The 72,089-nt window shown below is 37.1% G+C and overlaps 3 protein-coding genes and 2 pseudogenes across 3 annotated transcripts; 4 read left to right on the top strand and 1 right to left on the bottom strand.

Annotated features, from left to right (window-relative positions):
* The first annotated feature begins 10,714 nt into the window (after positions 1-10,714).
* On the top strand, positions 10,715-12,973 carry LOC122520477. Its single transcript, XM_043640538.1, has 4 exons — positions 10,715-11,398; positions 11,552-11,847; positions 12,028-12,200; positions 12,288-12,973. Exons 1-4 carry the CDS (start codon positions 10,715-10,717, stop codon positions 12,971-12,973), a joined length of 1,839 nt encoding a protein of 612 aa, XP_043496473.1.
* Positions 12,974-15,964: 2,991 nt separating this feature from the next.
* Positions 15,965-18,611, bottom strand: LOC122520478 (annotated as a pseudogene).
* A 614-nt stretch (positions 18,612-19,225) lies between these two features.
* LOC122520479 lies at positions 19,226-22,608 on the top strand (annotated as a pseudogene).
* Positions 22,609-31,433: 8,825 nt separating this feature from the next.
* LOC122520480 lies at positions 31,434-33,575 on the top strand. The gene has a single exon (XM_043640540.1). It carries the CDS (start codon positions 31,434-31,436, stop codon positions 33,573-33,575), a length of 2,142 nt encoding a protein of 713 aa, XP_043496475.1.
* A 2,490-nt stretch (positions 33,576-36,065) lies between these two features.
* Positions 36,066-57,303, top strand: LOC122520481. Its single transcript, XM_043640541.1, has 2 exons — positions 36,066-36,473; positions 57,166-57,303. Exons 1-2 carry the CDS (start codon positions 36,066-36,068, stop codon positions 57,301-57,303), a joined length of 546 nt encoding a protein of 181 aa, XP_043496476.1.
* The last annotated feature ends 14,786 nt before the right edge of the window (positions 57,304-72,089 follow it).

Here is a 72,089-nt window from a genome sequence, read left to right on the forward strand (position 1 = left end):
AACTAATTGCCTTACTTTAGGAAAGATGTAATCAGTAAAATGCTAAATTAGCAAATGAAACCCCCCCCCACACACAGACAAACTTAGTTATACAGGCTATGAGATAAGGAAGAAGCTCCAAAGAAAACTTTGCTCACTTCTTCCAAGCAGAGTACATCTGCAGCAAAATATACAATAAAAAACAGTAGTAACTGACTTGAGAGATAATACGTGCTGTTCCAAGCACTTTGGAGAAATTATAAATTTTTCTGTCTCATGAAGTTACGCGCAAGCGACTGCCAATTAATCATAATTAAACGAAAGAAAACAAGTAGACGCTACAGAAATCAAAAAACTCTTTAAACAATTAATTAGAAATATAGAATACGAACAAAAATTATAATAGGAAAAAACGCAATACAAAAATAACAAATAATAACTAGGCTACAACTGCTCATAATTGTGCTAACAAAGAAATAATAATAGCTACCCTGAAAATAGCATTCTGGAACGCTAAAAGATTGCAACAAAGGGTAATAGAGACAGAAATATTCTTAGACAATAACAGCATTGATATACTCCTCGTTTCGGAAACACACTTCTTTAAAAGAAGCAATATAAAAATCTAGTATTACAATGTATACAACACAAGACATCCATCAGGGAAGGCAAACGAAGTTACAAGCATTTATATTGAAAAGTGACATCAAACACCATCTACATAGTCAAATTTGCCACGAATACATTCAAGCAACTACAGTTACAGTACAATCTAACACCAATACAAGGACAAAACCCTACCTCACAGAAATGGCAGGATTACTTTCAGTCGATAGGTGACAAATCCATCTAAGCAGAAGTTTGTAATTCCAAACATACTATTATGCGTGTAGGATTCACATATTATTAACACTAGGTAAACGTTGGAGAAGCATTCTAAAAATTTTGGCATGCGGTGCTCGTAGATACAACGAGAACTCTCTTATCAATGCAAATGTACATTCTATTTGCATCATATCTGAGGGACAAGACCTTTATTATAAAAATCAATGATGCATACATACAAATTAAAGAAATCTAAGCTTGCGTACTGTAAAGAAGTGTCCTTGGACCAATGCTGATACACTGACCAGTACACTTTACCTTTAAACAGTCTATACAGTAGATATTCCAACTACTGATGAAAGTAAAATACTAACTTTTGCTGATAACATTGCAAATACTAACTACCATTTTGACCCAGCAGTAGCGGTGATCTTTTTGCAAGACAACGTAACAAAAATAGAAAGATAGTTAAAAGACAAAAGGATCTAAGCAAACCAAGCAAATGCAACCACATACTGTATAAAATGTGCAATACTGTAGAAATACATATTGTAGAAAACAGACTTCCCGGATATTAAACTAAATAACATAGTTATTCCACAAACTAGTAAGAAATCCAAGCTCAGCCTAGAAAATAAATTTAAAGTTTATAAAATCGTTAAAAAACCTTTATGGACCTTTGGGATATCACTACATTGGACGGCAGCAATGAATCATATAATAATGCTAGGATAAATACAATCGAAATTACTAAGTATAATAGTCGACGCACCATGGTTCATACGAAATGAAATGTACGAAAGGACCTTTTACTAATGACAGTGATTGAAGAAATAGAAAATTTTACACCAGAATATAAAGAAAGAAGAACCCGCAGTACACTGCCATCAACTGACTAGCCGCAGAAACGTTAACTACTCTACTACTTTTAGAAAAAGACTAAAGAGGAAAAATTCGGTGAACTTAAATACATAAAAATTGTAAAAAGAAAAAAAGATAACTCTAAGTTAGTGGTAATACGTAACCACCCACATGTTATTTTAAATTAATCAAAATAAGAAATTTACCTTATGCTCACGGACAAATTGTAAAGCATAAACTTAAGAGGTTATACGCAGTTGCGATGCTCAAAAAAGACGTCTTTTTATGAATTTTTTATAGAAAAGTTTTTTTTATCAAAAAATCGTTTGATATTCTCATCAACTCACAAAATAGTATATGAGGCATAAAATTTTCTCTTTTTTTAGCAATACGACCAAGTTTGTGTTAAGTACATCAAAGCGAAGATTTCTGTTTACATCAGAAATAGGATCGTTATATAAATTTTAAACTGCATTAGGATGAGGCATAACATTAGCAACATCTTGCATTTCATTATTATCTTGAATACCGTTTTCTCGACATAAATTTCGACAAAAATCAATAGTTTTTTGGATATCCAAGTTAAATTCAAATTCTTTCGTCTAATTAAAATTACATCTTTATAATTGTTGTATATTTCAATGAATTTAATTTCAGCGAGTATTTCTTCATCTTCATTTCGAAATGGAAAATGTAAAGATACCATTTCACGTTTATAATTATTCAAATCTTGTCCCGTATCATAATTTCAATAACGAATAATACGTGGAATTTTTCTTTTCGTGTAAGTACTGTTGGGTTTAATGTTATAATTAACAACAAATTGAGCAAGTGTTAAATTTTCCAAATCCTGGTTCCGGTGTTCATATTTATCAGAACCATTTTCCTTCCAAATATCTGTAGAATCTTCCCCAATACCTATTGCATCTAATTGTTTGTGTGTTTTTCCTATTCTTTGACGATCAATTGGCCACATATATGGAATGGGGTAACAATAACAGAACTTTTTGACATTGGCTCCCGCAGTAAATACAACGCAGCCTCTTGACTAGTTTTCTCTACACTGTTTAGCATATTCACGCCTAATTTTCTGGTTATTTGCACAATGTCAAAATTAGGATTTTCATTCATAAGTTCAATAATCTGATGTTGTAGGTAGATAATACCACGGTTGGTTTTATTTAGATACTTTGCAATGTAATTGGAACATGAATATTCTTCAGTGATAAACTGGATATCTATATTAGATTTAATAATATTAAATATAAACGCGAAGTAAACTGGTTATGCAATTTTTCACAACGTTGACGTCTGATAAAAACTCTGAGCATTTTAATTCCAGCTCGAGGTATATTGTTTTAATTTTCATCAGAAGTTGTTGCGTATCCTACTCAAGCGAGTGAGTGAGAATCATCTGGACGTGTCGAGATATATCGACTCGTGCCGAGATATAGCGACGAAGAAACATCTTAGTAACGATGTAACAAAGGAGCTCAGCGAGCTCCTTGCAGGGCGCTTTCGTTCTTCTAGCACGCGTTCTCCCACCATTTCTATTAGGCCAATTATATGCATCGACAGCTACGTTATCTAACTTTTTTTACTTATCCTCATTCCTCATAAATAAACGATTCCTAACATCCACCTATAAGTGCATTTTCGACAACAAGAAAACCACGGGAGTACCGATACAAGGCGTCGGTCGTTCAACATTAAATTTTGTTCTTCAAACCGGATCTTTTGCGATGACTGACGGAGTGGATGATCGGGAAATAGATGTTTTCGGCGTAGAAATATCGTGTATACGCAGATGTTTTTTTATCAAGAATCAGGAATTCACACCTCACAGGAGGCACCAAAATCTTTTTTACGCAGATTTCTCCAGCATGAAGTCCTCTGGTGATTGTGATAAGCTCTTGCTTGTTTATCGAAGCGTGAAGAGTGGTTGTACACTTCGCTTATTTTATTTCTCGTTAGGTTTGTGGTAATATGAAGGGTGGTGGTACTACTTCGCTTTCTTTGTTGGTTCTTTGTCGCTTCTTCGTTTGTTTTTGGTCGTCTACGATGTGTCGTCGTAAGCGTCTAATAAAAAAATGGGATGAAAGTTTTTTGGTAACGGGCCCAGCAGGGCGTACGTAATAACTTCCTAAAGGATTAAGAACGCACACTTCGAATATGAGTTAAGGGATCGTTTTCGATCGTACATACTCTCTCCGTTGAAAGTTTAACGATTAATAACATTCGTAGTATGTTTAGGTGAGATGTCATTTTTTTATAACAAAGTTTACAGTATAGTTCAGTCGCAGGTTGCTTAACACATCGAACGACACGCGAATTTTTAAGGAAACCAGTTTAATGTCAGTCACTGATGACTGACACGGCCTAAACGGAAAGTGCAACGTGGGCCGTGTGCGCCCGACGCGGCACGGAACGTGTTGATGTAATATTTACATCTCTGGCGCGGCAATTTATTCGTCTTGCACGTACAAAAATGGTGGTCACAAGTTTTATCCGAAATGTCAACTGTTCTTTAAGCAATTTTTACTGTCACGAGCCAAACTACATTATCTTTTCCCGAGTGAACATCAACGATCCATCCCAGCAGCGCCGTCTCACACAAGGATGCCCTTTTTTGATAAGAATGACAATCGCGTTTCTTTAAATTTCATTTTTACACCTTCGTGATAAGTTTCCAGGATGATAATCGATTTCCTGGAACACTGTTATAGTATTTATCCTCAGGTAACATCTTAAGGTCTATTAAAGGTCTGGTCTATTAAACAAATAAGCAGGAGTTAATAATATGCCATGACTTTGGTTGCAATTCAATATTGTTTCGATTTCATTTAAGAGTGTAGTTAACTGTTTTCATAAGTGAAATTAAGTTCTCATATGGTATACTTCGTGCGCTGATATGAAATATTGGAACTAGTCATATCGGTTTGGATCCGTTTTGAGACGTTGACGTGACTGCCTCGTTCGTTGGAGATATAGTTCCGGAATTCGAACTATATGTCATTGTTTCGGTGTAATGACGTATGATGTAATTTATTGCATATTTTACTACGAGAGGACCTGCACAGGCCTTTGATGTTTTCGCAAACAATTTGAACACAATTTGTGATTTTCAATCACCTCTCATCTGTCGGATTTCGTCATGCGGTTGTATTTGGGACAACGATACAACACGTGATTTAATTGCTTACAAATGATACATTTGGGTGTCACATTAGTAAAGAACTTAAGCGCATTGTATGTGTTCTGTCGTTTTCGCGGTGACGGTGATCACCTATCGGGGTGTTTACGTTTCGCGCTGCGTTCGGTTCTCGTGGACGATGAAAAATCCGTAAACACGCTGCTACGGTACTCGAATTCGGTTAAGAAATCACAAAGTTTTTCGATGGTCGGATAATCGTATAAATCGATGCGTTTGATCCATTCTTGTAGAATGGCATGGGGTAAAGCGCGTTCGGAAAGACGGACTTGCAAGGCATATGGTTTGTTAAAAGAATTAACGGTTCTTACGCGAGGGCGCAGATTATTTACGAATTGTGTTATGTCTTCTATTGACGTGGTTTCTTGTTGTGGAATTACAAAACTCGCAATATCTTACCTTATTTATAGGTTTGATATTTGCGACTCGATTCTTAATTGTTGGGGACACTATCCTTTTCGCGTCCTCCTGAATTTGCTTGTCTATTCTTAGCAAACAAATCAATGCCGAGTTAAAGTCCACGAATTTCTCGAACCGCATTGCGGTACGATAGTCACTAGGAAGACCGCGTATGAAGGCATTTAACCCTTCTTCCTCGATCTTTCGTTCGGCTGTTATTTCCAGGCGCCCAGCCTGTTTAGATTCCTCATCTATGATAGACTAAGTTAAATCCCTAATGCGACTAAAATAATCTAAGGCATGTTCTCCCGTTTTTTTATACTCGATGGCCAACTGTCCCCGATAATAATTTGAACTGTTGAGTGGTAAGAACGCGTCCTTTATTCTTTCGATTAATTGCTCCACCCTTGTAATTTTTAAATTTTCAATAACCACGTATGCATGTCCGCTAAATTTAGAAATTAATAGTCTAGTTAGTGACGTCTCGGTCTCGTTAGTATAGTTGATTGGTAACGAGTCCAGCGCCCTTCTGCAAGATCAAGCGAACTGTGACACAGATATGTTGTGTCCGTCAAATTTAGGTATATTTTCTGTTATCTCGCGTAGTTTAATTGTACTATGCGTGGTACGTGGTAATGGAGATGGTGGTTGAGGGGCAAATGGAGCTATTCTCCTCATCACTTCCAGCTCCCGTCTTAATTGCTCGATTTCTGTTTTTAGATCTTCATTATTATTATTCATGTTGCAAGATTGTGTTTTTCGTCTGGGGTGTGGCTGTGAAGAACTAGGACAGGATATATCGGGCGTTCGGGATACAGTGACAAATGAGCCCACCGGAGTCCCTGTTCGTTCGAACCCTCGAAAACCCGAAAAGTCTGCGCCCAATGATCTCCTAAGTTCTACGTTTCTCACGCTCTAAATCCCTTCTTTAAATTTCTAATTCGCATTCTTTTTTATCCAATTCCTCTTGTCTCCTGTATGTTTCTAACTGGATTTTACCTAATTGTTCTTGGAAAGCCACTATCTCGTCCATTTTCTTTTGTATTAATAGATCTTTTTCCGTAGCCACGCCCGTGTAACCCATAATTTCCTCGTCTGTAATTGGTGTATCGGGTCTAACGCGTCGTTGCTCTTGAGACATTTTGGAGTTATATTTTAGGAATGAAAAAAAAAAATAAAAATTGATGGTAACTCACACTGAGAATTCAACAAGCAAATAAAGCAAAAGGTCCTCGTTTTGACAATCCCACCGCTGTTACCAGTTTTTTTGTCTCTCTTGTGATATGTCTTAACACTAAACCTACCGACATTTTATGTATACCTAATTCTACCATGAGCGGTTAAATGAACGCTTCAAAAAAACATAAGTATTTTAATATAGAAAGAGATTATAGCCAATTGGATAGTAAACAAAATATTTTTCTGGTGCTACAATAAAAACGCGCTCCTCGCTTTTCTATTTAGAAAGTTTTATTTATGCATTTTCAGTACATTTTTTACAAATTACAGCATTTTGTATTGCACACTTTCAACATACGTATTTTTTACATTTTATACAAATTTTGTTAGTCTTATTGACTTTACAGTATCTTATTTGACAAGATCCTTCTGATATTCAGTCCCGAGCTCTTCTGCCAATTGAAATAAAAATTCTTGTCTCGATATTTCTTCTCCCGCTGTTTTTTTATATAAAACCCAAGCATTTATTCCGGCTAAATCTAAGATATTTAAAAATACCTGTAAAGGCCATCTTTGACATTTAGATTTTACACTATGTATTCTGGCCATTTGATCGGCTACATCTACACCGAATTTTGTTTTATTGTAAAATCTAATTGTCTCTGGTATACAGGTGTCACTTTTTTCAATTTGAACGGATGAATGCATTGAACTAAGTATCAATACTTTTTTATTCTGTTTAGCTTTATAAATTGAAAGAATAATATCATTCGATTTGTATAATTTTGTTGAGAAGCGTGTCATACTATCCTTTGCCTGTCTCGCTAATTTTGGTAGCTCTCTTTTATTTCTGCTAATAGTTCCAACAAGGGTAGTTTTTTTTTGTAAAAAGTTCATTTGCTAATGACTCGCTTGTAAAAAAATTGTCAGTTATTATATTTCTCCCATGGCCTGTATATATTTCTACTAATTTCAAAGCTACTGTTTCTAGCATTTATATAGGTGACCAGAAAATGGTCGAATATCTCCCAATGAGTTCTACTAAACAGTTTAACGCTGGAATGAATGAGATACGACAGGATAGATAAATGAAAAAAACACTTTTACGCGGCACAAAGCTACTTGCCTCGGCATAAAAACTCTCACGGAATTGAGAGAAAGAAAATATCTCATTGGGAGATATTCGACCATTTTCTGGTCACCTATATAAATTCTAGAAACATTGGTGCCCCGGGTGAGGAATGAGTGATAGGTTGGATTGATAAATTCGTAAAATCGGAAAACGCTTGCGTCTTTGTTCCTCGGTTCTTTGTTGTGGACTTCTTTGTGGCTTTGTCTGAGTGTTGCGTCAACGTTCTTTTTCCGTGGGGATCGCGTGGTGCGTTTGGATTCGAGACGTGCCACGTGTTGGGTCTTCACTTCTAGCCGCACGGCTTACCCCCACTTAGCTAGCGCTTCACTTCCAGCCGCACGGGTTCCTTCTTCCGGTTTGAGACTTAGGCTGAGCGTTAGGCCCGTTAGTGGGGACGCGAACAGCGAGTAGTAGGGGCTCTGAGAGTGGGTCCACGGTGGGGCGTCATAGCGCCGCGTTTCCTTGGTTACGGGTTAAAGATCCGGGTCTTATAGCACGCGCGATCTTCTCTTTCCCCTCTCCTTCGTCTACCGTTTCGGAGAGCAAGAGTGGGGACAAGACAGCAGCCCTCCGTGTTCTAGTTGTCGTTACATTTAGTAATTCCATTTTACGTTTTTAGATTCGCTCATCATGCCTCCTGCTGCTTTGATCAAGTTGGTCGCCCTGCAGAGGACGCGTCTCGCCGAGCTTAAGAGTATCCATCGTCGGTTAGTGGCTAGACCGCTTGCGTCCCTGGAGGTCGATCTGATTCAGCCGGGAATAGATGCGTTGGCTACGGTATTTGCGGCGGTGCGGCAGACCCACGAAGAGATCGCAGTCAGGCCGGACGCCCTCAGCGACCCGTATATGATAGAGAATGAAATTAAGAAAATCCGTGAGGCATATAACGCGTTCGTAGCGTTGTGTCGACAGCTTGTCCAATCAGAGGCGCCTACCCCCACAAGGGAATCTTCCCACCCCCAGGGGTCCGGATTAGATCCGAGTTATTCGCAGCTCCCAAAGATGTCTCTGCCGAAGTTTTCGGGCGATGAGGAGGATTGGGAGAACTTTTTTTACAGTTTCAGGTCCATGATGCACGATTCCTTGCGACTGGACGATACCACCAAGTTGCGATATTTGAAATCGTGCCTAGTCGGTGAGGCTGCAGGATTGATTAAAGATGTGTCGACTAGCACTGGGAATTAGGCTAGCACTTGGAAGGCGTTAAAGGCACGATATTTTAATCCGATACTCCTTCTGTTTAAATAACTTCAGGCATTGTTGGATCTTCCGCGTCTTAAGAGGTAGTCCATCGCGGAGCTGCGTTCACTCCTTGATAGGATGCAGTGTATAGTTAGGTCTCTGAAGAATGCGGGTTCGCCGTTAGAAAATTGGGATAGCGTACTTTATTTCTTGATGGTTACGCGATTGGATGTGGACATGCGTAAGTCGTGGAATGCGGAACTCATCTCGATGGAGGGGTTGAGCACAGCTTTAGGATCGGAGTCAGGAAGGAGAGGCGCCCCTGGGCCCTGCTTTATGCCCACGTTCGCGGAATTGATCGGATTTCTCGAGAAGAGGGCGCGGGATTGTGAAATGCAGGGGGAAAACCGAGGGGAAAAAAGGGTAGCCCCCCCTAGATCAGGTTTCTTGCGCAAGGTTCACCATTCGAGGGTTTCGGGGATCACGACTAAGGGGTTTGGAAGTGGTGTCCAGTGTCCACTTTGTGTTGGTCCACACCAGGTGGCTGGGTGTTATCGGTGCAGGTCAATGGCGTTACCGGAGCGGATACGAGAGGTTGGGCGTTTGGCCTTGTGTGCCAATTGTCTCAGGATGCATTCGGGGAAGTCTTGTCCCTCTAGGGGGCGCTTTTCCGCGTGCAAGGGCAAGCACCATACGCTTATCCATACGCCCAGTAGAGTAGGAATGCAGAAACTCGTTTCCAGAACGGTGGCGGGAGGTTCGGGAATTAATGGGACTGGTGCGCCGCCAGTGAGTTTGCATGCGGCTACGTCTCGGGTAGCTTTAGGAGTATTCTGCTTGCTACTGCACGAGTTTGGGTAGCAGGTACTAAGGGGAAGGGAACATGGGCACGAGCGCTTCTGGATCAGGGATCGGAGGTTTCCTTTGTTTCCGAAACGATCACGCAGTTACTCGGATTGCCTAAGCGGCGTACTTATGTGCCTCTTTCAGGACATGGGGCAGGAGACGCGGGTACGGCCCGGTCGGGGGTACGAGTTACTATCCGGTCGGCGGTCGATATCACCTTCCAAGTCGAGGTGGACGCTCTGGTGTTACCAAAACTAACTTCTCTGCTTCCGTCTGTCAATTATGCTTCAAGGGTTGGCGGAGACCTGTTCAAGGACATTCCGTTAGCAGATCCAGAGTTTGTCGTCTCGAAGCGGATAGATGTAATTTTAGGTGCCGATATTTACGGCCAATTACTTCGGCCGGGGTTAAGAAGATCCTCGACGTCGCAGCTCGTCGCGCAGGATACGGCGCTTGGGTGGATCATCTCCGGACGTGTGGATGGAGGAGCTGCACGGCGGGCGGAGGCGACAGCGACTACCTTTTCTTCGCTGGATTTGCACTGTTCGTCTCAGGAGGAGTTGAATCACATTTTGCAGCAGTTTTGGGAGCTGGAGGAGGTGTCGAATGCACCTAAGAGATTAAAACCAGAGGAGGAGAAATGTGAGTTAATTTTTCAGGAAACGCATCGGAGGGATTAGAGAGGTCGGTACGTGGTGCGGCTACCGCTGAAGCAGGAGCTTCCCCCAGTGGTCGCAGAGACAAGACGGATGGCCCTTAGCTCTCTTGCTTGTTTGCACCGTAAGTTTGCACGGGATTCACGATTGGCTCAGGCGTACCGTTACTTCATGAGGGTGTACGAGGAGCTAGGCCACATGTCACGAGTCCCGAGGTCGGTGGTCCTGCGCTGAGAGACATGGTACTTACCTCACCATGCCGTGGTGCAGCAGGATGAATCCAGGTGGAAACTAAGGGTGGTATTCGATGCCTCTCGGCGTACGAGGGACGGACACTCGCTAAATTCCTTTTTACTTACAGGCCCTCCATTACAGAGCGATCTTTCTTTAATCTTGCTCAATTAGCGTAGGTACCGAGTGGCGTTCACGGCTGACATTGTAAAGATGTTTCGTCAGATTCGAGTGGAGCCGGAACATCAGGACTACCAGCGGATTATCTGGTCGCCCGACGCAGCATCGGAACCGGTGGAATTTCGTTTGAAAACTGTCACTTATGGCACAGCTTTCTCTCCCTACCTGGCGATTCGTACTCTGTCGCAGTTGGTACGGGAGGAAGGTTCGCGGTATCCATTGGGGTCTCGGTGTTTGGAGTCGGAGACGTATGTCGACGACACTTTTGCCGGTGCGGATAACATACCGACGGCGGTTAGAAAGAGGGATGAACTGGTCAAGTTATTAGATTCTGCTGGCATCCAGTTAGATAAGTGGGCGGCTAATTCTATAGAGGTTCTTCCAGATTCTGCACGACCGGGCGTGGAGAAACACATAGAAGTTGATCAGACTGTCAAAACGTTATGGGTTCGATGGGTCCCGGAACAGGACGAATTTAGGTTCGATGTGGCTAGCGTAGCAGACTTAGCTGCCGCCCACACCAAAAGATCCGTTTTGTCGAATATCGCTCGCTTATTCGATCCATTAGGATGGCTCTCCCCGGTTACGGTTGTTGTCAAAATATTAATGCAAGATATGTGGCTTTTGAAGTGTGATTGGGACTCACCCTTACCGTCGGAGCTTCGTGAGCGTTGGTATGAATATTGGCAAGGTTTGGTTACCTTGCCGAGTTTATCCGTAGGGCGCTGGTAAGGTGGTACATCGAACTCTTACTACCAGATTCATGGCTTCTCTGATGCGTCTTCGCGTGCGTACGCCGCGGTGGTATACCTGCGTATTGATAAGGGTGATGGGAAGTGTAAGGTGTAACTATTATCTTCAAAATCTAAGGTAGCTCCTGTAAAGACTGTGAGTATTCCTAATTTGGAACTTTGCGGAGCAGCTCTTCTCGTTAAGCTTATCCGTCACCTAATGAGTTTGGATTTCTTACAGAAACGCCCAATTTTTGCCTGGTCAGATAGCCAGATTGTGCTTACTTGGCTTCGTAAGCATCCGTGCCACTGGAAAACCTTTGTAGCCAACCGTGTCTCCCTTATTCAGACTCAACTACCATCGGCCTCATGGTCACATGTCCTGAGCAAGGAGAATCCTGCCGATTTGGCATCGCGAGGAGTAGCACCGGAAGAGTTAGCCAAGAGTGCCCTGTGGTGACACGGCCCTTCATGGCTGGCTAGGCCTCCCGTTGAGTAGCCACGTTCTATTGAAACGGTTCGAGTGAACCATGTCCGCTACAGCTCGAATGAGTCCGAGATCCTGACTCGGTTCTCCTCTTTAACCAAGCTTCTTCGATTTGTCGCATATTGCAGACGGCCCATCGTCTGGTTGCGGAGCGGCCGCTCACTAGGAGTAGGGTCTTCGTCTCATTTTCTGACCAGTGCTGAGATTTCCGACGCACGAATACTGGTCATTCGCCTAGCCCAGGCAACCGCCTTTTCGACAGAGATCGGACTCTTGACAGCAGGGAAGAGATTGCCGAAAGGTAATCGGCTTAGCACATTGAACACCTTCGTGGGTGAGGGGGATGGTCTCTTAGGGGTGTAAGGCCGGTTGACACGTTCTCATCTAGCTTTTGATCGGAAACATCCGCCAGTCTTGCCTCAACATTCGCATCTTAGTCGACTATTTGTGCGGCACGCACTCCACCAGTGCCTCCATGGGGGTCCGGCTTTAACATTTGGTTATCTGATGTCGCAAGTATGGGTCTTATGCAGGAATCGGTTGATCAAATCAGTTATTCGAGCCTGTATGCCTTGCCAAAGGGCTAAGCCTCAGATAGCTCACCAACTTATGGGTGAGTTACCCGTGGATCGAGTGGTAGGGAGTAGGGCTTTCGCCAATTCTGGCCTTGATTATGCGGGTCCTGTACAAGTGAGGATGTCAAAGGGTCGTGGAAACCGATCGGGTAAAGGATACATCGCTTTGTTTGTCTGCTTCGCTACTCGTGCTATCCACCTCGAGCTGGTTAGCGACCTATCCTCGGAATCTTTCCTCTGTGCATACCGTCGGTTCGTAGGAAGACGTGGTATTTGCCGAAACCTTTATAGTGACAACGCTACCAATTTTCAAGGGGCCGATAAGGAGCTTAAGGCTATGTTCCGCCGGGCTTCGGACTTTTATCATAGGGTTGAATCTCTCCTCGCTAACAACGGAACGAGCTGGACTTTCATTCCCCCCAATGCCCCTCAGTATGGTGGGCTGTGGGAGGCTGGTGTCAAGTCGGTCAAGCACCATTTGAAAAGAGTTGTGGGTTAACATACGCTTACCTTTGAGGAGGTTTCCATCGTTCTCGTGGAAATCGAGGCCTGCCTTAATTCTCGTCCATTGGGCCCGCTGAGTTCGGACCCAGACGACCTGCAAGTGCTCACTACCTCTCACTTCCTCAATGAGGGAGTGTCGACTTTGATTCAGGACGCCGAGTTATCTACTTTGCCGGAGAACCGGTTAAAAAGGTTTCAACTTCTTCAGCGCGTCCGCAATAATTTTTGGAAGCGGTGGTCAAACGAGTACTTGTCGCATTTACAGGGTCGAGAGAAATGGAGGAATCCAGCCGAGAACTTCCGAGTCGGGCAGCTGGTACTGATAAGGGATGATTGGTACCCTCCCTCAATATGGCCGTTGGGCAGGATCACCGACTTGTACCCCGGCCCTGACGGGTTGGTGTGAGTGGTCACCGTCAAGACCAGCACCTCTTTGCGCCAGCGACACATTGCGCGCCTGTGCCCCCTCAGGTTCGACGATAGGGACGGTTGAGACAACCAGTCAACCGTAGCTCGGTTTGGTTCGTCAGTACGACGAAGGCGGGCGGGATGTTCGGCGATATTTACGTTGTTGGAATAATTTATATTGCGCGCGGAATAGGATAGGCGGCGTATGCGTTAATTAGGTGGCGATGGCGCGCAAGGGATGTCGAAATGCGTGCGGGCGCGCCTTACCATGCCAGAGGCATGGGAGAGCGCCTTGAGGTGTGGGGGGGGGATAGTATGCGTGGGGCCTTGTGCACGCACTTCAGTCTCATTCTGGTGTTCACTCTGGTTTGAGCTAACAACAGTTTGTTTCCCATCTTGAGCTTCTCGCTATCTTGGCTTTTGTTCTAGGCAACGTGGCTAGAGCGTGTGAGAGTGAGTTAGGAGTGTGTGGAGTTGTCTGGTTTTTTGTTCCCAACAGGATTGTAGTCGGACAGTTGTAGCGTATTATCTGCAACCTGTCGCCAGGCTACCAACGTGGGATAAGGTTCTGGCCAGACAAGCCATCGTTAGGTGCGATAAGAAACAGCGTGCGTTCGGTTGTCGCCTTGCGTCGGAAGCGAACGGTAAAAGAGCTCTCTAGCGTGCGACCAAAAGGTACCTCGCGTCGTTATTCTAATAATATATTTTCTTTTCAGCCTTTTGGTTGTCATTGTACGTTACACCAGTTTTATTGAATAAATTGTTCTCTTTCCCCGGCTTTTCTCTCAATTCCGTGAGAGTTTTTATGTCGAGGCAAGAAGCTTTGTGCCGCGTAAAAGTGTTTTGTTCATTTATCTATCCTGTCCTATCTCACTCATTCCAGCGTTAAACTGTTTAGTAGAACTCATTGGGAGATATTCGACCATTTTCTAGTCACCTATATAAATGCTAGAAACAGCTACAATTTCCCCAAGTGGGACCGATAATACTCCCCTTCATTTTTTCCCAAATATGGAAAGCCGTTTACTATATACTTACTACTTACTTTGGAAGTTAACTAGAATTTTATGCCAAATTTGTCCGATTTGTTGGGCATGTATTAAGTAAATCTACAACGTGCTTTTGTAGATGTTTTAGGACTATTGGCGGGATGTTGTCGATGCCGGACGAGGTTACGTTGGTAAGTGCAACGAAGATTTTGCGGACTTGAATTTCATTGTTGAAATATTACAATGGTTGTTTGAAGGGTTGGACTAAACGCTGGATTGTTTTAACTGAAATGTGTTACTGGGATGTTTTGTTGTTCCTTATTTCGGAACGAGTTTGTGAGGGTCACAAGTTTTGTATCAACAATTCTTTTCAGGGAGGTTTTATTATTCAGATATTTGGGCGCATTGTTGATGGTTTCCAAGAATGCTCCTATACCGTTTATTATGTATTGTGGTTTTTGCAAGAGGTATTTGTTGTTGACTGAGGGGACATCCGGTATGGTACAATTGGCATGGTGTAATAGGTGTACGTCGTTGACTTCTATGGAGATGGTTTCTATGTCTAGCGGCTTTTTTGGTCTTAAGAATCTCTTTATTTTAAGGAAGAAGACATCATCTATCTTGTGGTTAATTATCTTGAATTGGGAGTCCCAGTAATTAACATAGGGTGTTCTGTATTAATTTTTGAATCTTTTGTTTATCTTATCGAGCGCATGTAGCGCTTAACTTTCTACAGCTTACGTAGCGCTTAGCGTAAACTTACAATTTGCTCTATTTTGTTGCCGTGTACAAAGATCGGGCAGGGGAGGGACAGTTTTTGTCGCGGGGGATAACATTGTAGGCGTCTTCACTGGTCATGTCTGTATTTGTTGCACGCGCTAGCTGCACGATTTAAAATACACAACTCAAAAATTCAGAATAAACTGACAAATATAATTAACAAATATTGGCATGCGAAGAAAGGAAATTATTTTCCGGTCCACCTAATAAATTAATTTATTTCTTTTTATCTTAAGCTATGATTGCGTCGTGCGGAGGCAAAGCTGTTTTACGTGCACCTACGAAATTGCAAATAAAAACAGTAATTATAAGCAACGAAAGTGGTTTGGATAAGATAGATAAATGGTTGGTAAGAGCACCAAAACGTGTAACTGTATAATCTACTGAGTTTCTTTTAACCAGTATTTTAAAACAAAAATTAGATTTTGTTAAATATAAATTGATGTAATTATTTGATTAATTTTCATCGTAAGTGTTTATGCAAAAATTCCATTAAAAATGATTATTATGATTTATTGATATATATAATTTTTACGTAATTTATGATTTTACGATAAAGATGACTTGCAAACAAATATAAATTTTGTTTTGTTATAAAAAGAAAAACGGATAAATGATTTATATTAGTGGGACCGGAAAGTAATGTCGTTTTCTTACATTAAAAAACAAATTTAAGTTTTAATTATTCACAACTAAATAAGACAATTGAACCTTAAAATGTCTTTATCACTACTTTGAAATACGCAATAAACTGACAAATGCTTAACAAGTATTGGCATGCTGAGAAACGACATTACTTACTGATCCACCTAATAAAATCCATCCGTATCTGCTAATACTGCCTCAGGACTTTTAAGCATTTCCTGAGATACGCTACGCTTTTAGACATAATCTATCACATGTTCGGGCATTTCATGCCTGGGTGGAGAAACATATCCAAGTTCAACGTTGTACAAAGTTAGTAACCTTGCAATAGAATGAACGGTTCTTTCGTGCTTTTAGTCCCCGACCATAGTAGTCGTTAAACCATTAATAGTTCCAATCTCATTACGAATCGTAAAGATATCCAGTAAGGCCTGAGTGTGGTGTTCCGCAACAGCATCGCTGGCATTTATTAAAGGTTTTCTACAGTGTTGAGATGCTCTTGAAACACTTTCAGGCTCTCGGTGTCTAACGACAACATCCGCATAACCAGCTATTACAGCCACAGAATCTTTTAAGGTTTCACCCTTTTTAACCGATGACGCATATCCATTAGAGTAAATAACCCGCCTAGCCAGTTATTCTATAGCAGCTGCAAAACTGCACGATGTTCTGGTACTAGCTTCGTAAAAAATAGATGCTATTTTTTGTCCTCTCAGTATGTGATCCAAAGTTCGTACTTTTCGAATCGCATTCCGAAATGTTTCGGCAAGATTAAACACCTCTTTCAGTTCTTCTTTATTAAATGTATCTGCTGAAAGAATATGATGACCGGTCAGATTGCAACTAACATGACTCGAAGGTTTCGATTGTAGATGTAAATTTGTACTATTATTGCTCTTGTGACGTATTGAACTACTAAAGGAAAAAGGTGAAATATTTCGTTGCACTCCGAGTAACATTGAATGGTCGACGTTCACATCGATCGATTTTGCATTGACAATATACTGATGTTTTATATTTCTTTCATTTCTCTGATATCCTGACCAAAACCTGGATTAACCAGAATTTGTTTTTCGACGTTAGTTACTTCACTTCTAAGAATAACTTTGTGAACAAATCAACGAACTTTCATATTAGCGAAAGGTGTTCATTGAGCTTTGCTAAATAATAATGCTTCCGGTATCACCCATCGTTGAGATCAACTTAAATGTAAGTATTTAGTTGATCTGGTATGTTTAATATCTTTTTTGGATTCTTATAAAATTTCTCGACCAGTTCTTCTATCGTTAGTCTTCCTTCGTGTACTGCATTAAATAACAATGCTAAAATTGTTTCTAATCCTAGAAAACCTTGTGGCGCATTTTCTCTTAATTTGTCTTCAACAGTATGAGGCGCATAATGCGTCGGGAAACAATAGATCACATCTAAATTTCCTATAACGCTTGTTGGTTCTATATAGATACCAAATGAGCTCGTACTTGACCCATTCTTCCACCTATTTGTTTTAGATCATCTTGACAAAGAAAAAGATGGTGTGGATATATTTCACAAGTTACTTCTAGACCCTTTTTTTTGGTAGTACGTAGGATTTTAATTTCTTCTTTTCGTGCAACATGACAAATATGAACAGGTCTATCGTACCAATTAGCCAAAAATAGAATGGTTGCTGTAGTTTGTCCTTCGGCACGAGCACATATAGGATATTTCTTAGGCCAGTTTTGAAAATGCTTTATCCAAACGTTCAGATTCAGCAAACGAAGCGTTGTGAATGTATCATTCAGATACATCATGAGGCCTATGGCAAGGGCTGCGAGTTCTGGTATTTTAATGTATTTGTTCGATGATGCATCAACGAAAAGAGCATAATCGCATCTTGCACAAGCTACGGCACGCTCTTTTGCCAAGGCAAAGGTCTGATGATCAACGAAATCATTACTAGTGTTGGGAATAGCAAATATCATGGTGATACCACTTGTCAAAGCGGCAGCTGTGCATGATGCAAAATCTTCTTTGTGATTTGCATCAGGATCACGAGCAATTACGTGAACATCTTTGAGACCCGGTAGTTTAATCATTCTTAGTGAAGACATGCAATAAGTGTGCGTCTTCATACGCGGTGCACGTCCACCTAATATTCTTATTGCCTAGACAAGAAGTTTGGCACATTTAACATTCGTGACAAGTGGAACAGAATAATCTACCGCCAATCTTCTGGTACGATAACCATGTGTCATGAAGTTTGACATGAATCCTGAATCCACTTTTACAATTTTTATAATTTTCTGTTCATAGCATTCGTTTACAAAATTATATTGTACTACTATATACTTTGAATTTCTTGTCATATTTTCAAATTTGGCTATAGCAATTTTTCCAAAATTATCTTCATAAATATTAATTGGATTTTCAATTTTTACTTTAAATTCTTTGAATAAATTTTTTATAATCTTAATTTCACTCACACATGCTGATAAAGCTATATTTTCAGCAGCTGTCAACGATTTAGTAACGCTTCCTTGTTTTCTAGATTTTCAGTAAACAACATTTCAAAAAATTCTTATAATATATCCAGTTGTTGATTTTCTATCGTTTTTATCTCCATCCCAGTCAGCATCAACAAAAAAATCCATTCCATCTAAAATTCATTCCAGTAGCTCTATTCCTTTTATTTTCAAAAGGTAGATTATGTATTTTAATCTGGACACACGTACCACATTTTAAAAATACTGACTTTAGTTTTTCCGGCATACCTTCAACTAATTTATTTTTACACATATTTTCCAAATATTTGAAATTAACATGGCCTACCATTCTATGAAATCTTTCTTTCTGTGTTTTATTTACTTATTTTTTCGCTGCAATATAACAATTTTTCCTGCCAATAAAACTACTCATTTTATATAAACCATGCTCTTTGTAAGCTACTGCAATTAAATTGTTTTGCATATTATATATTTTCGATGTGTCTTAAACAGAAATAATTTTATTTTTATTAGTTATTTGAGCAAAACTCAACAGATTTTTATCCATCTGCTTCACGTAAAATACATTAGGTATTGTTATTCTATGTTTCATTCCATTTACGTTAAAATAAGCAAAAATTTTCCCTATCTTTGTACCTTTGAAGATTCTACCGTCTCCAACTTTAACATTTATGGGTTTCTCTATAGTGATAAATTCGTAAAAATAGGATTTGTTATTTATTATATGGTCTGAACAGCCACTGTCTAATATCAGTGTATATATCAATATCATAATGTGATAATTTCGGTCGCCGCAATTTGACAACGTAGCATATTCTTACGCAACACAGGAGTTATATTTAGTTTCAACTTTCTCTTTTCTTATACATATTAAACTAAAATAAATCTATCAATCTGAATAGCCTCGACAACGGTACGGTTTTCTCTTTAATTAGAACCGTTATGTTCTGGAGTCAAGTTCACAGTATTCTTATGTTCTATTCCATGTTGCCTGAACATTTATTTGACTGTTTATTAATGTCGCCACAATTAATGTCATGCGCAAAGAAGAAAATGGTGGTATTGCATTCTCATCGACGTATTTCGACCTCGTTTAGTATCTATAGAAAACTTAACACTGGTCAGGCTGGTGAATTCGATTATTCTGGTTCACAAGCGATCAAAGCATTGCAAGAAGAATGCATCTAAACACTTCTAATAAATTCCAATATTGCAACAGTGCAAACTACCAAAAGGATGGCTGACAAAGTTTACTTCTTACCAATCATTACGGATTACGTTGAACAAGTAATACGCTCGGAAAGACCCGATGGAGTGCTATTAATATTTGGTGGACAAACTGCATTGAACTGCGGAGTTGAATTAGTGAGAACCGGTATATTCGCAAAATACAATGTTAAAATTTTAGGCACACCGATCGAATCTATCATACAATCGGAAGATCGTAAAATATTTGTCGAACTTATTGGTGAGATTCAAGAAAAAGTTACACCGAGTTTAGCTGTGTATTCCATAAAGAAGGCCTTTGAAGCAGCTAAGATACTCGGTTATCCGGTTATAGTAAGAGAAGCGTGTTTTTTCGGTGGCCTCGGTTCAGGTTTCGCTAATACGCAAGACGAATTAAAGGAAAGGGTAGGATATTTAATTTTTTTTTTTAGATTTTTTTTGAAAATTTTTAAGGTGAAAGTACCATGTTTCAGGAATATTTTGTAAAAACTTCAAGTCGATCCGACAAAAATTTTTAGTATGCTTTATATTATAAAAAAAGATTAATCAAGCTGAAATCAAAACTACGCTTCAAAGCAAAGAAGGTCGTGTTAGACACGAGTTTTCAATCCAAAAACAACATCGTACGAACTATGGTTTTTACAGGACGTTATGCTGGGAAAGCTAGTTACTTTTGGAGCAACTGCCTACTCGCATATTCTCAAAGAAAAACTCAAGAAGCTCGACAACAAGGCTATTTAAGGTTTTTGCATGGTATATAATTTGAACATGAGAGGCTTCAGGATATTAAAATTTAATTGATTTTATTACCGCTTACACTTTTCACCCATGTGTGCTTCAGCAAGAAGATTAAAATGCCACTAAGTGGAGTCGGTTGAAAGTACTGATGAGATAGCATAATGTTTCTGAGTGCATTTAGTAAACATCGGTTTTAACATTGATTCCGCGCCTACGAGATTTGTGCCACAGTCTGAATGCAGGTCGCGTGGGATGCCTCTTCTAGCTGTAAAGCGTCTGTATGTTAGGATAAAGCTATCACAGTTGAATAGTCACTGACAGTCTCGAGGTGCACAGCTGACGTTGTGAGGCATACAAAGATGCAGATCCAACCTTTCGTTGATTTCTTACCACAAACTTTCAAGCATTTGATTGTGAGTGGACCAGTTTAGTCAACGCTGGTATGAGTAAATAGCCGTGATGGTATGACACGCACGACAGGCAGCTGTCCCATCAATCGCTGTGCACGAATTTCCCCGTTGTCGCGCGCAAGATATGCAGCGGAGAATGAGGGTTTTGAATGAAGTTCTACCTCCGAGAATCCAGTATGATTGACTTTTATCAACAAGAGTGATTTAAATGCCTCCATGATGAATACGTAGATGCGAGTGTTCTATGATGAGTGTAGTAAGGCGTGAGGAATGTCGTGGCAATATTGCTGCATGTTTGTTATCCAATGTTAGTGTGGACAGGTTGAGCCGACCTTCTTACTCGTATGACTGCTTGGTGATCAAGAAAGACAGTCAATCTAAAGAAAGCGTGAGCCTTTGGCAGAGTTGAGATTGACTTGAGTACGTTGAGTTCGTGTAAAAAGAAAGCTGCTTGAGTAGCCCTAACTCAAAATATCTTGGCAGCTTCTGTTTCTTCTGAAGAGATAATTGTTTCGGGTGAAGTGAGAGGGTGGTTTCTCAGTCTCGCGATAACTTTAAAGTAGAAAGCTGTCATTTTCATGAATTTCTTGAGCGATGAGTATCGATATATTAAATCCCAATTGTACTCGATTTTTGAAGCTGCTACAAAGAGTGCAACACCGGGAAGAGCTTCATGAGCACTGAAGTCGTCTTGTACTTGGTTAATTGTGTGGTAAGATCTATAATACCGTGGGTATGAGATTTTCTTTTACCTCCAATACCGATGATTGGTATAGATGAGTGCAGGCGGTTGATTTAGAGTTGATGGGTAAGTTGTTCGGAAATGAAAATAAGTTCCGAACCAGGATCGATGAGTAGACGAGCATGATCAGTTATTACTTGCGTATGAACCTTGGCAATTGCTGTAACAAACAGCGTTGAATGATGAGTACACGAAACGGATGCTGAGTTGACGATTGCACCAGGGTCCTAACGAGTTGCTAATGAGATTAAGGGCATTAGTTCGATCCTCAACGAGATTGCCGGCTTTTGAATTCCTAATTCGTGGAGCATTGTATGATTCTTTGCTCCACACTGCTTACAGCACAGCGCTGATCGACACGAGTTCGCACTGAAACGTCCAAAACAGTTGTAGCACAACCTTAAGTTCGACGCTATGCTGCTATTGTAGTGAGCTGCTATTTAACAACCTCAAGCACTCATTTTAGGGAATCAAAGCGCGCATTCAGTTTAGCAATCAACGTCTGAACCGCGCTTCGAATCCAAACTACCGGACATTCAACTCAAAAGTTTCTCTGGTAAATACGCTAACTGGCCTGGATTTAAGGAGATGTTCGAGTCACTCATCTTCAAGAATGAGAGGATCTCAGATATCGAGCCGCTTTATTACCTCCGCAGCTGCATGCAGGGATCTCCGGCGCAACTCATTGTGAATTTTCTCTTCAGAATCAAGAAAAGTATAAATATTATAATAGGTTACTACAATAAAAATAATATCTATAAATTATTATAAGATACCTTTAAACTACATACGTTATATACAAAAGAAAAATTGCAAATTTAATAAAATACGAACACAGTTAAAAATTTAAAAGACAAAATTAGAAAAGAGAAATGACTGTAATATTTACTGAACGTTAATCAAACTTCAAAATTTAATAATACAAGAATTTTAATATTTTTGACTCTAACTAATTAAAAACCTATGCATCTTTTGGACGATTTTGATGGACACAAATTTGGTGTCCCAAGGAGATGGAATGGTCCATCATCTCCAATTACAATTACAAATTAATGACTAGCAAGAAATTAATATAATAAAATATAAAGTATGAGTAAAGAGCTATTTTCGAAAAGTTCAAACTTGCTGTTTGAACCCTTGAAAATAACTTAATAGTCTATGTAGTTGCCCTCTTCAGCCACAATTAAGTGGGGGCCTCTTCGGCATTAGCCTCTTCTGCATTTATCCTCTTCTGCATTTAGCCTCTTCTTTCTTCATTCCCTGAAAACTGCATTGGACATTTTCTACGCGCGAGCAAGATAGGATCTTTAATACTACGTTTGCAAATTAACCCGTATTTTTCTAAGATTTTAATTCTCAATTATTAAACAATTGAATTACATTCTCTGATCATTAGTACAGCTCGTGAACCATCAATGATCTTAGAGTTCATTGACTTATACACGAGCACAACTAATTGAATGTCCAAGCAGATAATTATACTCGATGACCTAATAACACGTCGCATTTTTAATATGCAGTAAGAGAATCGAATTGAAATAAAAATAGTACTATAAATGCAATGCATTTACTTGCAATATCTCTATTCTATTTATTCTTTATACCGAATTATATCAAATATAAAAAACTACAACGCGATAGTGCGAAGTGTTAGTTATAATACTTAAAACTAAGTATCAAATTCATCAAAGTATTTGCGAATTTGTTCGAGTCTATCTCCTTAGAGATAGAATCGAAATAGAGATGAATCTTTCAAATCGTTGCAAATTCCTTTGAATCATGATACATAATGAAGATAACAGAAGAGTCACAAAATAAATTTACAAAGCAGGTATAAGAAAATGAAATGATATAATTTTGTAACAATTCTGTATAAACCAGGAGGCAAAATTTCCACTCCGGAGTGAAAACCAACCTCGTGCCTTTCCTAGATCCTACCTACTTAAAATAAAGTTTTCACATTCGCTCAGCAAAGTATGCTACCTGCCTGCCAATTACCCATATTTAAAAAGAGCAAATACACATACATACCCACCCACTCACTCTACGATTCTCTCACATACCACCAGGGTGCAAAAGCCTAATTTAGAGAGCATGCCCCGGGGCACCTCTGACACCCTAGTTCAAACGCGTGTTTTCTAAACTTATGGGAGTACGTACCAATGCTGTAATCGACTGCCAAGGCTAATGATTATTGCAAATATGACTAAAGCAAAAATACTGGTAAATACTATTAAATATCAGTATACTAGTATATTACAAGTATTGTTAAATTTCCACAAACAAATGTGGGAACTCTAATATTAAAAACGATTTTATAACGAAAAAAAAATTAGAAAAATTTAATATAAATAGAAAAATACAACCATGTTTAGTTTTCATATCACACCTAGATTTAAGTGTGCTATACTAAGTAGTATTCTAAATGGTAAGTAATGCATTAATTAAAAATTATCACGAAACGATGTACAGTACACTACCTAATACGCACATACAGGTGTAAAGTACATCGTGCAATCACTAGCACAAAGACAACCGCCAATAGGGGAAAAACTTAAAACTAAACCTATTCTAACTGTTTCTCACCTATACGAGTAGCACCTGGGCACAGGCATAGATGAGAACGCAGAAAGTATAGGGGAGAGAAACGGGAGATTAGTACATTAGAAGCTGAAAATCCTGATCTATAAAATATGAATAAAGACACATATATACATAAAACATAAATACATTTTAATAAAAATTTATCTGAGCGTCTAAGGACTCTACAATTTATTTGATAAATATTAACTTTTAATATATTTTAATATATTTAAAAACCTCGGACGACTCCTTTCATTAAGTTGGCTGTTCTAATAAAAGAACTGGGCTTTGAGCCACCACTTAACTGCTAGAATCTATCCGTCGCGAATGAGTTTGTCTTCTTGCTCATTTACTTATAATATCGAAGTATCGATATATTAAAATTAATCCCAATTAGATAAACTAAGTACGAAGCAATGCATGTAAGACATTTATTAGATGCTTTTCTGAGCGAAAACGAGTAAATAAATTCTCGATTTCACCACTACTAACCACGAACAAAACACGTAATAAAAAAGGAAGTGCATTAATTGATTGCACTGTAAATTGAATTATTTTAATTGGTGAGACGAGAAAACCTATCCTGAACTAATATAAAATATACAATACAATATACAATTTTCATGAGTAATTCATAAACATAAAGAGAGTGCATTAGTGCATTATAATAATTGTTAATTAATCGATGCTATTGACTATGCAATTTTTATGCAATACTTTAAATTAAACTACACTATAAAGATGTAATTATTACAATACATAAATTACAGTTATATAATTGTAAATATTGAATGTATACTAACTAATAAAGTAACATGTAAGAATTGAATTCCTTTTCCTCACATTTATTAACGTATATAGAAATAAAAAAAGAAAGTACATTTTTCTAAACAATTAAACAACCAATATATTTAAACAATTAATAAACAATATACTAATGGAAAATGTGAATTATTGAAGTTTACCGTTATGATAGAAGAAAGCTAATGTGTTTGCTCGTTTAATTATCATAAAAAAATTGCCTGGATTCATTTTAAAATCTTTTAAATTCTTCTTTCATGTATGTACTTGATACACAAAACAATAAGAAAGCCTAATAGATGCTGGGCTTTTCCAAATCTTCAAATACTTGCAAACTTGAAAATCATAAGATTGTATTAGTAAAGTATTAAGCCAACTGAAAGAGTCTATATATGTATATGTATGTAGGATTCAATACAAAGATGAATAGAATGTTTCCATGTAAATACAATAATAGCTGTTTGCTTCTTAAAGGCTATACGATGACTAACTTACATAGCAACGTACTCACTCATACTATCTCATTTCCCTCACACCATCACAATAAAGGGCGATATTTCTTATGTCTTTTCACTTATTCGAATATTTAGTAACGATCGTTCTCGAACATTCATACTGAACAACAACTTTTTTCTTACTCTAAAGGCGTATATATTTAGCAACGATCGTTCCCCAATATTCCTATCTTAACTTTTCTTCTTAAATTTTTTCTATCCCTTCCTAACTGACAAACAACTTTGTTTTTCCTTGAAATACGGATATGTTTAGCAATGATCGTTCTCGAATATTCATATCTTAATTCATAGCCCCTTTGTCTAATTTCCCTTCCCACACTCGGCCATATCTGCATCTCCTTCGGCCCCCGAAGGGAACTCTTCGAACGGTTTCATGTAATCCGCCGCCGTTGTGGTGATCTTTGGTCCTTCATCCCCACCAACACGAATCACTTCATATCGGTTATTTCTCTTACATCTAGATATCTTATACGGACCTAAGAATTTCTTTTGTATCTTTAACCCCGCACCAAACTGCGTGCGCTTTATCGCTACTAAATCGCCTTCGTTGTAAACACTCGCTTTCTTACATTTACGGTTATAATTACGCCTATTCTCTTCTTGAATTTTTAACAGACTTTCCTTCGTTGCTTCTCTCAGTCTTAAGCGCTCGTCAGAATATTGCAATATCGCCTCTTTCTCTATTAATTCTAAAATAGCTAAATCTTCGCGCTGCTTCATTTTTACACCAAACATCACCTCGAAAGGTGACGCATCTACACTACGCTGATAAGTGCTATTAATCGCTCTTTGGACCTTATCTACGTGCTTATACCACTTGTCAGGCGCGTCCATCGACATCTTAGTCAGTACCGAGATAATAATTCGATTAATTCTTTCAACCTGACCGTTTCCTCTCGGTATACCGGTGGTAGTTAGAACGTGCTCGACCCTTTCCGTTATACAATACTCTTTAAACTCTGTTGCCGTGAATGCGGTTCCCTTATCTGTAATAATACGTGTCGGATTACCGAATGTTCTCTGCTGTATCCCAAGTTTTTCTAACGTTTCCCGTGCGGTTGTCGTCTTAGTTGGGTATAGCCACACAAACTTAGAAAACCCATCTACCACTACCAAGATATTTATAAGCTTTACTCGTCGCTGTCATCGGCCCTAGATAGTCGACATGATAGTCTCGAGCGGTCTATCCCCCTTCGGTATCGGCTGTAACTGACCTTCCTTTTTCCCCTGCTTACGCTCCGCTAATATACACGGTACACAACAGCTGATGATCTTTTCGATTTTTTCTTTCAGACCCGGTATATAAAATTCTTCTTTTATTTTTTCGGCTACCTTTCGTACAGAGAAATGACCATTTTCGTGAATCTTTCTTATGATATTAGACTGCATGCTCGTAGGCAACACTATCACGTTCTTATCGTTTACACGCTTCATCAAAATATTATTTTCTAAAATATAATCTTCGTATGGCTCTTTTTCTACTACAAGACGTATGACACGTAATCTTTCCTCTTCTTCTGTTTCTTTCTTATATTTTGTAATAACGTATCTTCGATACACATTACCGGATAACGACTAAGTGCATCTACATGCTTCATTCTTTCTCCTGGACAGTGTTCAACTTCAAAGTCAAATTCTTCCAATGACAACGCCCACCTTGCTACCTTCGGTGCTAACTCCCTTTTCTTAAGCGTCTTTTGGAATGCCTGGCAATCCGTAACTAACTTAAATCTTATTCCTAACAAATAGACTCTAAACTTCTGAACTGCTTTAATTATCGCTAGGACTTCTAATTTATACGAATGGTACTTCCTCTCTGCTTCAGACGTTTTATAACTCATGTAATGAACCGGATGGTAATTATTTTCGTTTTCGTATTTTTGCAATAATACGGCGCCAAACCCGTCTATACTTGCATCAGTATGCAATTCCGTCATTGCTCCGGGGTCATAAATACGGAGCACCGGCTCTTGAGACAAAAAATATTTTAATCGCGAATACGACTCTCTTTCAACGGTATCAAAGACAAATGCCTTACCTGTCTTTAACAAATCTGATAATGGTCTTGCTATCTTAGCGTAATCCTTAATAAATTTACGAAAATATCCTGTCAGACCTAAGAAACTTTGAATATTTTTCTATTCTTCGGTTCCGGAAACCGTTGTACCGCTTTTATTTTCGTGGGTGATAGCCGAATACTCCCATTCCACACCACATGTCCTAAGAACTCAATTTCCTCCCGCAGGAACTTGCATTTCTTCCAATTTACAATTAACCCGTTCTGAGCTGCTACCGTTAACGTTATTTCCAACTTTCTACACGCATCTTCGTAATCGATACCTGGGATAATAAGATCGTCCATGTATGTTAACACTATTTCTTCCTTACCAAATCGCCAAAAACCTCATCAATAAATCTTAAAAAACTGGCGGGACTGCTACATAACCCAAAAGGTGTTCCAAGAAACTCAAATTGCCCGTCTGGAGTAACAAACGAAGTGAATTTACGGCTATCTTCCTCAATCTTGACATGAAAAAACCCGTTCTTAAGATCAATTGTCGAAAATACCACTCCCTGTGTCAACGCATCGAGACAATCTTCGATCAATGGCATTGGAAATCGATCTCTTATCACCTTTGCATTTAATTTACGGTAATCAATACAAACTCTGTAAGTTCCGTCCTTCTTAGGTACCACTACTACCGGACTACTATATTCACTTGTACTGGGTTGAATTATTCCCTCGTCCAACCATTCGTTAATTGTTGCGTAACTATTTTTTTCTCTTTCGGAGCTAATCTCCTCGGCTTAGAACAAACTGGAATATTATCCGTCAACTTTATTTTTGTCTCTGTTCGCGTGTCTGGTTTAGTATTTGGCTTATAATTTTGTATTAATTCTTTTATGCGCACCTTGTACGGTTCTTTTACGTCTATTTCATCCGTATCTACATATTTTATTTCCATTATCGCCTTTATATCTTCTACTTCTTTATTTGCTTTCATATCGTCTGTATCCGTCCGTCGCTCCCCACCAACATAACCACAGTCGCTCGATTTTACCGATCCCTCGCTTATCTCCTCGCTGAGTCTTTTGTCTGGTCGTCTTATTTCTACTCGCCCTTTATTTATACGAACGTCTAACTCTTTCAGCAACTCTCTTCCTAAAAGAACTTCGTATCTCATATCTGACTGACTTACTACAAATACATCCGTTTTATATCTACCGTCTTCGATATCGATATTCACCTCACATCTCCCTATTGGCTTCGTTATCGCATTACCAAACCCTGCCAATCGTCGAGTGGTTTCATATAATCTTGGTCTTCCTAATTTATTATATAGCTCTGAATTTATAATACTTACTTCGCTGCCCGTATCTAATAACGCATATGCTAACAAACCATTAATCCTGATCGCAACTCTATCCGTAGTAGATTGCACACAATTGATACTTGCTTTATTTTCCAACAGCTGCTGTGATTTATTACAATGACTCGCTATGTGACCGAAATTATTACATTTAAAACATTTGAGACCTTTTTCTTTGTCTGGACAGAAACGATAACTATGTGCTTCCGAACCGCACCCGTAACAATGGCCTTTCTTTATCGCCGGAGATCTACCGATACGTGCCGACGCTACGTTTCCTTGATTATTTTTTCTAAATCGCGTTCCTTGTACGTTACTTTCTTTAAGTTTATCAAGTATTTGAATATTATTTTTAAATTCTGTGAGCGTTCGGGATCCGTACAATACTGCCTTATCGCGACGTTCGCCTAACAAACCATCCGCCATGTACTGTATAAGGGCGTCTTCTTTGATGTTACCTTGATTCGCGATTTCTTGCATACTATAAATGTACAAACGATTACTTTCGCCTGGTTGTTGTCTACGCTTGGACAACTGCTTATGAATCGTTGCTGAATTTACCTTTACCTGAAATTCCCTAATCAAACTACGCTTTAAGCTGTCCCATGATTAATTTCTCTTTCGAACGATATAAATTGTCTTGCCGCTCCCTTTAACATACGTTTCCCGTAGATAAACTTCTGCAAATCGTTCCATCCCAACAATACGCTGGTATCTTCAAAATCGTGGATCCAATGATCTATCAGTAGCTTATCTTCTCCGTTGAAATATGATAGGCTTTCTTCCACATCCTTTATGGAAAACGAAGCGAGTTGTTGCGTAGCAACGCTAACTGCTCCTCCTTCCCCGCGTTGTCCACCTCTCTGTGATTCTTCTTCTCGTTTGCCTTCGTCTCCTTCTTCTTCTTCTTCTTCACTTTCTTCGTCTTCGCTTTCTACATCTTTCATCGCATCTTTTAAGCGATTTCTTAACGCCTACTTATTTCCGACTGTGGATAACCTTAACTTCTTCGCCGCTTCTTTTAACTCCCTTAATTTCATGGAGTCAATCTGCTCATAGGTGTAAGTGACGGCTTCTTCCTCGACTGCTTTACCTTGACGCTTTCGTTCTTCAACTCGTCTTCTTAGTGACGTGTTTTTAACGGTCTTTTCGTTCCATTCCTCACGTCTAACTTCTGCTCATCCGTACTTGTTTCGAGTGTTACCTTCAATTGAGCCATCGTTCAAACAGCTACTTTTCTGAATCTTAATGTTTCTTTATCGTCCTCCTATATCCCCGTTACACCAACACTATCGATTATTTCACAACTTTACTTTAGTAATCACACGTGGTCAACTTTCCTCGCGCAACACTCTTAATCAACTTAGAATCGGATTCACACTGCTGGTAATTGTAACGCAACTTTCGACTTGATACAACTTTATGCAACTTCACACGACTTTTACGACTTTATACGACTTTATACGACTTTTTATTGCACACATGAAATCTATTCTCTTTTAATCCCGGCTGAGCCCCCAAAATGTAGGATTCCTTTCTCTTCTCATCAGTCTTTCTACGAATATCTGAATATTGAAGATCAGGAATACTGGTGTTAATAATAAATTGTTCTTAAAGATGAATAGACCGTTTCAATGTAAATGCAATTTAATCTGATACAATTCAATACAGTAATAGATGTTCGCTGCTTAAAGGCTAAACGATGACTAACTTAGATCTTTGTGCTTTTGTCCACTGTTTACTTGCATAGCAACGTACCGCTGCACGTCGCTACATCCCAACGGCCCTACCAACCATATCGTATTTTTTTCATAGTCCCTTTGTCTAATTTCCCTTCCCACATATATATATTATTTTCGTTATAAAAATGTAATTTTCTAAATGTCATATAATCAAGAATCAATAAAAGAGATATTTGATCTACTCTAAGGATGAAAAAATTAGTCTCCTGTTGATTTCGAAGAGGACAGATGTACGTCGAAGTTATATTCCTTGTTTTTAGACTACAATATGCAATTCCCTCGAGAATTATCAATCATTTAAAGTATATCACATATTTTAATGTACTTTACTAATATTTTGAATTGTTTCTTTTAAAATACATTTGTTTTAACGCTCCTGTCCGATGATGAGTTTCAGTTGAATATTTTCATCTAATAAAATATTAGATCAAAATTATTTAATATTTCAAGTATATTAATGAATAATGTAATTTTTAAGTAAATGTGTACTATGTGTTAATCTTTCTTTACTAAGTAATCAATTGATTTTAATACCAGAAAATAATTAAATAAAATTTGGTAATTACTGGCAGTGTGTAATAATACTAAAATATTAATTAGAATGCAGAAATGAGTTTGAAGAGGGAAAATTTGGTAGTTTCAATAAAACGAAAAATCGACAAATTACTATGGGTTTTGTCAGGGTTGCGTCAGGGTTGCGTCAGGGTTGCGTCAGGGTTGCGTCAGGGTTGCGTCAGGGTTGCGTCAGGGTTTCGTCAGGGTTGCGTCAGGGTTGCGTCAGGGTTGCGTCAGGGTCCCCCCCGTGGGTAGGGGGTAGTAGAATACTCCCACAGTATTCCCTGCTTGTCGTAAGAGGCGACTAAAAGGGAGGGTATGAATGGTGTGTGTATGTTCTTTGTATGGCTATTTCTATCTTTAATTCTTTCTATCCCCCCTTTTTTCTATTCTTTTCTTCGTCTCTTACTTCCTTCATTTCCTCTCCTTTCCTCTGGGCTTGTGCCTACCTGAATTATAAATTAATATGGAGAGTACAAGTTCAGAGATTAACCCGTGTGGGAGGGATACCCACACAACGGCGGTGTTTGGTGGTGGTAGGACAGGCCACCCACCGTCGTCATCCTACGACTGTCATGAGTCTGCGGTAGGCAACCCGGCCCAGACTCTGGTTAATGCCTCGGGAAGTTGTTCGCAGGTAGGTGACCTGGCCTGCGAATTGACCAAGGCATCAGGAAAGGAGGTACCAATGGAGGAATGGCAGAAGGAGGCCAGAGCCATGGAACAGTTGCGGTTGACGGACCCGGAGTCACCGATAAAGACCAGGAGCAACAAAAGATTGAGGAGCATTATCACGTCGTCGGATGAGGACGACTGCCTCATCGTGGAAGAGGACGCGCCGGGAAGAAACCAGACGCCGCTGACACTGGAGGCGGGAAGGCTGCCAGAGAAGCTCAGGGCATACCTAAGAGGAATAGAAAAGGAGAGAGCGAGATGCTCTAATATAAAAGGAGAAGTGTCGGGAAGAATAAAGCGACTTGTTAAAGAGTCGCTCATCATTGCCGACGAAATGGAGGAGAGGATGGAGAAACAATCCGGCTCCCGGTTCTCAAGGGCTGAGGCAGTATACCAGCTGAGGACGGAAGCAAAGATCAGAGACGAGCAGATTCGTCAAATGGAAGGAGAAATCGCTAGGCTCCAAAGGGAGCTTAAAAAGCGAGAGGCAGAAAGACAATGCCATGGAGTGAAGGCGGTTGCTACCCCGAATCAAGGAAGGCAGGCGTCCACATTAAACAAGGTAACCCCATCTTTGGAGAAGAGATTGGAGGATGCCAGGATTGGGGACGATATGAGCTGTGTGATGGCGGTTCTGAGGGACTTCAGCAAGAGCATTGAGGCCCTGCAGAAGACACAGCTCGAAATGTGGAAGGTGTTCAGGGAAACCAACAAGCCACCCCAGCGGGAAACAGGGGGGACTGCGGTAGGGGGGAAGGGAAGTGCTCCCGCCCCGGGAACCTCGAGGGCTCCTGCCCAAAGGGTTCCTGCCGTTAATAAGGCTGTTCCCCCCTCACAGGATGGGTTTGTCGAGGTAGTCGGAAGGAAGAAGCGACGCCAGCAGACAAAGCCAACTGTCGGACAGGAGAAGACCACCACATCGGGGGATCGAGGTGCCACAGGAAGTGGCACCAAGAAGAAAAAGAAAAAGAAGAAGAAGAAGAATCGCAACGGTGGGACCAGGGAGACAGCTGCGGTCTCACTGGCGTGCAATGAGACATTGTCGTACCGGGATGCTCTCGCCAAGGCCAGAGAGAGCATTAGCCTCAAAGAGTTTGGGGTAGAAAAGGTGACGATGAGGAGGGGTCTAACGGGGGCCTTCATCTTCAGCATCAGGGGGAAGGAGGCTGCTATTAAGGCAGACCGGGTAGCCGATGCCTTGAAAAGGACGGTGCCGGAGGCCAAGATCGCTCGGCCGCATAGAACGCGGTCCTTTAGGCTGGTGGGTATTGACCCAAGCCTGAATATGACCGTGATTAGGAATGCCCTCCTCGCTATAAAGGGGAACATTGACCCAAATAAAATTTGGGTTGGCGAGATCAGGGCGGGCAGGGGACGTCTCTGGGAGACGGTTGTCTCTGCCCCGGTAGAAATGGCCCAGGCTGTCATCAACAGGGGAGGGGTAGACTTCGGTCTATACCGGGCAAAGGTGGTCGAGCTTCGGCAAAGGCCACTGCGTTGCCACCGCTGTCTGGCCAGGGGGCATGTCGCCATGAGTTGCCCTAGTTCAACCTCCAGGGCGAACCTTTGCCATCAGTGTGGCCAACCGGGCCACAATGCAAAGGATTGTAGGAACAAAATAGAGTGTCCGGTATGTAGGGACGCTGGGCACAGGAACAGGAGCCATCGCGCGGGGAGCTGGGAGTGCCCGGTGGTCCCTCCGCGAAGGGCGAACAACGAAGCGTGCGCGTCCGCGGGTAGTGAGGCTCGGGTGCCTAGTGTTTCGACGGGGGAAGAGGGTATGGAGGTGGACGCGGACCTATCCACCCTCACAGGAACAATGAACGATAAAGCTGCGCAGGGCAAGGGCTGCGATAGAAACAGGTGTGCGGGGCCTGCAGAAGTGGCGGGGGTCAGTGGTGTAAACACCAACAATGTCCCTTGCCCCCAGTGAATGTTGCGTGCAGGTGAACCTGAACCATGCGCGGGGTGCGCAGGATCTGTTGATCCAGCGTATGCGCGAGTGTGGGGCGGGGATCGCGATCATCGCAGAACCGTGGTGGGTTCCGCCCGGCGATGAGAAATGGTTCTCATCCCTGGGCGGGGCTCCGCTATCTGCGGTATTGGTGGGTGAAAGTGGAAGACCCTGCAGTCTGGTGCAAAGGGGTAGCTTCTTCGTAGCTGTTAAGTGGGGGGACTCGCTGGTGATTTCTGTTTACTTTCCCCCCAGCGAGGTAATTAGTAAATATTGTAGACTCCTAGACGAGCTCGAAGAGCTCTTAGGAAGATTTCCTACCTCTCCAGTGCTGGTGGCTGGCGACTTTAATGCCCGGGCCCACAGATGGGATCCGGAGGGTAGGAGTAACCTAAGGGGTGGGCTGCTCTCTACCTGGGCCAATCGGTTGAACTTGCACCTCTTCAACCGAGCTGGCTCCCCCACGTGCGTTCGGCCGCAAGGGTCGAGCGTCATTGATCTCACGTGGGGCTCGTCAGCTGCTAGTATCCGCTTATCGGAGTGGAGGGTAGATCAAGCTGAGTCCCTTTCGGACCATGCATATGTAATTTTCAAGTACTGCCATGAGACTGCAGGGGTCCGAAGCTTGAGCCGGCCAGGCAGGACTTTCCCTCGGTGGAATGCGAGGGCTGCGGACAAGGACATGCTTGACGCTGCCCTTATATCGGGCGACTGGACTCGTCCCAGTGGTGAGTGTAGTGCGCGAGATTTCGTCAAGTGGCTACGCGGAATGTTGGCGCGTGCATGTGACATGGCACTGCCGAGAGCGGGGAACACGAGGAACAGGAGGAGGAAGGCATGCTGGTGGTCGCAGGAACTGTCTGCTATCAGGGCAGAGGCGACTGCGGCCAGGAGACGCTTTCTGAGGGCCAGGCGCAGTGGGGACCAAAGAAGAGTGGAACTGTGCCTGGAGGCCCGCAGGGAGTCTAAAAGACAGCTGAAGAGGGCCATTAGGAGGGCCAAGGCCGCTGCCTGGAGGGACTTCGTGGGGACGCTTGAGGCGGATCCGTGGGGCAGACCATATCGCCTGGTCATGGGGAAGCTGAGGCCATACTCAGCACCCTTGACGGAGGTACTCGAGTCAGAGGTGATGGACCGGGTGCTGGGGGGCCTGTTTCCCCAAGTGGAGCGGGACAGCAGCGGGGGCCTCCGCGGTGTTCAAGTGGATGGTGCGGCGGTAACGCTGGAGGAGGTGCTGGCTGCGGCAAGGAAGATCGCCGGTGGAAAGGCTCCGGGACCGGACGGGGTCCCGGGCATAGTGATAAAGGCAGCAGCGGTCCACTGCGGGGTCGGCCTGGCTGAACTGTTCACGGAGTGTCTCAGGACCAGTAACTTTCCAACAGCCTGGAAGAGGGCAAGACTGGTCCTGATAAAGAAGAAACTAGACGCCCAACCGGATCTGCCTGGCTCCTACAGACCGATCTGCCTACTGGATGAGACCGCGAAACTGTTTGAGCGGGTAATCGTGGCAAGGATGAACAGATGCCTGGAGGCGGGGGTCTGTTGTCGCAGGCGCAGCATGGCTTTCGCGTCAGACGCTCGACGGTCGGTGCCATAATGGTGGTGAAAAACGTAGTGCGGGAGTGTGTGGACAGTGAGTGCGTCGGGATCCTAACTTCGCTGGATATTAGGAACGCTTTCAACTCGCTGCCGTGGGAGACCATCTTCAGGGCGCTGGATGGGATGGGCCTTCCCACATACATAGTTAACATTATAAGGAGTTACTTGTCCAACCGAACATTATTGTTTGTCGGGAAGAGTGGACAATTAAAGGAAAGACAGGTCTCGTGCGGGGTTCCGCAGGGTTCGGTGCTGGGACCAACCCTGTGGAACATAGCCTATGACAGTGTCCTCCGGGTTCCGATGCCGGGGGGTTCCCGGGTCGTCTGTTATGCGGACGACACGGCCCTTCTGTCATCGGGGCGGGACCTGTCGGAGGCGATTGCGAATGCGGAACGCGACCTGGATGTGCTGGTGAGTGCGATTGAGGAGCTTGGCCTCGAAGTGGCGCCACACAAGACGGAGGCAATGGCCTTCCCTGCCTCTGCCCTCCGCAGACGCAGGAGTGCACCGGCCCCCGCCATTAGGGTTAGGGGGTCTAGGGTTGTTATAGGTCCCAGGGTCAAGTACCTGGGCGTGGTGTTAGACTCCAACCTTACATTCAGGCCCCACTTCGCGGCCTTGATTCCGAAGGCGGAGGGGATCCTTCGGTCCCTTGGAAGGCTCCTTCCGAACCTTCATGGACCGGGGGAGAAGAAGAGACGCCTCTACAGTAGTGTGGTCCAGTCGGTGCTCATTTATGGGGCGCCGGTGTGGTGGCGCACTGCTGTAGAGGACATGCGTGTCAAGCGGGCCATTCGATCGTTCCAGAGGAGGGTGGCGATCAGGGTGTGCTGTGCATACAGAACGGTGTCGTTCCATGCGGCGATGATGGTTGCGGGGATCATTCCTCTCGACCATCTTGCGCCCCGGCTGGCGGAGGTGTATGTGACCCTTAGTGGTGCGGAGGAACCTGTTTCTCCGGCCATTAAGGCGGCGCTGGGCGCTGAAGCCAGGAGGATGGCGGTCGCTGCATGGAAGGAAGAGGAGATAAACTTAACAGGAGTAACGGGAGAAACAGGAGCGCGGGTTAGGGCAGCCATTGCTGATAGGTTGGATGAGTGGGTTGAAAGGCCGCACTCCATAGGTACGACCTTTCACACCACTCAGCTGATGACCGGACATGGTTGCTTCCCTGCATTCCTTTATAGAATAGGGAAGGCGATATCTCCGCAGTGCTTTCACTGCGGAGCAAATGAAGATGACGCTGACCACACCCTGGTCGACTGCCCTGCGTGGGTGAGTGAGCGGGATGATCTTGCTGGGGAATTGGGGGGGGTGCATTTCTCCCTCTCTGGCATACTCAGGGCATCCCTGGATGTGCCGGGGGGGTGGGATGCATTCCGGTCTTTCGCGGGACGTGTGATGAGAGCGAAAGAGAATGCTGAGAGAGAGAGAGAACGGGGGTTGCGTGCGGCGCCGCAGAGGAGACTTGCTCCTAGGCGGCCCCCCCGGGCGAGACTTCGCGTGCCTGGGGCGACGAATGGCTAACGGCTGTGCGTCGATTCCCCCTCATCGAATGGAGTTACTTGTAGATTGTACTGGAGTGCGAGAACTGTGTGTTAATACGGTGTGAGAGTGGTGTGGGCCTGACCGAAATATTGTTTTATTGTAAGGTCAGGCCAGGAGTGAGTGTGTAATCTGCGTCTCCAGTTGTAACTGTTGAGTGCGCCTAAGTATGAGAGATTGCGCCTCCGGGGAGGAAACTCTACTGTTGAGTGCGCTGGATGTAGGAGTGTGTATGTGTGTGTTGCGGGAGAAAGCGCGGAAAAAATTTCCGACCGGGCTTACTAGGGGAGAGGCACATAGGTAATTTGAATTGTACATACTGTGCGTTGCGCCTGCCTCTTCTCCTCGCGGGAGACTCTGCACCAGGTGGGTTTTTAGTCGGTAAGAATCCGACACTCCCTTGAGTACCGGACTCAAGGGGCCTATGAAGGTTTTCCCCCTGACGAAAAAAAAAAAAAAAAAAAAAAAAAAAGGGTTGCGTCAGGGTTGCGTCAGGGTTGCGTCAGGGTTGCGTCAGGGTTGCGTCAGGGTTGCAACCCTGCAGGGGGTTTTGCAACCTTGCAGGTTGTCATGGGTTTTGTAGGAGAATCTACTGCAAGGGGAAGATAGAAAATGGTATGGAGGGGCACAGATTATGCGCGTTGAATCCACACGCAGCTGAAGTGAAACTAATGTTTTTGAAATGAAAACTTCTTAAAGATCGTTGTGATTTGAAATCGATGAAACGCGCAGTCGATAAAAAGCAAGTGTTGAAACGAAAATGACGTACCAATATTGAAAAGAACCAAACATATACTTCTATAGAATTAAGCCTGCGAGAGAATGAGATAGAATACAGTTTACTGTGTTTCCTGTTATCGCGGTCCTTGTTTTGTGCGGTGTTTTGTAACCTTCCTACTCTTTTCTACTAAGCGATGTACATATGTGTGCTCATATCTATAATATATCGAATATCTATATTGCCTTGCTTTATACTTGTTTTGCTTGTCCGATCGTCCACGTGTGTATGTTGTACGTGAATATTTTTTTATATCACTAATCTTATTGAATTGTTAGATTTTATTCAAAGTATATAAATGATTTATCCATATAGATATATTTATTAATAGGTATCGAACAAGTAAACGGTTTAATATAGTTTTCTTTCCTCCTGCAAGTTTATCAAATATATAGCTACACATTGAATGTTATTGAAATATGCGTGAACCTGGTAAGAATAATCATGGAAAGAAGAAAAGAATAATAAAGGAAAAAGATTAGAATTCTGAGAATGAGTATAAAGAAAGGTGACACTAGCAACGTACCTGCGGTAAGAACAATAAATCGCTCCAAAAAATAGCAACAGAACAGCTGTTATAACAGGACGAAGTCCTAATAAAAAAAGGAGAAAGAGAGGAAGTATGAGGAAAGAAAAGTTCCTGTAAAATGTCAAAAAATACGCATTGTAAGGATAAATAAGAATCAAACATTGGTACATTAGATTATTTTAATTTTAGAAGATTTTTACAAATTACTGTGGGACAATGAATTTCGGTCATTTTTACAGATATCAGGAATAGAATGACGAGTCTTAAAAAAGCAATAAAAATCTATACAAATGGAGATATAAGATATATGCATAAATATACATATCTATGTTACGATAAAAAAAAACACACAGAAATGAATTCATTTTCTTTCAAAAAATATGTCCTAAAAAATTTTATCTTTGTTCAGATTATTTATTGAACTTTGTGACAGGAAAATCCGTAAAAAGACGCACCTTGATGTCACACGGCTCGATATTATGAAATATAACTGGTAGAGTACTAACTATGTATCTGCATTGTCATAGGTAGTGCTTGTTCGTATCCCCTAGATAACGACGAATTCGACAACCGACGACTAGGAGAGGCTAACGAAGTCGAAACTAGAAAATGAGAGCAAGCGATTCGTAAATTTGGAAAGAATTGCGGTGGCAACGTCGAACATTCTTGCCAAAGATGGAAAACTCTTTGTTAGGAAGGAAAAGATTGACACTCTTCCGCCAGCCGTCTGATAGCTCGGTTTAGTTGAAACTCTATACGAACTTATTTCAACTGTTAACTTGTACATTTCTTTAATGGTAAGAAGCGATATCGTCAGTGTTTTTGTTATTAGATTCTCTAGCAGTCTACTTTATATATTTGATTTGGTTATAATATTCTTTATTTGACCTCTTGTCTTTTCTTTTGTATTATATTTTATTGTATAGCTTTATTTGCGTTTATTCTTCTTCTTATTATTATTAATAATTAAATGTAATTTAATTTATCATTTTTTTATCTTTTATCACATTTTATCATTTTTAATTTATTATTTTTATATTATTTTATATTATTATTTCTCTTACATTATTTACTCTCGAACTACCTTTGACTTACTGTGAGCTCAACAGAGAGTATGAGTGTATTTCATTTTGTAATATAAAAAGTGTTAATTGTAAAATTAGTGATCAGTGTTTTCTACACCAGTCACGTAAGTTTTATCCATTAGTCTGTTACGTTCTTTTCTATTGAAATTTCGCAATATTTTGGGTCACCAAACGATAGCGAATGTTACAAAATTTCTCGATAAATATAAATACGTATCAGTGCTATTATCGCTAAAGCTCATTTGCCTTTTCGATAGATCTTAAAAAACGGAAATATATTTTTTTATTTGTAGAGCACTTTTGAATTGTTTAGTTTTTTCAATAGAGGGAGAGATCCTTCAGAAATAGATTATCGTTATAGAATATTACTTTTTACTATGTAAATATAATACCGATCAATCCTTTTTTATTTTTCAAATTCTTTATGTTACTTGATTTTATGATCGTTAAATTATTTTATACACTATTGACGAATTATTTATATTTCTTAAGAATAAACCGTTGTACTAACACTATTCGAGAGCTTACCCAAGTTTTGGGTAGTTTTCGCCATTCATTTGCCATTTTATGTTATACATACTCTTTTTTTTTGCCTCTACTTAAATAATTAAATTAAAAAAAATTTGTGTTTAATATATTTTTTTGTTTATAATTTATAATTTATGTCATATTTATTTTTATTTTTTGTTTTTTACTACGAGGGGGGAATCCATTGATTGAACAGGAAAGATTATGCCTAAATAAATCCCTTATAGCAATATTTTGAAAATTCTTTTCTTGCAAAATTCTTTTTACAAAACGAAAAAAAAAATATAATGTATATGAAATATTAAATGTTATGATATCAAGCGCACCACCATGCCAAATACATAAAAACGTATTCGTAAGAGGGTTGTTCCGTATTGCCTGGATTAATTTATGGATAGAGCAGTAGCCCGAAAAACGAAATATCCATGGTTCGAATCGTGGTCTAGTATGTTAAGCAGCCCAATTTTTTCCTAAACTTTACAATATATTTGATTTTTCTTATAAAGAAGTAAAAATATGTTATAAATAATCTCATGAACATAGTCATTATCTTTCCCTATAGATTGAACTCACAAGAAAATATTGTAGACTCTAGTATCAACTAATGTCTTCTTTAAAGAGAATCTATTTAAATTATTATGCAAATAGAATGCAGTTGCAGTTACGAGGAATAATTAAGACCAGAATCTGTTAGATAGTAAAAATAATAACCTTGTATAAAGCAGAAACGAATAATATAATTCTTTTAAAAAATATTTATTCTAAGCATTAATATATTAATTGTGATTCTTTCAGTAAAAGTATAAAATTATTTAACAGGAAAGAGAACACATTTATTTTAACAACGCTAAGAATGGTCCGACAATATTATCATTATGAGAGATTTTGCAAGACCGTCTTAATGCTTATTTACACTCGGAAGGAAACACAAACGTAAATATCCTATCAAAAAATTCAATGAAAAAATGCAATCTAATAATTAGAAATTTTAAAATCAGATAGGAATTAAATTCTATGACAAAAATTCCTTTCTTTTACAAAATATATGGCATAGCTTCGTTTCAGGTAATGAAAGACTTTACTGTTCATTGATTGAAAGAAAAAAATTACAGATTTTTAATTACTAATTTCTCCTTTGTACAGAATAAAAATGAAATGCTAGCGCAAAACTAATATACTTACATTAACAAGCTATAATCAAGATTAGAATATGTTGAAAAGTAAAACTAATATTCTTGTACTTGTAGAACAAAAAAATTATATTACTCTTGAAAAATATATATTCACAGAATTAATAAACTTATTCTTTCTACATAGGTGTTCAATCATTTTACTGGAAGAGAAAGCGCACTACTTTCTACAACGATAAGAAGTTTCTGACAATTCCACCAACATTAAAGATTTTGGAAGACAGTGCCCTTATTTTACTTACACTGGGAAAATCCTTATGCAGTAGTATTCCAATAAAAGAATTGAAGAAGAAGTGCATCCAAGTAATTGCTTATTTAAATAGCAAATTGGAAATACATTGTACTAGAAAATTTTTTATTAACGCAAATTGTATCTTCGAGCGTCGAAGCAGGTATGGAAAGACATTATTGTTTATTCACTTACAAGAAAATAATGTAAACTTGTATTAACTAATGTCTTCTTTAAAGAGAATCCATTTAAATTATTATGCGAATAGATTGCAGCTGCAGTTACGAGGAATAATCAAGACCAGAACCTATTAGATGGTAAAAATAATAACCTTATGTAAAAAAGAATCGATTATTGTAATTCTTTTAAAAAATGTTTATTTAAATGATAAGAAAACTTATTCTTTCTGCATAGATGATCAATCATTTTACTGGAAGAGAGAGCGCATTATTTTCAACAATGATAAGAAGAAGCCGACGATACTGAAATCATGAAAGATTTTGGAAGACATCGTCTTTTTTTATTTACACTTGAAAAAAATAATATGCATTATTATTTTATCAAAAGAATTAAAAAATGAATGCTTTTTTGTTATTTATAAATTATTTTTTACAATAGTTCTTATTAAACTATAATCTCTTGCAGTTTTTTGTCCAGTATTAGTATACATTTAAATTTCTGCTTCAGTTTTGGAGATTTCTGAAACCAATGCAGAGTAATGTAATGCCTACTACTGTAGTTATAAAAATTTATCTAAAAGAAAATATCTATCACAAACAAACACGGAACGTTGTAAGGCGTGTATGTTGTAAAAAAAAGTTTTTTGTTACGAAAAAGAAGTATAACTTCTTACGTGCGTAGATAAGTACACTTACTAGTTTTTTTTTATAAACAAAAAATTAGTTAGAGGAGTTACTTCTTTCTATAACATAATTGAATTTACAACACAAATACTTGTTGAAAATTATACATTTTCAGATTCTTGCAAACAAACATGAAATTTCGAAGAAAATAAAAAATAGAAAAATCTTAAGAAAATACCAAAAAATCCATTGGAGGTGCTGCTTCGAAGCAGTTTGTGACTCTTATAAATCGAATAAGTATAATATATTTTTTCGTGGAATTCGGTCTCTTTGGTCTGTGTATAGGTCTTCTGCAAATAAAATCAATCGTCTCGGTCAAAAATTATTCGTTACTATAAATTCCGCAATCTTTTCCGTATTTAGAAGGAGCAAATAATCCTAAAATGGTCTACAGCGCCTCGACGGTTACCGGTGACCTTACTTTAAATAATAGATAAAACAACATTACAAATTACTGTTTATCAGTTGTAAATAGAATTTTAACAAAATACGCATTCCATAATATATAAATAAATGTAGGCGTGGCAGACAAATCATGAGAAAAGCGACGACAGTCATCTTGTTAAGCTTTGTTCACAATAATGCATAATAGAAATTGGAAAAAAAAGAAAAGGCTAATTTTTACTGTCGAAATAAGATATAGATATCGGCGACCTCAGTGACACGCACACAGCGTCACTATTGTAGACTACTACACTACACAACTAAAAGAATAGGTATCTATGTGAAAATTCAATTTGCGTTTTTTAGCAAACAGCTGAATAAATACGTCAAGTATATGGCAAATGAATATTCTCATAGAGTACTATAAAGGTTCAAAAATTGTGAAAATCGGAGGGGGCCTACCTGATCATCCCCTAGTAAGATATGTACACCAAATTGCGAGTAGTATATTAAGTTCGCACAATAACAGTTAGCAGTTTACTACTTAAAATTTTTGAGATTGTGCTTACAGCATTAACACTACAACTATACGAACTAAGTTAGTCGAATTTATTGGTTCAAGTAAAGCTAGTTTCTATTATTTGTATATTTTTGTAATATAAATATGTTTAATTGTTGGTATATTTTTAGCAACATTTTGTTAAGCCTGAATGGACATTGAATAGATACCTAAAAAAATATTAAAAAGTTTGTATTTATTATTATTTATTTTAATTTTAATAAATTTATATACTAGTCAAAAATATTAGTTTAAATGAAGCGAGTCGCTATTATTAATTTTTTTTACAGTATACATATTTTTAATATTAATTATGCATTTTTATAACAATATTTTTAACTTGAAATTAAATAAAAGTTAAAAAATATGTAAATAAACATTAATTTATATTTTATTTTTAATTTTTTTTCCAATATATGTGGTAAATTTAGTTCTTGCGTTGTAGGTGTGATTACCATTTTTCTTCGTTATGAATTTTTTTCATTACATGCAAGCGTTTTAAAGCAGTCATTAAAGTGCCACTTAACGCTTTAAAAAACTCTGAAATCGCTTGAAGTGAATTTTCATTGAGTAAATTTTGCAATTTTAAATTTTTTAATTTTTTTATCTATCTGAGACGTTCTTTGTCTTTCACTTTAAAATTATTCTTTTAGAAGCGTTTAAACAGAATATTAAGAAATTCAACCCGTTCAGACTGAATCTCTTTCAACAATACAGATGTTACCGCTTAAGCTCGAAAGCTGTTAATGTACACATTATCTAATTAATCTACAGAATTATTGATTGGCTACGTTAACTTGCGGAATGAAGACTTTTTCATTATTTACCTACTTAATGTACCCATTAAAGTATGTGTGCTCATCGTAAAAAACAAAGTGCTATGTACTTAAAAAAAAAGAACAATTTTTCGATTAAACTAGTAAGTAAGCATAATTTTTGTAAATGTTAATGAAGATACGATTATATTTATTTCTTCATATAAATAAAAAACACACACAAACTCATCATAGAAACAATATAAAATTTTCGTCGCTTATATATACTCATTTTCTCTCCTATTACATTTTCTTATTTCTTTACATTCTTAATCGAAGTTTCTTGATCATTCCCGACCATAAAAATTCGAGAATCTTCCATACTTCCGGATCGAGAATATTCGGGAGGTTTTTATAGGACCACACATGAAGCGATGTCGCATGACAAACAAAACACTTTCGTACGCAACAAAAGAGTCATATTTAGTTTCTTATTATAGCTATATTTTCTTACACATATAAACACTATTCATTCTTTCATTTGACAAAATAAATTCAATATTTATACAAATTTATCATATGTTTTAAAAATTAATTTGGTTAATTTTAATAATATTTTATACTGTTTGATTCTTTCTATTATAGTTTTTTAATTGATTGATGATTAATTCTATCAAGTAATTTGTTAATTCTATGATTGTGTTGATTTGATTGTTTAGATGTCGAAAAATAAATAAATAATATTATGTTAATTTAAGAGTACACAAACATTGCTGTTGTTCCAAAAGACGTCTTATTATCGCTTTAACATAGTAGGTAAACTATCATTACCTAGTAGATACTGTACAGACTATCTAAATAATTAGCAGATTACCTAGATAATTTGTGAAATTAAATAATTTTCAATATTCTAACGGATCGATCACTCTTGTTAATCTGCACATACCTAAGTAATCTGCAAAATAACTGATTTTTGCACTTTAGTAGAAACATATACATTTCAAAAGATACTCGACTTTAGAGTCTAAACTTACTAGCATTGAAGCTGCTTTCTTGTATCATAGTAGCGAGTTGTAGGATTTAAGTATTTCAAGTACTATACGTCTATTCTTACATTTACGCAGCTCTTTTTATTCACGAATTTTTTTTTACTCGAAAAATTATATCTTTAGTAGTGTTATAGATCGTTTTCTATTTTTATCTGCTACGATCGAAAGTTCCGTCGTCGATGGCAATTGTTAGCTCTTTGTTAGTTTCCTAAGCCAAAGAGTCTTGTGGGCGTCAGTATCACTATCCAATGAGGAACAAAGTTCACAAATCCTGAAAACTGATTCGTTGTGGAAGGGAAATAACTGGTCAAGGAAGTGGGGGCTAAATAGGTTTATAAAGAGGATCACGAAGCGAAGCGAGTCATTTTCGTTTGTACTATTGAATCTTACGTTTATGTTTTTCCTTAATAAGTCTGTATCTGCTTTAGGTTAAGTCAGTGTATTTTTCTTAAGATTGATTTAACGTAAAAGAATAAATTTCAAGATAATCGAATTAAGGAGAATAAATTTTAGTAAAATTAGTTTTTTTTTTCCGCTACTAGATTCATATTATTCTTATTGATAGAAAGTGTGTTAAAGAGCCAAATTCCAGGAGCTACTACACAAAATGGTAAGAATCTTACTTTAATTCTTAATATGTTACGTACGGCGCTCAGTTCTTTCAGGACCCGCATATTTTTAGATGCTATTTTGTGTATAATAACATCACTCAATTAAAAAATGATGCAATTATCACTAACAATAAGTTCATTTTCGTCTATTATCAAATAACAGTCAACTTTGACTTTCATTTTCTTTAATTCTATGCTCGTCATTTTGCTATTATTTTAGATTTTGGTGATAATTCATACATTAATAAATCTTATTTTAAATTATCATTAAAAAAACTGAAAATATAATGTATTCTTAAAAAACTATTTTCCTTACAAATTGAAACACGATTTTTGAAATAACAAAATGCTGTACAGCTTTATAAGTAACAATACAGAGCTACCCATTTAATGGCTATCATAACTGATTTATACGCTCTGGGAATATCGACATTAATTTTTTCTTCGCTAATTTGTTAGGAGAATATACGAGACTTCGTTACTTTGATAAAGTTACTAAAAAATTTATTTTTATTTCCTAAATCATCGTTTGAGTCTAAGAAACCAAAAACGAGATATACGCGATATGTTAACATTGTGATAGAGTTCTAACCCATTTCCAACTTTAACTACCTTCTTACCTCCTCTATCGTCTATTGTCTATGAATTTTTGCATATCAATTTAAGCATTTTTATTTCTTTTCAGCTTTTTTTTCCTTAACTTTGTCTTTCTTTGAAATCCCTACTCCGCTTAATCGTAGAAGACAATAGATCGCGTATGTGCCGCTCTGTTTTCGGAAACGCCTTTATTTTTTGTGTTCTTTTTTCGTTTTCCTTTAATATTTTTTGTTCAAATGAAGAAAACATGAAAAATGTGTATTACATTTAAACAATTAATTAATAGAAGTCCTGTATTTAATATAATAATACAACTGCAATGTGATTATCCGTTTCTCTATATTTAAAATAACTCGAAAACGTTCTTTTTTTGTATTTTTTCAAATCGAAAGACAAGATAAATATATGAGTCATACTAGGTAAAAACTTAATTTTATGTTTTATTTATATAATTTAAATTTATTAAAATTTTTTTTATTTAGTTCATTATCCTAATTAATAAATAGGAAGTTTGTTTAATATATATATTAATTTAATTGGTTTTTATCTTGCGCAGAAAATAAAATTATTAAAATAGTATCTTAGAGAAATTTGGACGGGAGAAATTCTTTTGAACGTTATTTAATATCGTTCCAAAAAAATATATATAAATAAAATAATGTTCAAAAGAACTTCTAACCCGTCCAAATTTCCTAAGAGACCTATTTTTACAATTAGACATATATTTATAAAATAAAAATATATAATAATAATAATTATATAATTTTATAACGTGATAGAATTTTACTAAAAACCTAGAATCTCATTTTCGTCTATTATCAAATAACAGTCAACTTTGACTTTCATTTTCTTTAATTCTATGCTCGTCATTTTGCTATTATTTTAGATTTTGGTGATAATTCATACATTAATAAATCTTATTTTAAATTATCATTAAAAAAAACTGAAAATAATGTATTCTTAAAAAACTATTTTCCTTACAAATTGAAACACGATTTTTGAAATAACAAAATGCTGTACAGCTTTATAAGTAACAATACAGAGCTACCCATTTAATGGCTATCATAACTGATTTATACGCTCTGGGAATATCGACATTAATTTTTTCTTCGCTAATTTGTTAGGAGAATATACGAGACTTCGTTACTTTGATAAAGTTACTAAAAAATTTATTTTTATTTCCCTAAATCATCGTTTGAGTCTAAGAAACCTTAAAGAGATATACGCGATATGTTAACATTGTGATAGAGTTCTAACCCATTTCCAACTTTAACTACCTTCTTACCTCCTCTATCGTCTATTGTCTATGAATTTTTGCATATCAATTTAAGCATTTTTATTTCTTTTCAGCTTTTTTTTCCTTAACTTTGTCTTTCTTTGAAATCCCTACTCCGCTTAATCGTAGAAGACAATAGATCGCGTATGTGCCGCTCTGTTTTCGGAAACGCCTTTATTTTTTTGTTCTTTTTTTCGTTTTCCTTTAATATTTTTTGTTCAAATGAAGAAAACATGAAAAATGTGTATTACATTTAAACAATTAATTAATAGAAGTCCTGTATTTAATATAATAATACAACTGCAATGTGATTATCCGTTTCTCTATATTTAAAATAACTCGAAAACGTTCTTTTTTTTGTATTTTTTCAAATCGAAAGACAAGATAAATATATGAGTCATACTAGGTAGAAAAACTTAATTTTATGTTTTATTTTATATAATTTAAATTTATTAAAATTTTTTTATTTAGTTCATTATCCTAATTAATAAATAGGAAGTTTGTTTAATAATATATATTAATTTAATTGGTTTTTATCTTGCGCAGAAAAAAAATTATAAATAAGTATCTTAGAAAATTTGGACTGGTTAGAAATTCTTTTTGAACGTTATTTTAATATCGTTCCAAAAAAATATATAATAAAATAATGTTCAAAAAGAACTTCTAACCCGTCCAAATTTCCTAAGAGACCTATTTTTACAATTATACATTATTTATATAAATATTAAATATAGATATATAATATATAATTTATAACTGTATAGAACTTTTACTAAAAACCTAGAATCTGACGGCTAATTAACTTAACCCATTCAAGACGGCGATTTTTTTCGAACACGGTCCCGAGAAGGAAACTTCTTGTTGTTGCTTATGTCTTTAATATTGTTCATTTTTAATAAAAAAACTTGTTTATTATGGATATCACCCAATTTATAAGTGAATTCTCATAAATAAGGTGATAGCACACAGTGGGTGCTCCTCTCGCTTCTCAGAATATATTTATTGCAAAGAGCAGATTAAACACCAATTGCAATGTATGTTAGAATAAAAATACATTATGATTTGAAAAAGACTTATTTTAAAAGTAGTTAGATAATATTAAATAGTTATTTCGCTTTCAGTAATAAAGAACAGAATATAATACACAGAAAGTTCTTAAGAAATGATAGAAAGTCAAAAAAATTAATTAAATAATGAAAAAAACAATATGAAGAAAAAATAATAACAGTAAAGTAAGTTTTAACTAAAAAATCTCATATATTGGGATCCGAATGATAATTTGAATTTAAATAATTGTCGGTATTGGAAAATCTCACCTCTTGGGAACCGAAAAGTCATAATCAATGTCTCGACAATTAGAAACTTAATTATTTTTCAAAACCGGAAAATCTCATTTATTGAGAACCGAAAAGTCGTAAACAAGGCTTAGACAAAATAAAATTAATTGATAAAAAAACTCATTTATTGAGGGCCGACAAGTATTAATTTTTTAACAAAAAAGTCTTATTTATCGAGAGCCGAAAGGTAAAATTTATTACGAGAAATTTAGGCCAGAAGAGTTTTTTTTTCTCTTTGGCATTCCACGAAATACGTTGAACATTTCGTCAATTTGAAATTCATTTATAAGAAATAGTTCGTTGTATATTTACTTTAAGCAGTCAAGGAGAGTGAACAAAAACTTTTCCGTATTTCCTGGTACTGTGCTTTTGCTACGCGTTACTTGTAAACGAACAAAGCAAATTAAACAGCAGTTGGCAATGAACTAAAGAAAAAAAAAGTAAGCTGACGAAATCTAGAGAAGTATTACGCTTCTGTTTTCGCTAACGAATATTCCATTTGAAGAAGAAAAAATTTAGCTTATAAACTATCTCCTTGTTTTGGTAAATAGGCAAAAACGCCGAGGACAAACGAAAAAAAGTTAGAATAATACTAACTAATCTCGTTTAAACCGGATTAAGCTAAATAAGGAAACAGAAAAACTGACTTCACATTTAGAGGAGATAATATTTCGCAATATTGTAAGAAGAAACTATTATTGAACTTGTTATTAACCTTAACCAACAACCAACGGCGTAATTACTCTGTTTAAAATTTATAGGGTATTTAAAAAACTTTGTCAATATAACTATTAAAGACCTTGGCAAGGTACATTTGAAATTTAACGTTGAATTAAATTAAGGCTGAGTTAAAACTAAGTTTAAAATTATATTATTTATTTCATTATATTATTTAAAATAAATTAAATCAACTATGTTCTCGTCGCCACCTAAAAGTATTACTAGAACCAGGGTGTTAAAAAGACAAAATCCAAACGTAGAGACTTTCGAACATCGTGCTTCTTCTGATACCCAAAACAAAATGTAACCACGGAGGGGGTTACCAACGAAAAAGTGATAGCGTAAACGAGCTTGGTCATTCGGAGAATTTTTTATCGCTAGCGAGGTAGAGGGAGTCGCGACTTACTACCTAGTTTTGTTATAAATACACGATTTCAAATATAAACGAATATAAACGATAATATAACGAAAATAATTTTTTGAAAGATATCTAAAGGTAATAAAGTAGTGTAACTCAGTAATGAAAATGAAAATTTTGTAAAGAAAAACAGGATATTTATAATATTTTAATATAATCACCATACACATTACTTTAAATCTTACTATTTCATTTTAAACCTTACGTTTTACTTTAAATCTCGCCTTATACTTTAAATCTTGCTTCTTATCTTAAAACCTTGCTTTCTATCTGTTCCTTTGTTGCCTATATATAACATATATCCTCTCTATTATCTTTTTTTTTTCATCATCGGTTTCGGTTCGCGAATATTCGAGAGGATCCGATACGACAACATATCAGGTGAAAATTTCAATCGCCACCATTTTACAACATAGCACACTCTTACGCAACAAAGGGTTATATTTAGTTTCTACTTTCTATTTTCTTATACATATTATAATAAAAAAAACTTGTGTGTGTACTTGTGTACGCACGTAAGAAGTTATACTTCTTTGGCATACCAAAGCCAGTATAACCTCAATAACCTCAAGAATAACTTCAAAAAAAATAACTTTAAAAAAAAAAATTATTTTTAATATTTTATTATTATAATATTATCATTATTGATTTTCATTGTAATTTTTTATTTTTCTTATTTATTTTTATTAATGTTATTATTATATATTATTATTATTGCGGAAATAAAATAAAAAATGAGATGAACGCCTAGAACTTTACATTTGCAGATTTGAATTTTAAATAATTCCGTTACAAATAGGTGGTCGTTAAGTGTTTTCGTACGTGAGGCTATTTAAAGAACGGTTTTTGATTATATTAATCCCTGAGATTGCTTTAACTGATTATATTAATCATTGAGTTGGCTTTAACTGATTATATTTATCATTTGAGTGGTCAGAGAAACGGAACAAGCTCGACAATGAGCAAACTGAGATGACTTTCTGGTGAGCACGTCGTAACCGTTTGAGAATTTCAGCTGTACTCGCTGCCGGAAAAGCCGGCGTTACGATGAGTCTTCAATATTTGCTGGGAAAAGAGGCGTGTCTTCATCGCGCGACTACTGTCGCGTGGCGCCGTTCGATTGGAATGCTTATTCCCAAACAATTATTATTATTGTTATTAATTTTCTTTTACATAGAATATAGTTGATAAAGAAACCTGTTTCCCTTCCTTGCTTGATGACCGATAATATCCGCTAATGGAAGCTTATTATTTTTCTTTTTTATTATATATTGTATTAATTTATTTATTTTTTTAATTTTATAAATGTATATATATATATATAGCGTGAAAAGGTAAAAAAGGGGCGTATTGGAAGTATGGGAAGATAAGCAACTAATTATTATTATTTATTTATTTAACAAAAAAAAGAAAGGAAACATATTTATTTATACATGTGTATATATATATATATATATAAGAAAGAATAAATAAATATCAAAATATGGATATCAGTCCTCACTAAATATAAGGGAGATATATCGAATTATTTTATGCGTCAACGGCCATGGCGCGGTGATAGAACTACTTCCCGTTCGATAATTTAAGTCAAGCAGCGCTGACAAGGGGATCTTACACTGGGACCCCCACAGATCTTAACGAGCTTTGGTATATTAGTAGTATACTTTTAGGGTGTTATCGTGGTATAGGGTTTTTCAAAATGCCTAGCCATTTTTGAGAAAAAAGGTTTTAAAGTCTTGATTTTTGTTTTATATATGTTTATATTATCTTAATTTCGACCGTGTATTAATTGGCGTGATAGCGTCATTAGTATCGTTCTCGCTTCTCGCTCCGTTAGTCAGTGTTCGATTCTTCGTGGAGGAAGATTTTTAATAATTTTTTCTATCTGTTTTTAAATTTTTTTTTTCATATTTCTTAATTTTTAAATATATACAGGAAAGAGAAAATTATTTATTACAAAAAATTAGAAATAATAAATTTTTTAACATCTTGCGCAAATAATAAAGGAAAATTGATTACTTGAATTACAGTTAACATTTTATTTTTTAACAGGTATATAAAAATAGATCTCTTCAATATACTAACAAATAACATTCGTATATTCTAATCATTAACAATTTCATGTATAATTTTTTATATGTATGAGTTTTAAACATTTATTTTACATCTATTATTATTTAATAGACGTAGGTTCCAGAGTGATAGTTATTGTAAAAGCATTCAAAACATAAATTTTTTCACACATCTCGCGCAATTAATGAAAGATGACTTGTTACATAAACAACGATTTTTTAAAAGATCTATTGGAAAACAAACCTGATGAACGTTTAAAAATATTCTCTTTCATTTGGTTTTAATAAGGCATGAACTTAATATTTATCTACATGAAATTGTTAATGATTAAAATATATCGAATGTTATTTGTTAGTATATTAAGGATTTATCTATTTTTATACCTGTTAAAAAATAAAATGTTAACTGTAATTCAAGTAATCAATTTTTCTTTATTATTTGTGAAAGATGTGAAAAATTTATTATTTATAATTTTTTTATAATAAATAATTTTTTCTTTCCTGTATATTTTTAAAAATTAAAAAATATGAAAAAATAATTTGAAAACAGACAGAAAAAAATTATTTAAAAAAACTTCCTCTATAAAGGATCGAACACTAACTACCGCCACGAAAAGCGAGAACGCTACTAGATACGCTAGCGCGCTACTTGAAAGACGGTCGAAATTAAGATAATATAAACATATATAAAAAAAAAATCAAAACTTTAAAACCTTTTTTCTCAAAAATTGCTAGGCATTTTGAAAAAACCCTTTACCACGATAAAACCCTAAAAGTATACTACTAATATACCAAAGCTCGTTAAGATCTGTGGGGGTCCCAGTGTAAGGTCCCCTTGTGAGTACGATTAGTATTTGAATTAGTGACCCGCTTGAGAAAAAAAAGAGGAAGAAGAAGACAAAGACGAATTCATGCCGTAAATTTGAAATCGCTTTGCCGCGCATCGTAAATACCGACAAACTTCGTGGTGTCGTTTTTATTGACGCTCGGAGAAATATCATTCATCACATTTTCCCAAAGGCGCCAAAAGAATTATAACTTCAATAAATTTAACATTCTCAACAAATTTAATTTGTAAATACATGTTTAGGAAATAATATTCCGATCGTAAAGAAGCTATACATTAGTTAGTTGATGATACCGCTTGAGACGATTTCTCAAACATTATCCAGGATTGCCGACAGGTAAACGAAACCAATGCAAAATTTTGTTTTTCTGTATTCTACAGATACTATTAATTTAAAAGCAGTTTTACCTTGACGTCTACTTTACTCAGTATAACTGATTATATAATAGCTCATTACTACTATTGCACACCTGGATTGCAATCCGTCTTTTTCGCTAAGAAAGAAATTGCACACACAGTATGAAATCGGTCTCGAATTGGTTGAATAATTTTTAACAAGTCCATTCAGTTTTCTCTACTTTCTGTTCCGTACCACAACATAATATAATCTTAATACATAATCAGTAATAGAATCGCATGCTATTCTGCCTATTAAACCGTATTTGGTTCTTTACTTGGATTATAAACTTTGAAATTGAGTCGTCCGCGACACGGTATCCTACCTCCATTAATGGATATATTCTGCCCTGGAAGAAAAGTTCCCTTCAATTTTTGGGGAAAGTAATCGATGGGATGTTGCACTTAGTACAACGTGTCAGCATTTGAAAAACTATTTTTGTTATTAGAAAATGTAAATATTATATAGATTCTCGAAACCTATATACAATTGCGGCTCATGGTTTACGAAAAAATTGGTGTTTCAATGATGGGGTTAGCTTACTAATACTGGTTAATTCTTACCCTCCTAACTAACTCTATAATTATTAGTAATCCAAAAATTTTTCTTAATCCACATGTTGTGACATTAGGCCACTTTCCGTTTTTTTCCCTTTTTAACACTTAGCCGACCGCGCGAACCATAACGAACTGTATTGCTTTCACCGTGCCTGGGCAAGCTAAACTACGCTGTCCACCGCCGCGCATTTTTCGTAAGTAACGCGGACTGGTATACATTATTTGAAATAAACGAAGTCTGAAAAATATTTAACAAGAAGTGTTTAATTATATTTTACGGTAACAATTTTGAATAACTATTTTACATATTGTTTATACAAAACATGAAATTGAAATATATGTAACAATTATTCTGTAGGTCGTTTAAAAAGTATAATTTTCTAGTTTGAAAATTAAGATAATCAAAGATGACTAAAGATAAATACCACGTTCCAAACATAAAATAAAAATTAATAACGCATTTAATATTTTTTACAGTGCGATTCCGTTCAAAGCATGCCAATTTATACAATGGCACATTACAATAGTTGCATACATACCGTGTATATCCAATATTGTTGTTAGCATTGTAATTCTACTTCGTCGGTTAGAGTATAATTATTTCCACCATAAAAATTTTAATAATTATTGTTTTTTAAAATGTTGGGATAGTCTAGTCGTTGGGTCATATTTCAGTGCTCGTTTTGTTCTTCCATTCGCGTTCGAATATTATGCCTTTCGGTGTCTAAAATTAGAATTTCGTGTTTTTCTATCAATGCTATTGTACTTTCAGTAAAAATACTTTCTATGTCATTATTATTTTATTTTTTTCTTTAACTAAAAATAAATTAAAAAGAGCAGCATTATAAAAATAGGGCATTGCTTTTTTTTGTCCATTCGTGATTTTTCGAAAATATTGTAATAAGACATAAATTGATCTGTTTTGGAGTTTTAGTGATTGTGATAGAACATTTCATTTTCACAAATAGCAATATCACACATTTAATTCCAAAATTATAATATAAAAGTTACCAGGTGTAACTACAATCTCTTACATTTCTTACATACATACTAACAAACGCGCTGAACGCCACTAAAAATAAAATACGTTCCAAGCCCCAGCTGGCCCAGGACCGTACATACATGGCGATAGCTCAGGGTATTATATTATTTTCCCAACAATCTGCACGATCAACTCCTTTCATATATTTGTTGTATTCCACAACAGATTTAGGTTCTGTTCTTTCATCTGACTAATGTGAAATGTTTAGCATTTATGCCGAATGAATGGGAGACATTGCTCTTACTGTTCGCTTTTCTTTGCTTGCCACACTTGTGAAAGAACTTTTCGCATTTCTCGAAAATTGGTTTTATTTCTTTTAATGTAATGTTTTTAAATTTTGAGGAAACCGCTATTTGATCGTATTTCTTCGTAAACTCTTATCTTTTCTGTATAAAGAATTCAGCTGTGTGTACGTTATTGTAATAAGTCTATGTAAATATAATGATGGAATTCTACATAAGATTAGGATCTAAAATTACAAATATATTCCTGACATTTCATCGCACAGCATCCGGATTCTATATTTCACTAACTTTTCAGGATTATATGCGTGAAAGATAATCTTTCTTGCCAAGGAATTATGCCTTCATCCGGGTGATATTTCGCTTTCGGTATATACACTTTGGAATTTTTATTATAAATAATATCAAATTCTCTAATTTTAAATAGTTTGTCTGATTTCTTATGCAATAAATCATTAAAAAAATGTTACATTTTCATATCTCCATTAATCTATTGCGGACTTTTATTTAGGGAATATTGAAGTTTCTACATATGAAAAAAGTGGATCATATAATTCATGTTTCTTTTTGTCTTTTTTTCAACACGATAATTAAACTTAGAAACTTTTCACTGGTTGAAGTCTAATAAGACTTGCTGGTATGTGCGAAGTGGATTTAGAATCAAGCGCTCGAGTTCAGCTCGCAGTGGCGCAGTAGCAGCAGAATTTTTTAGCCCATGGTAAAATGTATTGTCTTGAGTAGGTGATACTATAAAAAGGCTTTCGAGGCTTGTAACTCGCGATAATGCGACGTAGGCAAGTTGTTGTTGATGAGATTTTTCATAAAAATATAAACAGTCTGATCGAATGCTCCACCCTGAGATTTGTGGATAGTCATGGTACAAGTAGGCGTCAGTTGAAAGTAATTTCTATTTGAAGTGACAGTTCGATTATTGTTGAGATGAATAGAGGCATTGCGTCGACCAATAGTGACCAAGTTTTTGGATATGTTTCTGTCATGCATATATTTTGCGGCCAGTTATCTCTTCTTTTGACCAATTCTAGAGCTGCCAGCGAATTTTAACAAAAGTCGTTTAACATTTCCAATGTTTGCATTTTCCTCTGGAGGGACAGCTTCGTATTTTTCAATAAGTTTTAAACAACCGTAAGTTCCATTAGATTATCCATCGACTACATCTACGTTCTTTGTAATGATGTATGGCATATCAACCACTAGAGTCAGTTCGTATGACAAACCACATGTATAGAGTATCAACATTTTATAAAGTTTCTGCCGAACAAACCCTAATTTTTCTGCGCTGTAGCATCCGACGAATGTGTCATTCGCAATGGAGACTAATCTATCTTCTGCCCTGTTGAGTATACTCAAATTATATTATTCACTGTGTGATTCCTCCGAAAGAGTCTCACACCATACGGAAAAGATTATCTGCCTGTTCTTTCGTGACAAATCTTGACTCAATTAATCTCTGCGCGTCGGCTTCCAATTTCTCACCGTGGCCAATTTTAGTGAGTATACGAGAGAAAATTGCACTCGATTGCCTCGAGACTTGAGTCAATTGATAAAATTTATGGCCTTGCCAAAGCATTGAAATAGCTAGAGACAATTTAATTTGTTTAAATATCGAAGTCGCACGGATTGGCAGCAACTGTCGCAAATCTCCAACTAAAAATATGTCTTTTCCACCGAAGGCTCGATCGTAATCTCTTCCGTTGTCTGCTTCAATCTGGCAACGATTGATGTAAAAGTTCTGCTGCCATCATGCTAATTTCATCGATAATAATGCAACGTACGTACTTGAGCGACGTTCGAAATTGTTGGACAACCTTATTACAGCGGTAAATTTTTGCCAATGAAAATTTTCAATGTAGTGTAAATAGTCAGACCATTAATTGCAACAGCTGCTTTGCCTGCTTCACATGTGGCGCATGTGATATATCCATTACAGTATCCATCGGTTTTGGTAAATCCGAACGGTTATGCTTTTACCTAATGACGCTCAAACGTAGTTTGTCGTTTTTATTGTAAAATTGCAATAATTTTGTTGTCTACGAGTTTATTGAAATGAATCGCATATGTGACGGGATCTTCATTTATAAGCGTAGCTTTTGAATTGTAGTGAAGAGTGGCCAAGGTATCATCGTTGATCTTAACACCGTCATTATTCAGCTTGTAAAGTAATTTCATTAAGTTTGACCAACCATTCTCGTTTTCACTCTTTAATAAAAAAAATGTTAGTTTTCCAACCTGTTTTATCATTGCAAAACAGATTTTTTTTACGCGCTGCCCAATAATATGCTGAATTTGGAATATGAGATAAAAACGCCAAATTGTTTTTAATACAATTATTTATATAGGTAGACTCTACTTGCGCTCTTGTTTGTGCTGTATCTTTGCCGATGAATTTGAAAGCTACTTGCAAGGTATCACGTGTACGTATTCGCAGAATTTTCATGGCCATAAACAGTAAATGCGTGGAAGTAACTCCTCGCTGATCGACCTGCCGTAATTCACTCGTCGCCATAATAAATGGGGTAACTCTTATCTCTTCCTTAAAGGTTCTGAATTGTCCAAGGTAGATCAATGGAAATGAAAGCTATTCACAATTTTCATCAAATAAAATACACTTAGGTAAGGTATTCTCACCAGGAGCAAGGCAGAGATATTTATTTTCATTCCAAAGTAAAGTTTGCTGTTGTGCTGTTAAGCTTTCTGCAATTTCAATTACTTCACTGAATTCATCACGATCTATCTGATCTATAGGGGGATATTCAGCATTAAGCAACGACTCAACGACTGTGATTTCATAAAATTTTTAAAGGTCTTAAATAATTAAATATTCGAGCCAAATTTTTAAAATGCGTTTTTTGACTTACCCATTAGATAACTGGATTTGTGTATTTTTTTACGCGGAATGGGAATTGATTGCATAGTCATCGTCAAGATCACGTGGAAGAGTTTTGATCATATTTTCTACGGATACTGGTACGTTGATTACCTGCCCAGAATTCCATACTGACCATTTCCGTGTCGAAGTCTCCTGATGGTCATAAATGGCAATCGTTGCGAGATGAGACGCTCCGAAATTAAGTCAAGTTCAGGCAAGTGAGGTGTGTGTGTGGCTTCGATGTATATTTAAAGCCATTAAACTTTGATAATGTCGGAATATTATTTTTACTAAAAATGAGTGCTAAATGACACGTTGCGCAGACGGAAGCAGTTTCAAAATTGACATCTGGAAATTCAGCTGAGAAAAGTTCTTTTGCACGTAGAGATAGTCTTTTCATAATATTTTCGTGCCATAGACGATCGCAAACGCTGCATACTGCACCAAAATTATTTTCCAAAAATTTGGTTTTAAACTCATCATTAGCGGTGCTGAGTTTTTAATAATCGTGATACTGACAAACCGTCCAGTTATTTGCAACATGTTCCACTTGTTGAACATCTCCTCTAATCAGTCTTTCTTGTTCGGCATCGGCAAGGCGCAGGTGAATTTCTGCAGGGCCTGTATTAGAAAAAGACGCTGTTGATTTAGACGAAGCAGGAGATAATGGCAACGATGACAATCGTAAAGTTGCGTGACTGACAACTAGATTTGGTAAAGCAGTAATTGGGTCGGCCGTTGATGTTTGTGAGAGAATTGTGCTCGCAGCACGTGCCAGAAAATCCCTGCTGTGTTGAGTTGAATAATGCGCAATTTTTTTCGGCTATACTTCTCCAATTTTTAATTTTTCCTCACGTTTCTTTTGCCTTCACGATAATTTCGCAAATATTCTGCTCTGTATTTACCCATCTCTCCAAATCACAAAATCATGAAAATTTAACTAGCTTGGTAAATGTTTACAAATTAGAAATATTAGAAAAAAAACAAATTACCCGTGTAACTAAATAGTTTTTCTTTTTAATCGAGAAAACTTTTTTAATCACAATTAAAAGTATTATATTGACAGCCACAGGAATTAACCTCAACATATGAAAAAGATACGCACTAAATTTTATTCGAATATTTCCACGTATTACTTACTCGCATTTGTTTAAGAATGATGAACTTTGTCAGATGCTTAACAGTAAATATAATTATTAACACTTTGACGTCTGGGGGTTTCAAAAAAATTTCTTCACTTGGCGCCGGCAGCGCTACTTTGGATTTTTTACTTGGCACCGGCAGCGTTACTTTGGATTACTTCGTTTACGACCGGCTGTTCTTGAAAGTAGACCGGTATGAAGGCCAAAATTTCGACTTTTTCTCATGAAATTTTTAAATATGAAAATAAAATGCGATCGTTTCGAAATTTCTACATATTTTTATAGTTGTAGTATAATCTTATTTAATTATACATGAAGAAGAAGAAGGGTTTATTTAAAATAAGAAATAAAATAATAAGTAAAAAATAAAATAAGAAATAAGAAATAAAAAAATTCTATAAATAATTTAAATTATAAAAATTATATAAATAATAAGTTTTATATGTTTATGCATGTTTTTAAAATAGTATTTTTGAGTTAATGTCAGATTTAACTGCTTGACTCCAATATGACTTTTATTGTAAACATTTTTTATCATTTGAATGCTTAAATTTTCCGAAACCCATATCTTTTCTTTGTTATTTAGAATTTTATAACAAATGTTATTTTTTCTTACTAATTTATCCTCTTTTTTTATATTTAATGTTTTTATCTTTCAACAATTCCTCCATTGACAAGAAGTTTGCTATTTCTATAGCTGTTTCACTGTTCATGCTTTCATCTAACACTGAGTTTCTAGAAAAGCTATCTGCTTCTGCATTTTTTTTTCCCGGGTTGTACTTTATTTCGAAATCAAAATTTGAAATGTAGTGTAATAACTCTAAAAGTTCAGGATCTTTACTCTTTTTTACATTAAAATTTTCCAGTGGTTTGTGGTCTGTAAAAATCGTGGATTTGTTTCCTATAAGCTTGTATTGCCAATATAAGATACACTCTTTTGTTGCCAGAATTTCCAAGAAAAGCGCGTTATATTCTTGTGATTTTGTTAATTTTTTTGAAAAGTAGAAGACTGGTTTTATAGAGTTGTCTTTTTGAGGTTGTTTTAAAATTGCTGCTACTCCTTTTTAGATGCATCTGTAAAAATGTAAATTGGAAGTTGTTGATGCGACCGATGCCTTAATCGGTACTCCAGTGGATAGTAGTGAATCGAAAAATGCCCTTACGAGTGATATCGAGATTCCTTATTAATGGGAAGGAGGATAGGAAATAAAGAACACAATAACAACTTTATTTGAGCCCAATCAGTACTAAAAAGTACGCTTTATTTGGCTCGTCAGGGAAAAGCCTTTCGGCATAAAAACCCTGGTTGAAAACGATGAAGAAGAATCCACAAATCCGGCAAGTGCAGGACCGCCTTTGTCCCTTGTCGCTGGCCGAACTTAGATGATATGGTATTACGCAATACAAAGAATTCTCCTTGAAGTAGTTCTCGCAAGTCTCAGCTAGATGAATCTTGAGCGATGAATCCAGAGTGACAACAGGCGCAAAAACGCGCTGGCTTTTATACCAAAAGGCGATGCAATTCTGCACCAATCACCGAAAGTCCGAGCATAACGCGGCTGTCGATACATATGATTGGCGTAATAAATGTAGTGGGAAAACGCGAGTTAGAATAAAAAAGAGCCCTTGCAGGCATCTTAGCGCTACCGTGGTTACCACTAAAAACAACGATATTGCTTTGTCGCACGCGTCTAACGCCTTGGAAGGGCCGTACGCGCCTAGGTGCTTCGCCCTACTCACTCGTTGCGTGGGATACGCAACAGAAGTTTCGGGTCGAAAATTTTTAATATTGGTTCTGAGCTGAGATAGTTTTTTATCTTCCTTAGACTGTCTTCACATTCTTGTGTCCATTCAAATTTTACATTTTTCTTAGTAATTTATGCAGTGGTTCTAACTCTATTGAAGCTTGTGGTATATTTTAAGTAAAAATTTATCTTCCCTAAAAGTTGTCTAACATTTTTCTGATTTCGCGGTGTAGGAAAGTCTTTGATTGCTATTAAATTGTCATTTACGGGTTTTATCTTATTTTCTTTGATTTCGTGTCCTAAATAGGTAATTGATTTTTTTGCGAAAGCGCATTTTTTCTTGTTTAACTTTAAACCCGCTTTCCCATGGCAATAACAACTTCGTTAATATGACGTACATGATCTGAATAATTTTCTGAGAAAATCAGAATATCATCAATATAATTCATCGCGAAGATTCGAGATTATTTTTCGCTAAAACGTCGCTCAGAATTCTCTGAAAAATCGCTGGTGCCGACTTTAAACCAACAAGCATTGCCCAATGCCCGTTTTGGGTAATAAACGTGGTTTTATGTCTATCTTTTTCCCTAATCGAGATTGACCAGAAGGCCGAGTTTATATCCAGTTTTGAAAACAATTTGCAGTCTCGTACTCGCATTAACATATCATCAATCATTGGGAATGGATGGCATTCTGGTATGATAATTTTATTTAGTTCACTATAGTCTACGCAATCGTGACTTTATTCTTCCTTCTTCCTTCTAAAAACAACAAGAGTTACCGGAGCTGCGAAAGGACTAGTAGAGCGTTCAATTGAACCTACTCTCAATAACGATTGTATTTGTAATTTTATTTCTTCGTTATCTGCGCTAGAGCATTTGTACGGCGTGCGCGCAATATTTATTTACCGAAAGCTTTAGTGATGCCTCATAACCGTTTATTTTTCCTACTTCAAACTTATCTTCCGTGAACAACTCTTTGTGTTTATTTATTCTCTCTTCAAACGAGCTTTCCTTGCTTATAATTATGTTTGTTGATATTGACTCTGTTTTCATATTCCCATTTAACCGATCTTTCTTTGTATTTCTTTAAAAAATTTTCAAATTATCGTCCTGACAAAGTTTAAAATCTTTAATTGAATCTAGACCCAGCAAAATTTCATCCTGAAAAGAGTCACTTTTTACAATATAAAAACATATTGTCTTAGAAATACTCATGACTTTAGTTTCTAACTTTATTGAGCCTAACGTATTCGTAGTGCCTGCGAATGTACTAAGTTTATTTACCCCACTTATTTTTTTTGTTTAATTTTAAATTTACAACTGTATCGTAATTTATAATTGATACATTTTCTCCTGAGTCATATACCGCAGTGACTGGATTTTCTCGATGCATATTTTTAATCTAATAAGTGGGATCGCACTCCGTTTTTTGTCTCGTCCAAAAACGCTACGCTCTCTCTTCCATACTAGTGTTATTTATTATTTTTTATTTGTCATTTCTCGTTTTTTCTTTATCTGATCGTTTTAGCCTACACACCTCTTCTGGATGATATCTGTTTGGAAAACCCTTTTTTATGCAGTAAGAGCAATGTTTCCTATCTGATTAATTTCTTCTGGAATTTTTGTTTTTTCTTTTTTTTCTATCTCTATAGAGACCTGCTAAGTGATTTATGCGTGACCATAAGGTTATCAATTGTATTCAATTCCTTCCTGGATATGTGCGGTAGTATTTTTCTGGTAAGCCCAAACGATTAAGGTTTATTATGAGTATTTTCTAATATTTTCGGGTCTGTGCTAAAAGAAGGTTTCTTTTTTTAGCGCGTATTCTAATAGTGATTCGTTTAAATATCGAAAATCGTATGCATACTTTATTTCTGGCCACCCTAACACGGCAAAAGTATCTAGAAAGGAATTCTTCTAAGCTCCCATGGTCGTGTAATCTTATTAGTCTTTCAGAAAACTTTGGAACCAGTCAAGAGCCAGAACCTCCAAAAAAACGCAACGTCTCAGCATAATTCTCTTCTTTACAATTTATGCGAGTGCACTCACTCACAAATTGATCTATAAATGTATCCGCGTTCTGATTTTTTCCAGAATATTTATCAAGAACGATGTTCTTTATTCGCGACGAGATATTTTCATACGGGAAGGTTTCAAGGTTATGGGGAGAAACGGAACTAGGATCAACATATGCCCGACACTCATCCAAATAAATACCGTCGTAACATACGTTACCCTCTTCATCCAAGTAACGACTTTTGAGATCATCTATAAGAGAGATCCACACCTTCCGGAACTTTCCCCGTGTTTTTAAACTCTTGCCTATGTTTTCACGATTCCGGTTTCGAAAAGGTCTCGAGTTCTCTTTCGTTGAAAATTTTTCTTCCGGGAATTAGAGGTAATGTCCTCTCCTTCCAAATGATCGTACGAAGTCGCAAAATGGGTGGTCTTAATGTCTAATGCCTCAGAGACAGAGCAGAATCTCTTAGCTCGACACAGCCATTCGTCTATGTTGATTAGAAGAAATTTCTCTTTGTCTTGGGTAATGATGGGAACTTAGGTTGAGATAATTGTAATAACGGTTGATGCTAATTGAAACAGGAATCAACAATTGTACAGCTGTGCTTTTATTAATGATTTAAAACGGAATATACTTAAATCAATAACACATAGATATAAAAAAATAATCTCTAAGGAGTTTAGCTGACTCGTCTCACGTAGTTCGACTGCTCAAGTGGCCAGGGGGGGGGGGGGGGGGGGGGGGGGGGGGGGGGGGGGGGGGGGGGGGGGGGGGGGGGGGGGGGGGGGGGGGGGGGGGGGGGGGGGGGGGGGGGAGGGGGGGGGGGGGGGGGGGGGGGGGGGGGGGGGGGGGGGGGGGGGGGGGGGGGGGGGGGGGGGGGGGGTGCGCACGGCCAGCGACTGGAGCTTGGTCGGAGATCAAGCAGCTACCCCTCTAAGCGGAGTCGCCTTAAAGTTTGGATTTATCCCCAAACTAACATATATAGTGTGAAGTTATACATAAGTGAAAAGGTATCAGGTAAGACTACATATATATTAAGTTTGGGGATAAATCAAAAGGTAATGCCGACTCGCTGAATGGAGCTGGCTTGAACACCAGACCAAGTTCAAGTCGCCTAGGCCGCGGCACTTGAGAGTCGTAACACGTGAGACGAGAAGTAAACTCGTAGAGATGTTTTTGTATATTAAGTTATTATTTAAGTTATATTATTATATTATTTATAATCATAATTTAATCATAATAAAGGAAAGCTGTACATTTTTGTTGATTCAGTTTCAACTTAGCATCAACCGTTGTACTAATTATTCAAACCGTAGTTACCACCACTACCAAGCCAAAGAAATTTACTTATATATATATATATATGTAGGATGTTTAAATTATAAAAAATAGTGAGGAGTGCGATCAGAGTAACAATTTATTATAACACTACTCTTGATTATACCGTAGCTGGACTTACACTGAACTCGGTTCGAACCGAAACGCTTCTCTTTTATATTCCTCTATCGCCCTAGAAACCCCTCGGTCCTTCTCGAATATTCATCTATTTATCCACGAGAAACATCGAGTGGTTTCCATGCGACGAAACATGAAACGCATTTCTCACGTGGTATCGCCTAAACAAACGAATGCCGGATAATCTCGAGAGAAAGTTTCTTTTCTTTATTTCCTATCCTTCACTCGGCCATTCTGAAAATTTTTGTTCGTCCTCGAACAATACATACATACAGGATTTATTGAAAACGAATGTTCCCTCTCCGAATAGAACATTACAGAACATATATGCATACTACATTGAACATTACAGAACATGCATACATACTACATTGTAATTTTCACACACACGCTCGTTATCGGATATATCACTCTCACTCTCACTGTCAGACATATCACCTTCTTCACTAATCCACGGTTTCATATAATCGGCTGCTGTGGATGTTTGCAACGGGCCTTCATGCTCTCCAACTCTTCGTACTAAATAACGATTGTTACGCATTTCTTTTATTATCGTATACGGTCCTAAAAACTTATTCGCTAACTTCAGGCCTGGTCCTTGTTGCATACGCTTTATTGCAACCAAATCTCCGTCGCGATAAACCCTAGCTTCGACTCTTTTTTTATTAAACGTTTTGCGATTTTCCCTCTGTACTTTACTAATACTTTCTTTCGCACGCTCTCGTAGTTCATTACGCTCATCCTCAAACATACTAATCAATTCTGATTCTATCATTTCTTTTATCTGCAAATCTTCTTTAAAACGAGGTTTTGTTCCGAACAATAACTGAAATGAGACATACCAATACTCCTATGTAAAGTTATATTCAAAAACTGTTGAGCCGTATCTAAATATTTATACCATTCTTCTTTCGATGTATCAGATAATTTTGTTAACAGTGGTATTAATGTTCGGTTAACACGCTCTACTTGTCCGTTTGCTCTCGGCACACCAGTCGTAATTAGAGAATGTACAATGCGTTCTTCAGTGCAATAGTTTTTAAATTCGGCAGAGGTAAACGCAGTTCCTCTGTCGGAAATAATACGCCGTGGTTGCCAAAAATCGCAGCTTGTTTTGCAGTCTCATCACTACTTCAGACGAACTAGTACTTTTTGTTGAATAAAGCCAGGTAAACTTTGAGAAAGCATCTACAACTACAAATATATGTCGATAACTCTTCTTTGTAGAAGGCAGCGGTCCTAGATGGTCTATCTGATAGGTATCAAGGGGCACTTCCCCTTTATCTATGGGATTCAGATATCCTTCTTTTCTACCTTGTTTACTTTCGGCTAATATACACGCAACACAGTTTCGAATAACATTTTCTATTTTCATTTTAACATTTGGAATCCAATAATCTTTTCGAATTAATGCCTCTGTTTTACTTACAGAAAAATGACCAACCTCATGCGCTTGACGAATTATTTGTAAACACATCTGTTTCGGAACTACTAATTTAAAATCATCATCAACTTCTTTGAACAACAAATCTCCTCGCATTTCGTATCCATTAATTTTTCCGTCTTTAGTTAAATCTATTATTTTTTGTACATCACTATCGCTCCGCTGAGCCTGTCTTAAGCGATTCATTAATCCATTTTTACTTTCTTCAATAATCATACAAGATGGTAACGGCTGACGACTTAAAGCATCTACATGCAGCATATTTTTTCCTGGACGATGCTCGATAACATAATTAAAATCTTGTAAAAAGAAAACCCACCTAGCAATTCGCACGCATAAATCTTTTTTCCCCATCGTAAGAGCAAAAGCGCGACAATCCGTAATAATTTTAAAAGAAATTCCCAATAGGTAAACTCTAAATTTCTTAAGCGCTTTAATTATTGCAAGTACTTCCAACTCGTAACTTGTGTATTTCTTTTCTGCCGGTGTAGTCTTACCACTAGCATAAAAAATAGGGTGCCACGCGTTATCTTTCTCGCTCTTTTGTAACAATATCGCTCCATACCCATGCATACTCGCGTCAGTGTGTAACTGTGTCTCTGCACCAACCCTATACAAACTCAACACCGGTTTCTCGACTAATATTTCTTTCAATTGAATGAATGCGTTCTCTTGTTCCTCACCAAACGTAAACTTAGCATCCAATTTCAACAAATCTGTCAACGGTCTAGCTATTAACGAATAATGTGGTATAAATTTCCTAAAGTAGCCACTTAGACCTAAAAAACTTTGAACCTGTCGAATGTTCGTTGGCGTGGGAAAATTTTTAACAGCCTCAGTCTTACGTTCAGATGGTCGTATCCTTCCATTCTCTATTATATGGCCTAGAAATTCGACCCTACTTTGTAAAAAGGAACACTTCTTCCAGTTTATCTGCAAACCTGCTTGACTAGCAGTATCTAACACGATTTTCAATCTTTCTAATCCGTCATCACTATTAATTGATGGTATAATCAAATCATCTAAATATGTTAATACTATTTTCTGGCGAGTCAAATCTCTAAAAACTGCATTTATATATTTTTGAAATACGGATGGCGAATTACAAAGTCCAAAAGGAACTTTTAAAATTCATAGTGTCCATCAGGAACTATAAACGCGGTGTATTTTCGACTTTCTTCTTCTATCGACACGTGAAAGAATCCATTCTTTAAATCAAGAGTACTAAAGTAATTAGCGCCCTGCAACTGATCTAACTGATCTTCTATAAGAGGCAAAGGATAACGATCTTTAACTATCTTTTGATTTAATTTTCTATAATCAACACACAATCTAAATGAACCGTCTCGTTTTTCCACTAAAACTATCGGACTTGCATATTCAGAAAGAGATGGTTGTACGATACCTTCTTCCATCCACTCTTGTATCTGTTGATTTACAATATCTTTTTGGGATTGGGAAAGCCGTCTCGCCCTTTGATATACCGGTTCGTTATCCTTAACTACGATAGACATTTTAACACCGATATCTTTTGTTTTCCTAGGATTATAATCAGCAACTAAATTCTTAATTTCTTGTTGACATTTAACATCGTTTACATGATCTACTTCTATTTCCAGAGACTTTTCAATAAGATCTATTTTAAATATTTCTGAGCGATCTAAATCGTTACCTGCTTTCGGTGTAATAATAGCGTTTCCGTCTTTAATTGCTACATCGACCGTACTGAGAAAATCGATTCCTAATATCAACTTTTGACTCATAACTGTATTCGGTACTACACGCATTAGAACTACATATAAATTATTGTCAATTGTTAACCGTGCATAGTATTCACCTATTGTTGTATTTGTGCCTCCACCTACACCACTAAATTTCAATTCTCTATCCATTAACCGTGGAGATCCTAACTCTATGTATTGATCAAAACGCATAAGACATATATCGCTACCTGTATCAATCAATGCCTTGATGCAACAATTATTCACTCGAACGTCAATAACGCACTTCTTTTCTTGAATTCTAAATGTGTTTAAACTTTCTTTTACTACGGGATATTTCTTCGGACAATTCGATGCAATGTGTCCTCGCTCTTTGCAATTGTAGCACGTTGGTCCTTCCTTCTTCTTTGGACAACTATCAGCCATATGGTCAAATGATCCACAAATAAAACAACTTCTTGTCTGCTTCGTAGATTTCCACCCTCCTGTATTCCAATTCTTCATGTTGTAAGGTCTTCTAACGAATCTCGTATCACCCGGAATTCGATTCTTTTCCTGCAAGGTCACTCCTTCGAAAGCTTCTAGGATATCTGCCTTCGTTCGTAACCTATTTATCTTAGCTTGGTTTTTAAGATTTGCATCTGGAATACCTTCGATGATATAATCTACAATTTCATCTTCATGAATCGGAACTTTGTTTCCGAGTATCACCTTGTTGTGAACGTACTCACGAAATGACTCATCTTTTCTCCAAACACGCTCTTCAAAAATTTTTCGTAGAACTATACGACTTTGCCGATGACAAAATGTGCTTCTTAAATCGGCTAGCAATTCCTCAATGGGTATTGTGACATAATCTGATTTTGAATAGAACCATTCAAGTGCCTTCTCTTTTAATCTCATGCTGATTAACATACGCACTTGATTATCGTTGAGACTATATGTTGCTCGTAACATTCTCAGCTGTCTTTCCCAATTTTCGTATTCACCCATTTCTCCCTTAAAAACATTCAAAAGGTCAGCAACAAGCCTTATATCAACCCTTTCTCTAAAATCTGGATTACTGTAACTTTGTTCTTGCGTTTCAACCAATTGTCGTCGCTCTGTACTAATACTTGCACCGCGAAGACTTCTAACTAATTCTAACTCACGTCGTACGAGTTTCAATTCTTCCTCCAGTAAATGCTTATCATTTCTTCTAACTTCTTCTTCGCAATTATCATTCAAAAATCTCCCTACATCTTCAGCATCAGGGAATCTTACTTCTTCACACACAACGCGTGGAGCTGTATTTGTTACGTTCTTCTGAGCCCACGCTTCCGACGGATCAACTTCTCTCAACCGTTGTATTAATTCGGTTTTCGTTCCTGAAGTGCTACATCCTAATTCTTTGCACTTCTCCTTGAGTTCAGCAATCGTAGTGTTATTCTGTGACTTCGACATCTTATAAATCTTTTCAACGAACCGACAAACCAAAAACTGTGTCCAACCTCGATCTTTAATACAGGATTAACCAACGCTGTATAACTTACACGAGGGTGCTACACACTACTTCACACGACACGAAAATTGACAAAATATGCCCAACCTCGATCTTTAATACAGACTTAACCAACGCTGTATAACTTACACGAGGATGCTACACACTACTTCGCGCAACACGAAAATACAACACCAGCAATTACAAAAATTACACTCACTCACGGCTTACTTTTTACTCAATCCCGGCTGAGCCCCCAAAATTTGTAGGATGTTTAAATTATAAAAAATAGTGAGGAGTGCGATCAGAAGTAACAATTTATTAATATAACACTAACTCTTGATTATACCGTAGCTGGACTTACACTGAACTCGGTTCGAACCGAAACGCTTCTCTTTTATATTCCTCTTATCGCCCTAGAAACCCCTCGGTCCTTCTCGAATATTCATCTATTTATCCACGAGAAACATCGAGTGGTTTCCATGCGACGAAACATGAAACGCATTTCTCACGTGGTATCGCCTAAACAAACGAATGCCGGATAATCTCGAAGCGAAAGTTTCTTTTCTTTATTTCCTATCCTTCATATATATATATATATTTATAGTGTGACCAGGTAAAAAGAAGGAGGATTGAAAATATGAGAAGATAAGCTACTAATTATTCTTTTCTATTAGGTTAACAAAATAACTTTAAAAAAGAAAGGAAAAATATTTTCAATCGATCGATATATTAAATATATATAAGAAAGAGAATAAAAGGAATAAAAAAATATAAAAATATAGATATCAGTCCACATTAAATGTAAGGGAGATATATCGAATTACTTTATGCGTAAACGGCTATGGCGCGGTTACAACATTAGTTCTCGCTCGATAATTTAAGTAATGCAGCGCTGAGTACGATTAGTATTTGGATTGGTAACCCGCTTGAGAAAAAAAGGGGAAGAAGAGGAGAAGACAACTTCATGCCGTATACTTGAAATCGCATTGCCACGCATCATAAATACCGACAAACTTCGTGGTGTCGTTTTTATTGACGTTTGGAACAAAATCACTCCCCATTACATTTTCCCCAACGCGCAAAAAGAAGTATAACTTCAATAAAAATAGCAGACTTGTAAAAAAAAGGTTTCCAAAATTGAATTTTTCCTTTGATAAATTTTTTAAAAAAGTTATTTTATTATAAAAAATGTATGTAATGTTTTAAAAATTATCTATTTAGCTTTGTGTGTTTAAAATAACAGGTCCAATTTTTAGCCTTATCGGTGAATAGTTTTAAATCAGTGCTTCCCCGAAATTCTGTAAACGTGATATCTAGAAAAACGTGTTCAAAGTTTTTCGAACTTTCATACAAACTACAGCGAGCTTGGTTCTTTTGGCTATAACTTTGAAAATATTCTAAATTTTGATCAGAAACCTTTAGATAATATTTTTAAGATGTTATTCTTGCAAAAAATGTAAAAAAAAATCAATTTTTTAAGCTCCTTACACCGGCTTACTACCTAAAGTTATCAGGAGATTATAAATTGTCAAGTTTTACTAATCTCATCATTAGATCTCATGAATTTTCAATCCTGTCCCCCTATTTTAATAAAATTCGAAAATATAGGTATGTAAATAAATGTTAAATTTGTTTATTTTATATATTCTTTATTTTAATTTTTTTTGGTACTTAGTATTTTTTTTTTTAAATGATATGAAGAAAAATAATCCCAATATGTTTTTTGTTTTTGTGACATATGGCAGTTTCTTCGTTTTCGTTTGTTAGTTTCGGAAATGAATATTAGCTGTTGTTGTTATAGCTGATCGGAAAGTCTATCGATCGCATCATGATGATGGGACGCACGCGATGAAGTAGCGAACTTCAAATTTTGCTCAACAGCAGGTAGATGATATTATATCCACGTATCAGACACTTTTAATAAAAAATCATAAAATAGGGGAGACTCTTGTGTTCTGTATTGAAATGTTTATATGTCCTGAATGCATTAAATAATGCGCAAATAAAAAGGTATATGGAAATCCTTTTTGACCATTTTATAGTTTTTCTGTAAATAGGGTAGTAACTCAGATATTGGTCTGCCAGATCCACTCTCTTCATGTATTTATCATAGTCCAATACACTTTCAGGTTTTTCTATTGTGCAATTGGTTTTTCTGCATTTCTTTTAGTGTCAATCAAAGTGGCTCTATGTATCGTAGAGGTAATTCGTATCATTTTGGTTTTAAGGTTAAACTAAACAGTCGATTGATCATTATAGTGCCATCTGGAAACATTGTGTGAAAGTAGCAATCCCTCTCTTTTTTCGTGGTAAATTAAAATATACCGAAATTGTCTATATTTTATAAAAACTCGAAATCATATATTATGAAAAATTCTACTTTAACAAGCAAACTTTAAAAGGAGTATTGATATTTTTTCTTGATTTTTTCGCAAAATGAACCCAAAAATCATAAAATAAACCTTAGGACAACAAAAAACCTTTTTTTATTGTGTTGTGATATATAGAGAATTTTTATTGTATTTGTATTATTAACTCTTTTTTGTAGCGCAGCGCTCAGATATAAATTGCGTTCTGGGCAGCCGGCGTGACAGGGAAAGATGGACCGCGCGTACATCAAGATACGCGAGTCATTCCTAACACGATGTGCAGATCTGATTATGCTGGTCATTTCCCTGTGGCAGCTAGCCGGCACGCTGATCAAACAATAATATTAATTATAATAACAGTTTTAGTAATCGCTAACAATCTTTTATAATCCTTATTAATCCTAGATAATTTTGTAGGATTTTTAATAGGAAAAACAAATTTATTTAAAACTCAATTAAAAAACACAGAACTGCTTATTCATCGCTGAACGCTGACTACTTTCATCGCTCGTGCATCGATTCGTTGGGTCTCTCCTGTTCCTTGTTTCGTTAGATGGATCAGGTTACTTAAAACTAACAAACCCAACGCCCTACTCTATACGCACCGGTATCTTTGTCCGACAGACTTACGAGATAAGACGGCGACGCCTACCGTCTCCTACAATTTTAACAATTTTTATTAATTTTTCTTTGTATGATATAATCTAAAACAGGGTTCAATACATAATCCAACGTTACAGTCTTTATATTCGAATCGTGTTTCGGTTTGCTTTTTGTGTTTGCTGCAAACCACATATTTCCGCTGACCGTTTTCCCGCTTCCTACGGGATTGGTATATTTGGATGGAAAATGTTTTTAAATCAGTGTAAGAAATTATCTTTTGACTCAGTTTGGCCTTCAGACTTATTACTACATATATTTTCATTTTGATATTTTAGTAGAATTTCTTGAATGAGATTTAAATGAAATTTCGCAAATGTTATATTTTTTCTGGACGTAGTTTTATAGAGTAT

This window comes from Polistes fuscatus, unplaced genomic scaffold (genome assembly GCF_010416935.1).
Source record: "Polistes fuscatus isolate 324 unplaced genomic scaffold, CU_Pfus_HIC Scaffold37, whole genome shotgun sequence".
In the NCBI taxonomy this organism is placed as follows: Eukaryota; Metazoa; Arthropoda; class Insecta; order Hymenoptera; family Vespidae; genus Polistes; species Polistes fuscatus.

What these genes read in the sequence shown, in the direction of transcription:
- LOC122520477 (XM_043640538.1), top strand. Translation starts at nt 10,715, where the DNA reads ATGTTTCGTCAGATTCGAGTGGAGCCGGAACATCAGGACTACCAGCGG. An exon ending in TTACCTTGCCGAGTTTATCC is followed by an intron (nt 11,399 to 11,551) that starts GTAGGGCGCTGG and finishes TCAAAATCTAAG; the next exon opens with GTAGCTCCTGTAAAGACTGT. An exon ending in AGGGAAGAGATTGCCGAAAG is followed by an intron (nt 12,201 to 12,287) that starts GTAATCGGCTTA and finishes GTTCTCATCTAG; the next exon opens with CTTTTGATCGGAAACATCCG.
- LOC122520480 (XM_043640540.1), top strand. Translation starts at nt 31,434, where the DNA reads ATGGAGAGTACAAGTTCAGAGATTAACCCGTGTGGGAGGGATACCCAC.
- LOC122520481 (XM_043640541.1), top strand. Translation starts at nt 36,066, where the DNA reads ATGGTTGCGGGGATCATTCCTCTCGACCATCTTGCGCCCCGGCTGGCG. An exon ending in TGGTCGACTGCCCTGCGTGG is followed by an intron (nt 36,474 to 57,165) that starts GTGAGTGAGCGG and finishes TTATTTATATAG; the next exon opens with GTAGACTCTACTTGCGCTCT.